Genomic DNA, 72,089 nt, shown 5'->3' with positions numbered 1-72,089 from the left:
ATTGGGTTCAGGTCCAGTGACTGTGGAGGCCAGGTCATCTGGCGCAGCACCCCATCACTCTCCTTCATGGTCAAATAGCCCTTACTTTCAAAGTTTTCCCAATTTTTCGGCTGACTGACTGACCTTCATTTCTTAAAGTAATGATGGCCACTCATTTTTCTTTCCTTAGCTTCTTTTTTCTTGCAATAATACAAATTCTAACAGTCTATTCAGTAGGACTATCAGCTGTGTATCAACCTGACTTCTCCTCAAAGCCACTGATGGTCCCGACCCCATTTATAAGGCAAGAAATCCCACTTATTAAACCTGACAGGGCACACCTGTGAAGTGAAAACCATTTCAGGTGACTACCTCTTGAAGCTCCTCAAGATAATGCCAAGAGTGTGCAAAGCAGTAATCAAAGCAAAAGGTGGCTACTTTGAAGAACCTAGAATATGAAATATTTTCAGTTGTTTCACACTTGTTTGTCATGTATATAATTTCACATGTGTTACTTCATAGTTTTGATGCCTTCAGTGTGAATCTACAATTTTCATAGTCATGAAAATAAAGAAAACTCTTTGAATGAGAAGGTGTGTCCAAACCTTTGGTCTGTACTGTATATATATATATATATATACACTGCTCAAAAAAATAAAGGGAACACAAAAATAACACATCCTAGATCTGAATTAATTAAATATTCTTCTGAAATACTTTGTTCTTTACATAGTTGAATGTGCTGACAACAAAATCACACAAAAATTAAAAAATGGAAATCCAATTTTTCAACCCATGTAGGTCTGGATTTGGAGTCACACTCAGAATTTAAGTGGAAAAACACACTACAGGCTGATCCAGCTTTGATGTAATGTCCTTAAAACAAGTCAAAATGAGGCTCAGTAGTGTGTGTGGCCTCCACGTGCCTGTATGACCTCCCTACAATGCCTGTGCATGCTCCTGATGAGGTGGCGGACGGTCTCCTGAGGGATCTCCTCCCAGACCTGGACTAAAGCATCTGCCAACTCCTGGACAGTCTGTGGTGCAATGTGACGTTGGTGGATAGAGCGAGACATGATGTCCCAGATGTGCTCAATTGGATTCAGGTCTGGGGAACGGGCGGGCCAGTCCATAGCATCAATGCCTTCGTCTTGCAGGAACTGCTGACACACTCCAGCCACATAAGGTCTAGCATTGTCTTGCATTAGGAGGAACCCAGGGCCAACCACACCAACATATGGTCTCACAAGGGGTCTGAGGATCTCATCTCGGTACCTAATGGCAGTCAGGCTACCTCTGGCGAGCACATGGAGGGCAGTGCGGCCCTCCAAAGAAATGCCACCCCACACCAATACTTACCCAATGCCAAACCGGTCATGCTGGAGGATGTTGCAGGCAGCAGAACGTTCTCCACGGCATCTCCAGACTCTGTCACGTCTGTCACATGTGCTCAGTGTGAACCTGCTTTCATCTGTGAAGAGCACAGGGCGCCAGTGGTGAATTTGCCAATCTTGGTGTTCTCTGGGAAATGCCAAACGTCCTGCACGGTGTTTGGCTGTAAGCACAACCCCCACCTGTGGACGTCGGGCCCTCATATCACCCTCATGGAGTCTGTTTCTGACCGTTTGAGCAGACACATGCACATTTGTGGCCTGCTGGAGGTCATTTTGCAGGGCTCTGGCAGTGCTCCTCCTGTTCCTCCTTGCACAAAGGCGGAGGTAGCGGTCCTGCTGCTGGGTTGTTGCCCTCCTACGGCCTCCTCCACGTCTCCTGATGTACTGGCCTGTCTCCTGGTAGCGCCTCCATGCTCTGGACACTACGCCGAAAGACACAGCAAACCTTCTTGCCACAGATCGCATTGATGTGCCATCCTGGATAAGCTGCACTACCTGAGCCACTTGTGTGGGTTGTAGACTCCGTCTCATGCTACCACTAGAGTGAAAGCACCGCCAGCATTCAAAAGTGACCAAAACATCAGCCAGGAAGCATAGGAACTGAGAAGTGGTCTGTGGTTACCACCTGCAGAACCACTCCTTTATTGGGGGTGTCTTGCTAATTGCCTATAATTTCCACCTGTTGTCTATCCCATTTGCACAACAGCATGTGAAATTGATTGTCACTCAGTGTTGCTTCCTAAGTGGACAGTTTGATTTCACAGAAGTGTGATTGACTTGGAGTTACATTGTGTTGTTTAAGTGTTCCCTTTATTTTTTTGAGCAGTGTATATATATATATATATATATATATACCCCATCTCTCCATGGAAGCCCTGCATTATTCTACCCATCCAGACCTCTGCATTGTATAGGACCAGATTACTGTACATTTTTATACATACTTAAAGAGATATGAATTTCTATGTCAAGTCCACAAAGATTAATTAAATCTGTATTAGTTTTGTGGAGTAAGTTTACCGGCTGTTCGATGTAACTCAAGAACACATGGTACCTTCAAAACAGACTCTAAACTCTGCTTGGCTGGATGACAGTGTAGGTGCTCCCCGGTGCCTGTTAGACTCTTCCTGGTGAAGTCTGCCCCGGGCTGTGTGACACTACCCCCCGTGTGTAGCCAAGCTTTGCAGCTAAAGGCTTATTCTGCTGTGATCGATGATCCAGGCTGCACACTGGAGGCAGCCGCTGAGGACCCCGCCAGCAGGCGAGTCATCACCGAGGGGAGGGGAACTTATCCTGGCGGCAGAGTCGGCGACACTTCCACATCCGGGTCGAGGCAAGCTGGTTCCTCACTGGCTTCTTTGCTCTGATGGGCAGAGGATGGCTGGGTGTTGCTGATGGCTGGAGCACGGCGTGTGTGTGGCGCTGATCATGTATGGGTCGTGCGATCCGCAGTAACCATGCTTCTTTACAGACAAAAGGAGGATGAGAGAGCCGCTGCTAAACCCAGCCAGTCCTGCTGCCCTCTGGCTTGGAGGAATCAGCACACGGGGCGGCAGGCTACGTTACCACAGTGTTCTTCTCTAGACTCGATGTGCCCGATATGGAAACTGAGAGCAGACCAGTGCGGGCAGCGTGTGGAGCTAATGTCGTACTAATTTATTGTGGGCTGTACAAACTTAAAATACAATTGATAAACAATTTTGTCAAAGGAAAATATTGCTTTTTGTATGCATGGGAGCACATTCCTGCTCTAGACGACAAACCTGCTGCTTTCAGAGGTGTCTAAGTTTATTTTTGTTGTTGCCCAGGTCTGGTGGGAGCCCATTCCTCGGAACACATTCCTGCTGCAAACAATGAACCTGCTACTGTCAGAGGTGTCTAAGTTTATTTTTGTTGTTGCCCATGTCTGGTGGGGGCCCATTCCTGGGAACAAATTCCTGCTGCAAACAAAGAACCTGCTGCTGTCTGTTCCTCCTGAGTTAGGCCGTGCTATGTGTGGGCCTTAGACTCGACCATTAACATGTACCTGCTGCTGCTGTCTGCCTTATACTTCACCATTATCTTTATCTGCTGCTGCTGTCTGTCCTGAAAGATACAAAAGTAATGTAAGCATTATACCTTGGCATTTTCTGTCACGGATCTCTCTGATCCACTCCGAATTCCTCCTCTTCAAATCCAACCATTTTTTTTATATGGCCATCCTAGGGTGATTGCCCTTAAACTTCCTCTTGAGCTCGGAACGTGAACTCACTCATAGTAATGGACGAACATCTGCCGGGGCGGTTCGCAAACGCGATCGCGCGAACGCGATCAAATGTTCGCGAACCACAAGTTTGCGGCGGGTCACATTCATTTTAATGGCAGGCGAACCTGAAAAACCTTCAGCTCATATTTGCAGCCAAGAAATAATTACTAGAAGTGCACAAATAGTCCCACAACATGGACAGTGACATACCAGATGTATTATTCGAATTTGCGATCTCCATTTATTATTTTTTTCAATGCGAAATATCGGCAATATAATTTTCGCGTACACAAATGCACTATACAGTCCCAAAATGGACTATAAAGAAAGTATTTTGGTATATAACACCCCACTTTAACCACCTCAGCCCCCAGTGCTTAAACACCCTGAAAGACCAGGCCACTTTTTACACTTCTGACCTACACTACTTTCACCGTTTATTGCTCGGTCATGCAACTTACCACCCAAATGAATTTTACCTCCTTTTCTTCTCACTAATAGAGCTTTCATTTGGTGGTATTTCATTGCTGCTGACATTTTTACTTTTTTTGTTATTAATCGAAATTTAACGATTTTTTTTGCAAAAAAATGACATTTTTCACTTTTAAGTTGTAAAATTTTGCAAAAAAAAACGACATCCATATATAAATTTTGCTCTAAATTTATTGTTCTACATGTCTTTGATAAAAAAAAAATGTTTGGGTAAAAAAAAAATGGTTTGGGTAAAAGTTATAGCGTTTACAAACTATGGTACAAAAATGTGAATTTCCGCTTTTTGAAGCAGCTCTGACTTTCTGAGCACCTGTCATGTTTCCTGAGGTTCTACAATGGCCAGACAGTACAAACACCCCACAAATGACCCCATTTCGGAAAGTACACACCCTAAGGTATTCGCTGATGGGCATAGTGAGTTCATAGAACTTTTTATTTTTTGTCACAAGTTAGCGGAAAATGATGATTTTTTTTTTTTTTTTTTTCTTACAAAGTCTCATATTCCACTAACTTGTGACAAAAAATAAAAAGTTCTATGAACTCACTATGCCCATCAGCGAATACCTTGGAGTCTCTTCTTTCCAAAATGGGGTCACTTGTGGGGTAGTTATACTGCCCTGGCATTCTAGGGGCCCAAATGTGTGGTAAGGAGTTTGAAATCAAATTCTGTAAAAAAATGACCTGTGAAATCCGAAAGGTGCTCTTTGGAATATGGGCCCCTTTGCCCACCTAGGCTGCAAAAAAGTGTCACACATCTGGTATTGCCGTACTCAGGAGAAGGTGGGGAATGTGTTTTGGGGTGTCATTTTACATATACCCATGCTGGGTGAGAGAAATATCTTGGCAAAAGACAACTTTTCCCATTTTTTTATACAAAGTTGGCATTTGACCAAGATATTTATCTCACCCAGCATGGGTATATGTAAAAAGACACCCCAAAACACATTCCCCACCTTCTCCTGAGTACGGAGATACCAGATGTGTGACACTTTTTTGCAGCCTAGGTGGGCAAAGGGGCCCATATTCCAAAGAGCACCTTTCGGATTTCACAGGTCAATTTTTACAGAATTTGATTTCAAACTCCTTACCACACATTTGGGCCCCTAGAATGCCAGGGCAGTATAACTACCCCACAAGTGACCCCATTTTGGAAAGAAGACACCCCAAGGTATTCCGTGAGGGGCATGGCGAGTTCCTAGAATTTTTTATTTTTTGTCACAAGTTAGTGGAAAATGATGATTTATTTTTTATTTTTTTTTCATACAAAGTCTCATATTCCACTAACTTGTGACAAAAAATAAAAACTTCCATGAACTCACTATGCCCATCAGCGAATACCTTGGGGTCTCTTCTTTCCAAAATGGGGTCACTTGTGGGGTAGTTATACTGCCCTGGCATTCTAGGGGCCCAAATGTGTGGTAAGGAGTTTGAAATCAAATTCTGTAAAAAATGACGAGTGAAATCCGAAAGGTGCTCTTTGGAATATGGGCCTCTTTGCCCACCTAGGCTGCAAAAAAGTGTCACACATCTGGTATCTCCGTACTCGGGAGAAGTTGGGGAATGTGTTTTGAGGTGTCATTTTACATATACCCATGCTGGGTGAGATAAATATCTTGGTCAAATGCCAACTTTGTATAAAAAAATGGGAAAAGTTGTCTTTTGCCAAGATATTTCTCTCACCCAGCATGGGTATATGTAAAATGACACCCCAAAACACATTCCCCAACTTCTACTGAATACGGAGATACCAGATGTGTGACACTTTTTTGCAGCCTAGGTGGGCAAAGGGGCCCATATTCCAAAGAGCACCTTTCGGATTTCACTCGTCATTTTTTACAGAATTTGATTTCAAACTCCTTACCACACATTTGGGCCCCTAGAATGCCAGGGCAGTATAACTACCCCATAAGTGACCCCATTTTGGAAAGAAGAGACCCCAAGGTATTCGCTGATGGGCATAGTGAGTTCATGGAAGTTTTTATTTTTTGTCACAAGTTAGTGGAATATGAGACTTTGTATGAAAAAAAAAAAAAAAAAAAAATCATCATTTTCCACTAACTTGTGACAAAAAATAAAAAATTCTAGGAACTCGACATGCCCCTCACGGAATACCTTGGGGTGTCTTCTTTCCAAAATGGGGTCACTTGTGGGGTAGTTATACTGCCCTGGCATTTTCCAGGGGCCCTAATGTGTGGTAAGTAGGTAAATGACCTGTGAAATCCTAAAGGTGCTCTTTGGAATGTGGGCCCCTTTGCCCACCTAGGCTGCAAAAAAGTGTCACACATGTGGTATCGCCGTATTCAGGAGACGTTGGGGAATGTGTTTTGGGGTGTCATTTTACATATACCCATGCTGGGTGAGAGAAATATCTTGGCAAAAGACAACTTTTCCCATTTTTTTATACAAAGTTGGCATTTGACCAAGATATTTATCTCACCCAGCATGGGTATATGTAAAATGACACCCCAAAATACATTCCCCAACTTCTCCTGAGTACGGCGATACCACATGTGTGACACTTTTTCTGCAGCCTAGATGCGCAAAGGGGCCCAAATTCATTTTAGGAGGGCATTTTTAGACATTTGGATACCAGACTTCTTCTCACGCTTTGGGGCCCCTAGAATGCCAGGGCAGTATAAATACCCCACATGTGACCCCATTTTGGAAAGAAGACACCCCAAGGTATTCAATGAGGGGCATGGCGAGTTCATAGAAATTTTTTTTTTTTGGGCACAAGTTAGCGGAAATTGATATTTTTTATTTTTTTTCTCACAAAGTCTCCAGTTCCGCTAACTTGGGACAAAAATTTCAATCTTTCATGGACTCAATATGCCCCTCACGGAATACCTGGGGGTGTCTTCTTTCCGAAATGGGGTCACATGTGGGGTATTTATACTGCCCTGGCATTCTAGGGGCCCTAAAGCGTGAGAAGAAGTCTGGAATATAAATGTCAAAAAAATTTTACGCATTTGGATTCCGTGAGGGGTATGGTGAGTTCATGTGAGATTTTATTTTTTGACACAAGTTAGTGGAATATGAGACTTTGTAAGAAAAAAATAAATAAAATTCCGCTAACTTGGGCCAAAAAAATGTCTGAATGGAGCCTTACAGAGGGTGATCAATGACAGGGGGGGTGATCAATGACAGGGGGGGTGATCAATGACAGGGGGGTGATCAATGACAGGGGGGGTGATCAATGACAGGGGGGTGATCAGGGAGTTTATATGGGGTGATAACCACAGTCATTGATCACGCCCGTGTAAGGCTTCATTCAGACGTCCGTATGCGTTTTGCGGATCCGATCCATCTATCAGTGCATCCGTAAAAATCATGCGGACATCTGAATGGAGCTTTACAGGGGGGTAATCAATGACAGGGGTGTAATCAATGACAGGGGGGTGATCAGGGAGTCTATATGGGGTGATAACCACAGTCATTGATCATGCCCCTGTAAGGCTTCATTCAGACGTCCAGATGCGTTTTGTGGATCCGATCCATCTATCAGTGCATCCGTAAAAATCATGCGGACATCTGAATGGAGCTTTACAGGGGGGTAATCAATGACAGGGGTGTAATCAATGACAGGGGGGTGATCAGGGAGTCTATATGGGGTGATAACCACAGTCATTGATCATGCCCCTGTAAGGCTTCATTCAGACGTCCGGATGCGTTTTGCGGATCCGATCCATCTATCAGTGCATCCGTAAAAATCATGCGGACATCTGAATGGAGCTTTACAGGGGGGTAATCAATGACAGGGGTGTAATCAATGACAGGGGGGTGATCAGGGAGTCTATATGGGGTGATAACCACAGTCATTGATCACGCCCCTGTATGGCTTCATTCAGACGTCCGTATGCGTTTTGCGGATCCGATCCATCTATCAGTGCATCCGTAAAAATCATGCGGACATCTGAATGGAGCTTTACAGGGGGTTGATCAATGACAGGGGTGTGATCAGGGAGTCTATATGGGGTGATAACCACAGTCATTAATCACGCCCCTGTAAGGCTTCATTCAGACGTCCGGATGCGTTTTGCGGATCCGATCCATCTATCAGTGGATCCGTAAAAATCATGCGGACATCTGAATGGAGCTTTACAGGGGGTTGATCAATGACAGGGGGGTAATCAATGACAGGGGGGTGATCAGGGAGTCTATATGGGGTGATAACCACAGTCATTGATCATGCCCCTGTAAGGCTTCATTCAGACGTCCGGATGCGTTTTGCGGATCCGATCCATCTATCAGTGCATCCGTAAAAATCATGCGGACATCTGAATGGAGCTTTACAGGGGGTTGATCAATGACAGGGGTGTGATCAGGGAGTCTATATGGGGTGATAACCACAGTCATTGATCACGCCCCTGTAAGGCTTCATTCAGACGTCCGGATGCGTTTTGCGGATCCGATCCATCTATCAGTGGATCCGTAAAAATCATGCGGACATCTGAATGGAGCTTTACAGGGGGTTGATCAATGACAGGGGGGTAATCAATGACAGGGGTGTGATCAGGGAGTCTATATGGGGTGATAACCACAGTCATTGATCACGCCCCTGTAAGGCTTCATTCAGACGTCCGGATGCGTTTTGCGGATCCGATCCATCTATCAGTGGATCCGTAAAAATCATGCGGACATCTGAATGGAGCTTTACAGGGGGTTGATCAATGACAGGGGGGTAATCAATGACAGGGGGGTGATCAGGGAGTTTATATGGGGTGATAACCACAGTCATTGATCACGCCCGTGTAAGGCTTCATTCAGACGTCCGTATGCGTTTTGCGGATCCGATCCATCTATCAGTGCATCCGTAAAAATCATGCGGACATCTGAATGGAGCTTTACAGGGGGGTAATCAATGACAGGGGTGTAATCAATGACAGGGGGGTGATCAGGGAGTCTATATGGGGTGATAACCACAGTCATTGATCATGCCCCTGTAAGGCTTCATTCAGACGTCCGGATGCGTTTTGTGGATCCGATCCATCTATCAGTGCATCCGTAAAAATCATGCGGACATCTGAATGGAGCTTTACAGGGGGGTAATCAATGACAGGGGTGTAATCAATGACAGGGGGGTGATCAGGGAGTCTATATGGGGTGATAACCACAGTCATTGATCATGCCCCTGTAAGGCTTCATTCAGACGTCCGGATGCGTTTTGCGGATCCGATCCATCTATCAGTGCATCCGTAAAAATCATGCGGACATCTGAATGGAGCTTTACAGGGGGGTAATCAATGACAGGGGTGTAATCAATGACAGGGGGGTGATCAGGGAGTCTATATGGGGTGATAACCACAGTCATTGATCACGCCCCTGTAAGGCTTCATTCAGACGTCCGTATGCGTTTTGCGGATCCGATCCATCTATCAGTGCATCCGTAAAAATCATGCGGACATCTGAATGGAGCTTTACAGGGGGGTAATCAATGACAGGGGGGTAATCAATGACAGGGGGGTGATCAGGGAGTCTATATGGGGTGATAACCACAGTCATTGATCATGCCCCTGTAAGGCTTCATTCAGACGTCCGGATGCGTTTTGCGGATCCGATCCATCTATCAGTGCATCCGTAAAAATCATGCGGACATCTGAATGGAGCTTTACAGGGGGTTGATCAATGACAGGGGTGTGATCAGGGAGTCTATATGGGGTGATAACCACAGTCATTGATCACGCCCCTGTAAGGCTTCATTCAGACGTCCGGATGCGTTTTGCGGATCCGATCCATCTATCAGTGGATCCGTAAAAATCATGCGGACATCTGAATGGAGCTTTACAGGGGGTTGATCAATGACAGGGGGGTGATCAGGGAGTCTATATGGGGTGATCAGGGGTGATCAGGGGCTAATAAGGGGTTAATAAGTGACGGGGGGGGGGGTGTAGTGTAGTGTAGTGGTGCTTGGTGCTACTTTACTGAGCTACCTGTGTCCTCTGGTGGTCGATCCAAACAAAGGGGACCACCAGAGGACCAGGTAGCAGGTATATTAGACGCTGTTATCAATACAGCGTCTAATATACCTGTTAGGGGTTAAAAAAAACACATCTCCAGCCTGCCAGCGAACGATCGCCGCTGGCAGGCTGGAGATCAACTCTCTTACCTTCCGTTCCTGTGAGCGCGCGCGCCTGTGTGCGCGCGTTCACAGGAAATCCCGGCTCACGCGAGATGACGCGTATATGCGTCGCTGAGCGCAGGGCTGCCACCTCCGGAACGCGAATCTGCGTACAGCGGTCCGGAGGTGGTTAATCAGTTTTTTTGGGGGGAGACTGGTATATTACACCAGTAGAAATTATTTGTTCCAATAGCGCTTGTCCCTCTATATACCTGCAGTATCGCAGCAGAACCGCACACAACTGCCGCACAATACAAATGCACTATAATATACTTTCTAACATAGAAAGTATATTATAACATTGTACAAGGAAGGCAATCCATTAGAATATACATAAAGATAAAACGTAGCCTTTATTAATTTTACTATGAGGCTCCATTCACACTTCCGTAAGTGTTTGCGGATCCGAAAAACACGGACACTGGCAATGTGCATTCCGCGGACCGCACATCGCTGGCACTATAATAGAAAATGCCTAATCTTGTCTGCAATTGCGGACAAGAATAGGACATGTTCTATTTTTTTGCGGAAACGGAAGCACAGATGCGGAAGTGCGGATCCGCAAATGCGGATGCGGACAGCACATTCTGGCCCCATTGAACATAAATGGGTCTGCACCCGTTCCGCAAAATTGCGGCATGGATGCGGACCCATTTTGCGGACATGTGAATGGAAAAGATATCCCTCAAAATGAAAATAAATAAATTTTTAAAGTTAAAGGGGTTCTGCACTTTGTTTTAACTGATGATCTATCCTCTGGATAGATCATCAGCATCTGATCGGCGGGGGACCGACACCCAGGACCCCCGCCGATCAGCTGTTTGAGAAGGCAGCGGCGCTACAGCAGCAGCGCGGCCTTCTCGCTGTTTACCGCTGGCCCAGTGACGTCATGACTAGTATCACTGGCCTGGGCGCGGCTAAGCTCTGTTCCCTTGAATGAAACTTAGCCCCGCTCACGCTAGTTGATACTAGTCGTGACGTCACTGGGCCAGCGGTAAACAGTGAGAAGGCCGGGCTGCTGCTGTAGCGCCGCTGCCTTCTCAAACAGCTGATCAGCGGGGGTCCTGGGTGTCGAACCTCTGCCGATCAGATGCTGATGATCTATCCAGAAGATAGATCATCAGTTAAAACAAAGTGCAGAACCCTTTTAACTTTAATAATTTAATTTATATTCATTTTGAGGGATATATTTTCCATTCACACGTCCACATAATGGGTCTGCATCCGTTCCGCAATTTTGCGGAACGGGTGCAGACCCATTTATGTTCAATGGGGCCAGAATGTGCTGTCCGCATCCGCATTTGCGGATCCGCACTTCCGCATCTTCCAGGTCCACACTGAGAAGCAGGCCATCACTACTCACTCACAATTGCCTGCTTCTCAGTGTGGACCCGGGTCCGGTCATAGCCCCGCTCCAACATGTGCTGCAGGATAAAGATGCAAGCATATAATTCCAATTTTTATTTAATACAAGTATTGTAAATGTCCTCAGCAAAACATCAAAAAGTATTTTGTCTTCGAAGGGGAAATATTAGATTTAATGTTAACGTTATAAGATGGGATTGTATTGCGATTGTATGTGTGTGAGGTCTGAGCAATCGGATATTGGTCAGCTGAGCAGAGATGTACCTGTCTAGTGAAGTGACGGTACGGTATGGGGTGTACAGCGGGTTCGCCTCCCTGTGGTGCACCCTGGGTAACTCTAAATACTGGCGGTCTGACAATGAAAGCTTCTCCTGAGTCCTGACCAACAGGACACAGACTCTAATCTATAGACTGTGTTTGTGGGTGTGTGTGAGTGTGTGTGGGGTATATAGTGTGTGGCAGGAAAATGGATGTGCAATGTGCATGTGAGAGATATTTCTATGATGTCCATACGTACATTCTACAGACATAGTGCTGTGATGTTACAACAATACTTACCTTAGTGCACAAATCAGTAATATCTACTTAGACCTGATAAAAAGTGAAATTATATGTATCGAGAAAAAAAATTTGGATCATAAGTGGCAATTTTCACGATCAGGAATATTTTATAACACTCTATCTGCATATAAAGCGATTGGTCTGACATGCATGTGAAATGTAATCAAATACACTGGTGTAATGTGAAATTACTTACAGTGATCAGGAGTTTTTCCTCACTGTCTTGAAAATTGCGATATATGACAAATATTCTCCCATATATTCACGAAACATCGCGAAATCGCATATTGCCTCTGCCGCTCAACACTAGTCAACAAGTCGTTTTTTATGACAATGAACACAAACATAGGTGGACTAGGATTTACCATGGTAAATAATAGAGCTTAACACCTTTCCTTTCTCGGTCTGTATTGCACAGGGTTAGAAAAGCATCCTTCCAGAAACAGTGTCACACCTATCCATTGTATTGCGGCTCAGCTCCAATGAATATCCCAGAGAACCTGTAGACAGGTGTTACAGCATCGCCCCATGTCCACCGTTCCTTTTCTTTCCCAAGTGGGCATGGGTGCTACTCTGCTCACTTGTCCTCTCGCTGCCCAGCACTTTGGTGCAGCTGGTGTCATTCTCTGATCCACTGGGCTGGCCACCTGAATTTTCTTCCATTCTTCAGTCTAGGGAGTTGCAACCTGCCTCTTAGAGGTTGGTTTTCTTTTGACCATAGGGTGTGAGTGTGCTCGTGAATAGGTTCTTAATGGGCCAGTTTGACACCCTAGTTTGTCCTGGCTTATGACTAACCTTGCTAGGGTATATAAGGTACCCTTCCCCTGTAGAAAGTGACTGAACAAGAGTTTTTTACTCAGTAGTATCCTGTAAAGGTGTCATACTCGCTTGTTTGGATATTCCATGTACCTTTTTTGGCCCATGTTTCGCATTTTGCCTGACCTGACATCTTTCTGACATCCGTCTTGACCATTTTCGGCCTGTCCTGACCTTGAATTCTTTTCTGGACTCTCACAAAGTCTGCCTGCCCCCGCATCAGCCTCTTACTTGCTACTATTTGCCAGTCCATTCGGCGTTACGCACCAGTGTCTCGACTCTTGTGGGTCAGCTCTCAAACTAAAAGAGACTGCTCGGGAAGGAAGCGGCAGCAGAGTCCAGATCCCTGTAAAGGGGCTAAAGAGTGAAGACCAGGGGGCTATCCGAATAACCCCCTTAGGAGTGGCACCAAGCCAAGTCTGTTTTGTTGACACAGTGATTCCAAGACCGCTGCCTAATAACAGTCATATGTGCATATGAACATAAGGACTGAATATGGATGTGCAATAAAGATCTTTCTGTAAGTTATAAGTACATCGTTGAATGCTTTTATATTTTCAAAACTTGCAATGTTTTAATGGATGCTAAAAGCTGGTGACATACAAAATTATTATAGGTAGATGTAGTGGGTGGTAAAGACTTGCAGGAGTGCCTGTCTTTGAGTAGGAATTTAAATTGACACCAAAATAGTAATTTAAGACTCAAGCGCATGTCTACTATCATCATCTATATTTAGCAGTAAGATAATAATAACCTACTTATATTATAAAAGCATTTTTGATGTACTGAATGGTAAGTACATTAACCTCAGCCCAGGTACTGACAATCAAACAGCAAAGAAAATTGTAGAAGTACACTTCTGTCATAGTGTTATACAGCATATTATATAAAGGTTATGTAAACCAATTTTTGGGTCAGTCCAGAAAAAAAAATAACAAACAGTTCATGAAAATTATTGATACATTTGATTTTATGAACCTTAACCCCTTATCCAACCATGACATACCTATACGTCAGGTGTGTTAAGCGGTAGTATGGAGCAGGCTGATCCGCTGAGCCCGCTCGATACATGGTGGGTGTCTGCTGCATAAGTGACTGGGTTTGGAGAGGACTCCAATCCCAGAAATGTAAACCCTCAATAGCGACCATAGCATCTATGTGATTAGACATAGGGAGTGGACTTGCTCTGTCTTCCATTCGGAACCAATGTGACAAAATCACAGCACTCCGATCAGTTACCATGACAGCCTGCGGCCTTGTGAAGGCTCCTAGCACTGTCATAGCTAGCTGCAACGAAAGCCATGCCCAAAGCTGGGCCTGATAGGCAGCCTGTGAAAATCTTATAGACTGCAATAGTATAATAAAAAATAAGCCCTCACACAGCACTGTAGATGGAAAAATAAAAAAGGTATGACAGTTTTTTTTTATTATTTAAAGTATTAAAACATAATAGAAATGTTATGCTTGGAAATTAGATATTGCCAAATTGTACTGACCCACAGAATAAGGCTGTCATCATTTTACCACGTAGTGAACACCGTAAACACAAAACCCAAAGTACCATGGCAGAGTTTTTTTTTCAAATTTCACCCCACAAAGAATTTTTTTTTTCAGCATTCCAATATAAGCTATGGTAAATTAAATGGCAAATACAACTTTTCTCTTAAAAAAATAAGCCCTTATATGCCTATGTGATTGGAAATTAAAAAAAAAAAGCTCTTGGAAGGAAGTGTATAATAAAGAGTTCTGCAATTTTCCAATATGCTTTTTCGGTATCAATTTTAAAATCTCTCCTTGCTGTCATAAGAACATTTATTATTTAGCTTTGGTAGATGGACATATATCTGCAGGTCTGGTTATACGTGTAGTTCAGTAAGTCATCAGAGCTGTATCTTCGAATGAAGTATTGTCCACTGCCTAGCCTGGACAGAGTTTTATCAAGTGAAAGGAAGTAATAAAGGTTTCTGCTAAATGACAGGAAGCAGAGGTCATAAAAACCATGTAGAATTGAAACAGATAATACCCTGTATGATGGAAACTGTAGAAACCCATTTCAATCATATTTTCTTTTAGTAATGTATCTGAAATGCAGAATAGTAAATATGCAACTTAGGCCTCATGCACACGACCATTCCGTTTTTTGCGGTCTGCAAACCGCGGATCTGCAAAAAACGAAAGCCGCCCGTGTGCCAATGACAATGCTCTATTAAAGAACTTTCACAGCATGATAGTTTCTCAGTCGGGTAAGTTTCCTATATGATGGCATGCTGATTGATTTGCATACAGGGGTCGAGTCGAGGGGGAACGCGTGGGAACGGCGTTCCTGCACTTTTTTCATGGCAGGAACGCCGTTCCCTTTCAGGGCAAAAGGACCAGGAGGGGAAGCGGTGAAATCAGATTCACAGGGGGCGGAGCGGAGGCGAGGCCCTGCGTGACTCGCACTGTGCAGGGCAGGCTAAGGGAGGAGGGAGCGGCTTCAGTTGAGGACGGAAGAGGAAGCTGTGTGCAGCGGTGCTGGCTGCGAGTGACTCACTGACTGACTCCCCCCCCTCCTGGCTGAGAGCTCCCCTCCTCCTATCCTGAGCCTGCGACTGCCTGACTGTCTGCTGAGGTGAGCGTGGCTGGACCATCCGACCGGACCGGGGTCCTGGTGGTCCGGTCCAGACCAGTCTAAGTGTCTGTGACTGTCCCTGAGTGAGTCAGGGGGCCCTAACCCGCCTGGTGGGAGCGCCGGTGGCCAGCAGCCCCAGACCAGTCAATACCCCCTCCTTTATCTCAGTCAGTACTCTCATCAGATGTGACTGCAGGCAGCACAGCAGCAGGCCAGAAGCGATCGACCAGCCAGGATTAATGTGCACAGCCTGGGTAAGAGGCCCCCCTTACCCTGGCCTTAGGCAAGTGACAAACTGCCCCCCCACCTCCTCAATCTTAGGCAAGTGACAAACCCAGCTCTGCTACATCTACAATGAGCAACTACAACAAATGTAATGCCAAACTGCAGTTCCTCTATGTGATTGTGATGCCTTGGATAGCTTCCACTGGACCCACAGCCTGTGGGTCCAGTGGAAGCTATCCAAGGCATCACATAGAGGAACTACAGTTTGGCATTACATTTGTTGTAGTTGCTCATTGTAGATGTAGCAGAGCTGAGTTTGTCACTTGCCTAAGAATGAGGGGGGCAGTTTGTCACTTGCCTAAGGGAGGCCTCCCACTGTGCACATTAATCCTGGCTGATCGATCGCTGCTGCTCTCACATCTGATGAGAGATTTCCTAAGGGGGTATTGACTGGCATTAGGGACGGGCTGGTGGATGAGGGCAGCCACCCGGTCCTGCCTATGGATCACCCAGTTTGCACTTAGCTATGCCCAGGCCCCATGCCAGGGGGTCTCTGATGTATTAACTGACCAATAACATGGAGATCCCAGTGCCAGCTGCCTTGCTGGTGGACAATTGGCATATACTTATGCTGTGGGCCACAGCAGAAGTATATGCCAATCGTCCACCAGCAAGGCAGCTGGCACTGGGATCTCCATGTTTATTTCATGTTAATCTTGCAGTTGTTTGTGTAAACTGGCACTTTACAATAAATAAGTTGCACGGGGGGGTATGCAGTGGATCTTGGGTGAGTTCCCACACTTTTTTTCCCAGGACTTGACCCCTGTTTGCATATGTAAAGCTTGGGCTGTAACTGTGATTATGTAGACCATTAAAGTGTTTCCAGTTTTGTTCTTTTTGCAAAAAGTACACAAATAAACCATTACGAAAATAAAAGACGTACTGAAATACACCATGCTTCAATCAAGTCACTGATGTTGTAGTCACTGACGTTCTAGCCTGGGTTTAGAGTAGCATGCCTTAAATTTTTAACCTAGAGGCTTCTCCCTGTTTCTTCATCTGGATCCAGACACCATGGAGTCATAATGAGCCAGTAATGCTTTTCATTCAGATCACCAAGAGGCATTTTAACTTTCATCCACAAGATGTGTTTCTAAGACACACCTCTCAGTTGAAAGGTAAGGGTTAACATACTTTTTTCATTATTCTTCAGCAGCTTATAGAAACTAAGTGACCTTTCATTCTCTCTGAAGATTGGTATCTTGGCTACCCTAGGAGTCCCACCAATATTTGAGTGCACCAAGATGACTGAGGACTCCACATCTCATTGACATAGACTCTGCCATCTGTCCAACACACCCATCTGGCCTGTCTCTGGGTTGCACCAATTAGTTTTCTTGATGTGCTGCACCTCATGGGGTATATCTACTATACCTCCAACTACTGCCACCAGGAGCTGTGTACTGTTGAACTCAGTGTTGAAAGGATAAACAGCTAACTGGAACACAAAATGACAGGAAGGATAAAGATCAGACAACACTAACAAGGAGGACACAGGCAGGTCACACCAGTGGTGTTCACACCACTGTTTTGCAATTTTTTTCAGGATTAGAAGAAGAGCCACTTTCAATACTGGACACAACAGGATGGCTGTCAAGTAGCTTCCTCTTGCCATAGGCTTTTGTTGTACAAAACCCCAAAAGATACACACAGGACCATGCAGTTCTTTACATATGACCATTGGCTATGACCTTTGTCAACCGTTGACCTCATCTTTGCCTGTTGGTTCCTCCAATTCAGATACCACAAATACCAATGAATGTAAACTTAGAAGAAGCTTTCAGAATCAAAAAGTCTCTGTGAAGAACTTCTGCACCACAGGTTAGACTACTTTATTGAGATCAGGGAACAGAGGTCCTACAGTGCATCTGCCCCATAGCAATGTATATACTCACATCCTATGACCCTTCACAATGAAGGCTTTCAGTGAAATACTAATCTTTAGGTAATACATTTTATTTGAGGAAAAAAGTAAAAATCTTTGAAAAATTACCATTTTGGGAAGAATTTTTTTTGTAGTAATGCCTATAATATAATGTTAATATATGACATACGCCCGGGAAAACTGCTGGGTGGAAGATTCCGACTAGCAGTGTGCCATTGTAAACAATAAAGTCCTTGCCCTGCGCGATATAGCACAGGTCAAGGGAGAGCATTGGAGCATGAAATGCTTCGATGCTCATATCAGGAGGGCTGGAGGGGTGAAGAAGGGGATATGTCAGGGTTCCTCTCTGAACCCAGACAATCCCTTTGATTGTGGGACTCCATAACAGCTGCTCTACCCGCTACCCTGGTAGTTAGGCCCATGCTCTCACATACTGTATTTGTATATACACATAAAGATATACAGTATAATAATTTATTGACATTAAAATTTAAGCTATAATCTCCCTTTACTATATTGTGTGCAGTATAAAGGATGACACACATCATTTGTATATATGCTTTTGTCATTTCAAAGACGAAAGCGAACCAAATAATATAGTGCAATGTTCCTGCCAGTTATCACTTACAATGGGAGGAAGCAATTATGAAACGTATATCATGAGGGCATATGTTCTGGGATGGCATGAGTTTGTAAAATCGTAGCTGGTGCCAATCAAAGTGTAATTTTATTCTACAAATGAGTAGATAATCTGAAAGCAATTTTAGCAATACATAAAGTTCTTTTATATTTCCTATGTTCACTTGCATTATTTAATTTCCATCTCACATTTGCAGGGTACTGAATATAAGACAGAAAGAAACCCTGGATTCTGACATTTTAAGGATCTCTGTAAAGTCGTTTTTAAAAGGCAAGTAGAGAAGTGTTAATGTGTTGCGTTTCGGCCACTGCATATTAAGTATGATTTGCTTTTAATGTTCGTGCCAAGGTGAGGTTTTGGAGAATGTTGGCATAATCTCGCTAGAATTAAATGTACTAATTGACATTTTCACTACCTTAACTTTAAGCGAATCCCCTGAAACCTTATGCCTTATATAGTATTCATACATTATTCAGAGTGAAAAAGATACATTAATTTGATTATTACTGAGCAGAATTGAAGATGTCATTTTTCGCTAAATGCTTTTCATTAATTTTTGACAAGTGCAGAGAGGAAGAAACAAAAACAATCAGTATGTGCCAAATTGATGAACAGCAAATAATGTAAACCTAGTCGTGGCCCATCATAGCATAAATACGTTTTTAATACATTATGTAATAAATCAAAACCTTCAATAGAAGTTAAACAAAGGGAAAAGAAAGTCATAAAGAAAAGAAGAAACTAAAAAAGAATAAATGGGGTGTAGTTGGGGATAGGTAAATAAGCATAAAGTAGTAGGTGGGATGATACTGTATCTGATGGCATCAGGTATTATGAGATGCTTATCTAAATTTCTGCATGATCATTGATTTACATCCACGTGGTCCATGACGATCAGATTGGCCATTGTCATCCGATACTATATTTTCTATTCTCATGAGAAAGCTGACTTTCATGACCGTCTCATCTAAGGAAGAAGCTACAGGTAACTTTGAATGTTAGGATAGTCAACTTGGCATCAGTCAAGTAGTCTTCTTGATCAATGAAAGAGAGCCAGGTACTACTGACACGGACCCTGAAAGTCTATGGTTAAATGAAGAGAAGGTTGCAGCATGCACTATTCTTGCCCTTTTTTTGTCCTGAGACTCATTCAGTCAAGTGTGAAAAAAAAAAAACAGATGCACATGGACGTGCACACAACTTAACTAGTGTTGAGCGAATCAAACCTGACGAAGTGGAATTTCAGGATAAAGTTGATTCGCCGCAGAATTTCCTCATGCTTCGTGGTAAAAAATCTATTTTATGTTAAATAGTGTAAAGAACAAACAAAGAAATCATACTTACCTCCTCCATTTGCTCGTGACAAAATCCTGTGCGCGTTGACGTAGGACAGGCCGCGCAAGATTTCATGATAGATCTTCAATCAAGATGGCGGCAGCTAGCCCGTTGTGATCAAATGGATAAGGTAAGTATAATAAAAAAACATTTTTTAATATTTTACACTGTACTATTACTATCAGATGTCGCGATCATTTATGGTCGCGGCATCTGAGGGGTACAATGACGGAGACCGGTGCAATTGCAGCTCCCTGTCATTGCACCCACTAATTACAAAGAAATGCATTTAGTTGCAAAGCAATTAGTCACAAATCACTTTTATTTGTAAAATTCAGCGAAGCAGCTGAATCTAATTTTTGAATACTTCGCTCATCTCTAATCTTAGCATACATCCATTTTTTTGGGTTGCAGCCATAAATTGGAATAGTCATCTGAATCAAGTCCAAGTGAACTTTCTGTAACCCTTTTAAGACCAGGCCAATTTTCATATTTTTGCTTTTTCCTCCCCGCCTATCAAGGGCCATAACTTTTAAACTTTTCCTTAAACATAGCCATATAAGTGCTTATTATTTGCAGCGCAAGTTGAAATTTCTTATCACCTCATTGAATATTTTATACAATGTATTGGGAAGCTGGAAAGACACTCTAAACGGAGTGGAAAAAAACTAAATTCCACCATAGTTTGATGGGTTTTGTACTTCCGGAACAAATTGGTTGGTATGGTTATAGTGGGTTCAGCATAATCAGAATGATACCAAATTTATATTTTCTGCAAAACAAAGGCAATTCAAGCATTTAAACTTTTTTTCTATTACATAGTTTAATGTATGAGATAAATACTTTTAGATTTTGATTTAGGAATTTCCCCACACAGCCAGTGATGTTTATATATTTTTTGTTTATTTTTAATTGTAAAATGAGAAAAGAGGTTGATTCGAATTTTTTTTTTTTTTGCTTTTTTATGTTTTGAAAAATTTTCCCCTCCGTTTGTAGATTTATTTTTAGCCTCCTTATAGGATTTAAACATGTGATTATGCGATATATAGTTTACCATTGCAGTCTATGGCAAAATCGCTGTGTCTCTACCAAGTGCTGCCACAGAAAGAGCTTAACTTTGCTGTGGCAGCCCTGGGAGGTCTTAAAAGGCTCCTGGCTGACAAAGCAATGAACGGCTCCAGGTAAGTGACCTCTAGGATGCCGTGGTCACAGTTGACCATAGCATCTGAGGGGTTACATACCCATGATCAGAGTTATCTCCGATTATGGACACTGCCAGCAGGTGTCTGCTGTATATCACAGCAGTCACAAGCTGGTTATGCTGCCCGTTCAGCTCATGAGTGGGCACCATGTTTAAAACATTGCATATATACTATGGATTGCACAAAGGAGTTACATTTATATTCAGATGGCAGATGTGCTGCAGAAATGTCTTTGACTGTCCCATTTATCATGAGGCTTGCAGAAATCCCTGTACATTGTGCAGAAACAACTCCATTCACATGTATGAAATGGATTTTTTACTAACAGAAATGTCATGTGTGAATATATCCTAAGAAAAACACTTTCAGATACCCTATAACAGAGGTGAATACCTGATATAGAACATCCTGCTACAACTTGGAGCAGGGAATAGCAAAGGATATCTCTAATGATCTACAATTTGATACCTCTATGCAGTACATTGATTTTAGTTCAATGTTTAGTACAATGTAATGTTTTAAGTATTTGTCTTGTGCTGTCAGTGCATGAAAATGGAGAACTCTACGCCACGTTCCACTGCAGGCTGTAGTAGTCCACTGGGTGTTAAAGAAATGGGAAAACCTATGATTAACCATTTTTCAAGGGACCCTTTTAACAAAAATGGATTTCAAAAGAGCAAAGTTAAAGACTATGGGCTCGATTTATCAAAACTAGTGCAAAGGAAACTGGCTTAGAGAAGGTCTGAAAGGCAGAATCTGATTGGTCGCTATGGGCAACTGAGCCAGTTTTCCTTTGCACCAGTTTTGATAAATCTCTCCCTATGTACACCTTTATTTTTTTTTATTTTTTTTATTATTGCATTGTACTCATTTTAAGCTAAAACACATTTTTTTCAATTTATTAAAAATGTTGAGCCCTTTTCCCTGTAAAGCTTCGAGTTTATCTAGTAGCAGGATCTAGATTTCCACTCTCTTCCGTCAGGTAGCTGACAGAAAAAAAACTGAACAGTGATCAAAAGTCGTATGTACCACAAAAATGGTACCAATAAAAGTTACAGTTTGTCGCGCAAAAACAAGCCCTGGAAGCATAAAAAATTATGGCTGTCAGAAAATGGTGATGTGAAGAAAATTTGGATTGTTTTACAAATTTGTAGAGATAAGCAGTTGACGCTCTGGAAGACGGTGGTGCTTGTATCCTGGGTTGCAGGTCCATACATCCAAGTAGAAGAAGTGGATCAGCACTAACTTTTTGATGCTAATAAATATTCACTTTATTGCCATAAAAAGAATACAGGAAAATGTGACGCGTTTTAGATAAACAGACATTTTCAAACAAGCTGGATTAAAAAAAAACTTAAAGTAGTAAAACAAAAAAACAATATAAGTTTGGTATTGCCGTATTCGTGTTGGCCACAGAATAAGAATGACATGTCATTTTTAGTGCACAGTAAATTCTGTGAAAAACCTTTGCGGAATTGTTTTTCTTTTTTATTATTTAAACCCACAAAGAATTTTTCCCTAATTTTTCCCTTAAAAAATACAATTTATCCCGCAAAACATGAGCACTCATATGGTAGAAAATGATGTTATGGCTATTGGAATGTGGGAAGGAAAAAATGAAAATGCAAAACCAAAAATGTGCCTGGGGTTAAAGCACAATTCTTATCTTACTGACAACAGTGTGGCTTAAACAGTGGTGTACCTCCAATAGATCACGTTGCTATGAGGCCCATGGAAAACAAAGGCCTGTGGTGAACCAAAGTTCCCGCCCCCTAATTAAATTCCATACAGGCTCCAGTCCAGCTTCAGTCTAGAATCCCTATCATCAGAGGAGAAAGCTAAAAGGAACTGTAATAAAGTTATGTACTTCTAGTAAATGAACTACACTGTGAATGGTATAGTTCCCAGGTTAAAATGTGCATCTGCCAGGAGCTTTAAATACATCATCATCACAGGTCCTGCACCATTTAGTAAAGGAACTTCACAGAGAATGGAGTAGAAAGGTATATCTTCCAGGACATGTGATGACATCATCCCAGGTCTTTCATTCCCCCAAAACATGGAGAACTGCACAATGAGCTTTCTGTTGAGACTACAATAGAGTGGTCCTCCCCTTTTCTTTTCATTTGCCCCCCATTCCCTTTTTTTTTTTACTCATATCTCACTCATATCTAATACTGCAAACAGTTACAACCACCAGTACAGATGAGACATCTAAATGAGGACAATGCTGCTGCCAATGGGGGAGTGGTTGTCAGGGGACAATAATGCTGGGTATTTTGTACTTCATGGTGGTATTTATTTGGCCTTGTTGGGGAGATATTTTGTGCTGCAATGTGGTATTTATAAAGTATATGTGGTGAAAAGGGGAAAGGCGCTCATAGGGTAGTAAGTTTTACTCAATTTATAAAAAGGTAAAAAATAGTAATTATGCTCACCTTTTGGTGTTGTGCGATCATAGGCACAACACTAGTGTAGGTGTGTGTAGGCAAGTGGTCAGTGCTGCCGGTATTATTCAGTCCTCGTTCGTGGAGTTGCCAGTCCTCCGGAGGATTGATACAATAGAAGACAGGAATAAAGTGGATAATGGAGTCCACCGATTTTGATACCTCCTGGCGGAAAAAGAGAATGTTTTGGAGAATATTTATTTTTTAAATTTAAATAAAGGGTGACAACACGTTTGGGAGCTGCGACGCTCCTTTTTCAAGTCTTCAGTCAATGGGCGTCGTCCGCTGCTGTATATGTTGGCGATGTGTTCAGTATCTGGTGGAGTTCTTCTGGAGAGAGGGGTTCAGCTGCATCCATGAGATCCAGGTAAGGGGGCTGGGATTGTGGACTGGTGAAATTAGGAAGGTAACTTGGCAATGCACGCAGGTATCAGGCGCTGCTATGGAGGTATTTTGAGCTTTATCATGGTATATGTTGCTGTTTGGGAGGGTAAAGTATGTGTTCCACTTTTATTTCCTTTCTTGCATTGATAGTTTAATAGGGGTGACTAAGTAAAACTAAATACACCTCCGCAGTGTGCATTGTGGCCATTTTTTTTAATGCAATATCACATGTGGGCTGGTGGAGTTTGTCTGCCTGGGCTGTATTGTAATCCCAGTCCGGCCCTGATGGCACACAATATAACATGCACATAGTGGGAGGGGCTATGAATGAGGCAAGGGGGCCAAATTTATATTCTTTCTATGTATGCCCTTGGGCTTAAATAATTCCTGTTAGTAATTTAGAGATAAGGGTTATTAGATGACTGCACAAAGTGAAAGTGAATGTACCATTCACACAGCTAGAAAAACTGTTAACCCTTTGTGATAGAACAGCTGAATATATTTTATAAAGATCAATTGGAAAAAATATTTTTAGCCCAAAATGAGTAAAATGCAATCATAAAAAAATTGCACCCGGTGGTGTACATAGCCTTTACGCTTGGCTGGTGTACATACATCTCTCCTAAGAAAACAATGTATTTAAGGGAAGAGGGCAGACTGGAACCTTTCATCTTTTTGTGTCATAAACTTCACTATTTCTTCATTGCTCTTTCCAGAGTGCTTACATTGCCAAAATGCAACCATGAAACTAGAGATGATAAAATCAGTTCTAAACTAATCAAATTCAACCAGAATTTTGTAAGAATTTGACTTGCATCCAAATGTCAATTTTTGGTGATTCGCATATTTTTGATAGAGAGAGAGAGAGAGAGAAGGAGAATGAGAAAGAAATTCAAAAGTTTCAAAATTTGAGTGAGACACTAGAGAAAAAAAATAGGAGTCCTAGGTAGGGATGAGCGAACCCGTGGAAGTTTGGGTTGCCTGGTTCGGACGAACTTCAGGTCAAAGTTCGGGTTCTGGACCCGAACTTGACTCTAAACCCCATTAATGTCAATGGGGAACTGAACTTCAAGTATTTTTTTTCCGTTATAACATGTTTTTATTGGAAAATAATAGCATTCTTAAGACAGAATGCAAAACAATATGGCCACTCTGTGGTGGCCAGAGTGATCAAGTGGATGAGGGGAGTTGTTTTTTTTTTTTTAACCCCTAGATGGCCATGTTGTTTTGCATTCTGTCTTAAGGATGCTATTATTTTTCAATATAAGGCCTCTTTCACACTACCGTATGGCTATTTCAGTGTTTTGCGGTCTGTTTTTCACTGATCCGTTGTTCCGTTTTTTTTATTTCCGTTGTGTTTCCGTTTCGGTTCCGTTTTTCCATTCCGCTTTTCCATATGGCATATACAGTATACAGTAATTACATGGAACAAATTAGGAATTGGGCTGGGCATAACATTTTCAATAGATGGTTCCGCAAAAAACGGAACGGATACGGAAGACATACGGATGCATTTCCGTATGATTCCGGTTTTTTTGCAGACCCATTGACTTTAATGGAGCCACGGAACGTGATTTGCGGCCAAATATAGGACATGTTCTATCTTTGCATGGAACAGAGATACGGAAACACGGAAACAGAATAATGGTGAAATTAATGGTTCCGTATACAGACCGTATACTGAACGCAAAAAAACGGCCCGCAAAACGGAAAAAATAAACGGTAGTGTGAAAGAGGCCTAACCATGTTATAACGGAAAATAATAAAAAATCACCCAAAAACTGAACCCGGACTTTGCAGTTCGGTTTCGCTTATCCCTAGTCCTAAGAGATCTCAGACTGTCATACACAAATTTTTCAGGGCATTTGGTTTAATGTGGATGGAATCGATTCAGTCCTGAATTTTTTGTGATTTGCTTATCTCTACATGTAGATGTGAAGACAACTGGTTATCAAGTTCAGTACTGCAAGGTGATCATTTTATTTCATGCAATCTAACATTTTTTACCAATTATTTGAAAACTGTAAAATAATTCTACTTGTCCACCTAAATTCATCCATTTCCTCTAATGGTCAAGTAGTTTATAATGATAAATATACTGTACAACATTAAATACAACATACTATGTCATATTAATGCACACATTTGCCTGTATGATGCCCCCAAATTATATCCTTCTGTCTGCATTAGTCAATCAAAAAACTTCTATTCTATTTCTGTCTTTTTTAATCCATTTCTGGTTCTGCCTTCAAAAAATGCAAACTGCATCAAAGCATCTTCAAGTGCAGATGGTGGTAAAATCAAGTAATGATAATGTCTGTAAAGTGATGCGGAATATGTCAGTGCTATATAAGGGAGTAAAATACATAACATAAATAAAACGTGAATAGAACTAGGTGTTGTGTTATATGGGTACAGGGTCATTATCAGAGGAATTAGACATTACAGTGATGAAACATATTTGATTGCATCCTTCTTCACATCTTAAAGGAATACTAAACCCAGTGAACAAGTACTAAAGTTTTCCTCCCTATAGCAGTCTTTATCATTTTGGCGTGATCCCTGAACAGTCTTGTCAATATCTGGCAAAGAACACTGGTTAATCTGCTACTGATCTGTTTCATCTTTGGCTATTTTTTTTTGTCCTATTGACCTTGAGGAGTAAGAGAGAGATGAATAGAGAATGATTTTATTTTTATATATTTCTTAGTTTTAATCGCAATATGAGGCAAAATAGGATGATAGAAAATTAGGACATTGAAGAAGGAAGAGCTAGGATGTTTTTTTTATTTTTGTGCATGTTTGAAGAATAATGTTTCAAAACTTTTAGGGTGCTTAAAGGGATTGTCTCACATCATCAAATGGCATTTATCGTGTAGAGAAAGTTAATACAAGGCACTTACTAATATATTGTGGTTGTCTATATTGCTTCCTTTGCTGGCTTGATTCAGTTTTCCATCCAGTTATATGCTGCTTCTTTTCAAGGGTTAGGGCAACCGCTGCAGAGCAGATACAAGATTGCCAGGACTCTCACTGTCCTCGCCACCAGACGCCAGCGCTTTTTCCTTTAGTGTGCAAGCACGGCCACCACTGCTGAATTGGTGTATAATGTGATGGAAAAATGAATCAAGCCAATAAAGGAGGCAATAGGGACAATCACAATACATTAGTAAGTGCCTTGTATTAACTTTCTCTACATGATAAATGCCATTTGCTGAAGTGATACAACCCCTTTAAGTGCTGCCAGGAATCTACTCTTTATATACACTTCTACTATAGACCATAATTTTAAATGACCTACTGTATTGTACTCATCAGCAGCAGTGCTTTAATACAAAATTGGGCTACTGGCTGAAATAGATATTTATCATCACTAGTTAACCCTATCACTTACTCCTCACATCCGTTCTGCATCTATACATATGTCATGTGTTTCTTTTATTTCTAGTGACAGAAAACACTGTAAGATGTTGGTATAAACAAAGTTGTACAATATAAAAATCATATTTGTGCTACTGTCCTTCAAAAGATCAGTCAGAAATATTCTTAAGGAATCACAGTTTATCCAATACTTGATAGTTCGTAGTGAGTTTGCGTCCTTTTTCCACTGCTGTCAATGAGATTAGTGATGGACGAATATCGGCCGGGACGGTTCGCAAATCCGAACGCGCGTTCGCGATCAAATGTTCGCAAACCGCGCGTTCGCGGCGAGCCCCATTGACTTTAATGGCAGGCGAACCTGGTTTTTCAGGTCATATTTGCAGCCACCAAATACTTACTAGAAGTGCACAAATAGTCCCACAACATGGACAGTGACATACCACAGGGGTAATGATTGGGAAAAATTCACACAAAAAATATGTATTTTAATCAGGGGCCATTTTTATGCGTCTTAAAGGGAAACTCTCAAAAAGGTGCCCTGCTGGAGCCTAGAAAAAAATTATTTTATGCCACGGGAATACAGGGCCCACAAATTAGGCATTCACCTGACAGAAAATAACTTGTGATGATGTGGCTGGAGGTACATTAGGCGGTCACTGGATAAATATTTTACTGTAGGCCACTGGAGTACAGGTCCCCAAAATTAGGCATTTTATGCCGCTGTATATACATAAGACAAGGACCATTCTTTGTTCTGGTTGGTGGTGCATATTTGTGGGCTGGCATGAGGAAATTCAATTACACATGGTCGTCACAGGTGTTGAATTGCTCCGAGATCCATGCCTCATTCATTTTTAGAACTGTGAGGTAGTCCACACTGTCGTGAGCTAGGCGAGTGCGCTTATCGGTCACGATCCCCCCTGCTGCGCTGAACGTCCTTTAGGACGAGGGGCAAGCTAAGAGTTCCAAGGCAAATTGTGCCAGCTCTGGCCACAGGTCAAGCCTGCACACCCAGTAGTCCAGGGGTTCCTCGCTTCTCAGAGCGTCCACATCAGCCGCTAACCCGATGTAGTCGGACACCTGTCGGTCTAGGCGTTCCCTGAGGCTGGATCCTGAGGGCGGCTGCTGATGGGTTGTTTGCAAGAATGATCTCATATCTGAAGTGACCAACACATCTTCAAACCGCCCTCTTCTTGCAGGCGCGGTAGGATGGATACCCGCACCTGTTTCGCTGTAGGTGGAAATTCCTCTGCCAGCGCCCGCAACAGCGGAATGCAGCATCTCTTGCAGCAAGGCCTGGAAATGCTGCCAGCCCTCTGTGATGCTGGTAACATGTCAGCCATTTTGTGTTGCCGTTGCCACCCAGTACTGGTTCTTGCCCATTATGCTTTTTTTACGGGGGTCCCTCTTCAAACACTGGAGCATGAAGGCCCCCATTTGCACTAAATTGGAAGTGGTGGAGCGCCCTGACTCCTAATCATTGCCCAAAAGAATTTCATCCTTGGTCTCGTCCTCCCAGCCACGGACAACACCAGGGGTTCCCGAAAAGTTTAAAGTACCCCTTAAAGCCTGCTCTTCTTGCTCCTCCTCCACCCAGCCACCATCCTCCTCTGACTTCTCTTCATACTCCTGTTGACCTGTCTCAGATGGAGCAGCCCCTTCTGGGAATTCATTCAGTATTGCGACCTCCTCATCTTCCTGCTCCTGCTCCTTGATGGCTTGATCAATGACACAATGCAATGCATGCTCCAGAAAGAAGGCGTAAGGTACAATGTCACTGACGGCTCCCTGGCTGCGACTGACGAGTTTGGTGATCTCATCAAATGGCCGCAGAAGTCTGCATGCGTTGCGCATGAGCAGCCACTGGAGCGGTGAAAAGATACCAAGCTCCCCAGAACCTGTCCTGCTGCAGAGTTCGTACAGGTAGTCGTTAACGGCACGTTGCTGCTGGAGCAGCCTATCAAGCATATCCAAGGTTGAGGTCCGGCGCTTTGGCAGTCGCAAATCAGATGTCTGACGGGCAAGTGGTGTCGCCGCTGAACTTCAGCAAGGCGAGACATGGCCATGTAAAATCATCTAAAATGGGCAGAGATTTTTCTAGCCTGCCGCAAGACGTCCTGGACCCCGGGGTATTTGGCAACTAATTGCTGCATGACTAAGTTCAGGACGTGTGCCATGCATGGCACGTGTGTCATTTTGCCCTTTTTCAGCGCACTCAGCAGATTGTCACCGTTGTCACACACCACCGCAGAGCTGAAAGCAGTTCAGGTCTGGTGTGGCTCTTGGCTTCCAGGCACAACAGCCGCAACACTGCATGGCAACGTCTCACCTGGCACATCGAATAGGTTCTGGGGAGCTTGGGGGGCGCAGCAGAAGAGGTGGTAGAGGTGGAAAAGGAGGAGTCAGCCGAGGAGGAGACGGAGGATGGAGTAGGAGGAGGAGAAGAAGAGGCAGGACTGCATGCAATCCGTGGCGGTAACACGAAATCCACACGGGAGCCACGGGTTACATGCTTGACGGCCGTCAGAAGGTTTATCCAGTGGGCAGTAAAAGTTATGTACCTTTCCTGCCCGTATTTGCTAGACCACATGTCTGTGATCAGATGTATCTTGGCTATGACACTGTGTGCTAGAGATAAATTCACTTGCAGCTGAACATGGCCATATAGCTTCGGGATGCCCTTCTGGGAGAAATATTTCCTTCCGTGGTCTTTCCATTGCGTAGTGCCAATGGCCACAAATTTTCTAAAGACCTCCGAGTCTACCAGTTTATATGGCAGTAGTTGGGGGGCTAGCAGTTCCGACAAGCCGGCGGTCAGCCGTTGGGCAAGACAGTTTTCCGGCGTCATCAATAGTGATGAGCGGCAGGGGTCATATTCGAATTCGTGATATTTTGCAAATATTTTGTAGAATATTCGCAAATTCGAAAATTCGCGATTTTTTTTTTTACTCGAAAAATCGCAAAGGTAATGATTGTGTAGTATGCAAATTTTCGGAATTCGAATTTTCGGATTCGAATTTTTATTGAGAATTTTTCAACTTACAACTATTAGACAAAGAAGATTATAGCACTATATTAGCTAAATTGCTCTATATTCAATTTTTTTCGAATATTCTCTATATTGCTATAACTTTGTTTTTTCGAATATTCGTAATATTCTAAAACAATAATATATAGCAATATAGCGAATATAAAAAAAAACAAATATAGAGCAAAATTCACAAACACTACTACTCTTAATGTCAAGTATATTGCAGCCTTCTTATTGGCCCACAAGCTAGAAGCAGTGAGGGATCATGTGTACTGATAAAAAAAAAAAAAATAAATAAAAAAAAATCGAAAAATAAATTTGAATATTCGAAATTACAAATATATATAACTATATTCGAAATATTCGCGAATTTTCGAAGTACCTATATTCGCGATAAAAAATTTAAATTCGAATATTCGTGATCAACACTAGTCATCAACCTTTTACATTCTAACATTTGGGCCACGAAAGCCTGCCTTTTGCCAGATGAACACAACGACAGCAATGTGGAAGGTGGAGTGGAGGACAAATGGGAGGAGAGAGGAGAAGAAGAGGAGGCAGGATGTGGAGCGCAAGGAGTGTGGCTTTGTGGGTTCTGATGGCGTTGCTCCCACTGGGCTCGGTGATGGGAGGCCAGGTGCCTTCTTAAGGCGGTCGTCCCTAGGTGAGTGTTGGGCTTACCGAGACTTATGCGTTGACAGCACAGGCTGCAGATGGCAACACTATTGTCAGCAGCTGACACGTTAAAAAAAGCCCACACTTCGGAACCATGTGCCGGCGTCCTGGGAGCGTCAGAAGTGACCGTGCATGTTGGATGGCTCGCTATAGAAACATTTGCAGTCTGCTTTTTGCCTCCTGTGCCCTATGAGCTCTGCCTGCTTCTCCTCCTTCTCCTCCCTCTTTGCTGCTCCATCTCTCCCTCTGAACTCCCCTCCTCTTCCTCTCTTGTGGGCACTCACATGACGACCGTCGACACGTCATCATCGTTATTTTCCCCACCACTGACATTTGAGATCTCAGAGTAGGCAGCAACAGCGGGGACCTCCCTTCTTGGGCTGATCCGGGTACTGCTGGGTGGCGGCCGTTGCTAACTACTCTTCCTCATCAGATGTCAAGAATGGCTGTACATCGGTAAGGTCTGGGAATGGATGGGAAAATAATTTCTCTGACTCGAGTGGAAGGGCTATGGTGGTGGTGGTGTCTTTGAGGGTGCACACAGCTAAGAGGGTGTGGAGGGTGCAGATACAGAGGATGATGAGGGTGCAGAAGCGGAAGGCTGAATGAGCCACTCAACCAACTCTGGGGCGTCCTTTGAAGTAATCGCACGCGCCTTCTTCAACTTCCCACTTTTGCTCAGGCCTGGTGCACCTGTCCGACCCCTATCACCCCTGTGTTACGGCCTGCCTCTTCCTCTGCCTGTCATTTTCAAAATGTCCCTAGAGAAGAGCAGTATTTGTGGAAGCAGGAAGATCGCAGGCTTCACTCAATATTTGGGGGAAACTGGTATATCGAACCCCTTAATCAGTATTTTGTGGAAGCAGGTATATTGCAGGCCTCCATCAGGTTTTTGTGGTAGTAGTTAAATCAAACCCCTCATCAGTATTTTGTGGAAGCAGGTATATCGCAGGTCTCAATCAATATTTGGTGGTAACAGGTATATCAAACCCTTTAATCAGTATTTTGTGGAAGCAGGTATATTGCAGGCCTCAATCAATATTTGGTGGAAACAGGTATATCAAAGCCCTTAATCAGTATTCTGTAGATGCAGGTATATCGCAGCCCTCAATCAGTATTTGGTAGAAACAGGTATATCAAACCCCTTAATGAGTATTTTGTAGAAGCAGGTATCGCGCAGGCCTCAATCAATATTTGGTGGAAGGAAGTATATCAATCCCTTTAATCAATATTTTCTGAAAGCAGATATATCGCAGGACTCAATCAATTTTTGGTGGAAACAGGTATATCAAACCCCTTAATCAGTATTTTGTGGAAGCAGGTATATCGCAGCCCTCAATCAGTATTTGGTGGAAGCAGGTATATCAAACCCCTTAATCAGTATTTTGTGGAAGCAGGTATCTTGCAGGCCTCAATTAATATTTGTTTTAGCAGGTATATCAATCCCCTTAATCAGTATTTTGTGGAAGCAGGTATATCGTAGGCCTCAATCAATATTTGGTGAAAAAAGGCATATCAAACCCCTTAATCAGTATTTTGTGGAAGCAGGTATATCGCAGCCCTCAATCAGTATTTTGTGGAAGCAGGTATATCACAGCCCTCAATCAGTATTTTGTGGAAGCAAGTATATCAAACCCCTTAATCAGTATTTTGTGGAAGCAGGTATATCTCAGGCCTCAATCAATATTTGGTGGAAGCAGGTATATCGCACCCCTCAATCAGTATTTTGTGGAAGCAGGTATGTCAAACCCCTTAATCATTTTTTTGGGGGCAACAGGTATATCACACCCGTTGCAAATAGTTGTTCCAATAGTGCTTGTCCCTCTATATACCTGCGGTATCGCAGCAGAACCGCCCTCAACTGCTGCACAATACAAATGCACTATATACTTTCTATGTTAGAAATTATATTATAGGTATATCACACCCCTCAATGTGTTTTTTTGGGGGACACAGGTATATCACACCCATTGCAATTAGTTGTTCAAATAGCACTTGTCACTCTATATAGCTGCAGTATCGCAGCAGAACCGCACAGAACTGCTGCACAATACAAATGCATTATATACTTTCTATGTTATAAAGTATATTATAGGTATATCACACCCCTCAATCAGTTTTTTGTGGAAGCAGGTATATCAAACCCCTTAATCAGCCTGGATATTCACCAGGTTGCAAATAGCAATCAATCACAGCACAGCTTCTATTTTGATACAGGTCAATATGAGCTCTGATTTGTTGCTATTGGCAATGAAGGACATTCTTACTATATGACAGCTTATGTGTGAGTTTTGATTTTAAATTGGGACGCTTAGCCAACGTTGCTGTAGAGGTTGATGTAACTCCCATGACCTTAAGTGTATAATAACTCTGTGGGGTTTTATATACTGTCAATTATAAACAATAACGACCTGTAAGAAAAGGAATCCAATCTCTTATATATATATAAAATTTATTTCAGTCTGTCTGTTCTTTATTCACGCCAAATGACTGGACTGGTCTGCAACGAATTTGGCATATAGGTACATCAGGTGTACTGGAAGGTTTTAGACCGGGTCTCAGATCTGTAAGACGTACAATTCCTGAGATATTCCCAAAAAATGCAAATATGGCACCATCACATGACCTGCATTAAGCAAAAGAAGCTCACAGGTCCTTCAGTCTCGATATACACACAGTTTTACACCAGGTTTCCATAACAACCCAGTGTCACAGTGGGGAGTGGGGAAACCCCCCCACCATGCAATGTCAGATATAAAGGAGAAGCAGCTAGGCCAGGACACCAGAATCAGGGAGCAGGTCACTTCCTAAAGCGTCCCTAATCCTCACCCTAACTCCTCACCGTATGAGCGGACCTGGATGGTAGGACGGCTCAAACCAGGATACCTTTGGCCCTGAGTCGCCCTGATAATCCCTCACATAGGAGCAGGGGAGAGACGACCTGTTCTTCCAAAACACGGATGAACAGGAGTCTCAAATGGCCTAGCAGCAGGGAAAGGAAAAGACCATATGCAGCAATAGAGTCGGCAGGTAAGAACACTAGAAACACACTTACCTGCCGCAGCGACCACAACTGGAACCCGTGCATAAGTGCAGGTAGCCACACACCAAATAGGACACTGTACAACCAACACTACACAGAGATATCCAGCACTCCTGATACTGCCTGGGTTCGAAACAGCAAGGTGCACTGCAGCCCCAGGCAGTAGGGATGAGCGAACCCGAACTGTATAGTTCGGGTTCGTACCGAATTTTGGGGTGTCCGTGACACGGACCCGAACCCGAACATTTTCGTAAAAGTCCGGGTTCGGTGTTCGGCGCTTTCTTGGCGCTTTTTGAAAGGCTGCAAAGCAGCCAATCAACAAGCATCATACTACTTGCCCCAAGAGGCCATCACAGCCATGCCTACTATTGGCATGGCTGTGATTGGCCAGTGCAGCATGTGACCCAGCCTCTATATAAGCTTGGGTCACGTAGCGCTGCACGTCACTCTGCTGATACAAGTGTAGGGAGAGGTTGCAGCTGCGACGTTAGGGCGAGATTAGGCAGTGATTAACTCCTCCAAAAGACTTCATTCAGTGATCAATCTACAGCTGTGGATCATTGAACTGCTGCTATTCAATTGCTCAGTGTTTTTAGGCTGCCCAGAGCGTTTTTCAGTCACTTTTTTCTGGGGTGATCGGCGGCCATTTTGTGGCTTGCTTGTGCGCCAGCACAAGCTGCCACCAAGTGCATTTAACCATCAATAGTGTGGTTATTTTTTGCTATATCCTACATCAGGGTCAAGCTTTCATCAAGTGCATTTAACCATCAATAGTGTGGTTATTTTTTGGCCATATACTACATCAGGGGCAAGTTGAGCCTGTCACCCAGCGCCTAAAAAATAGGCCTCACATTTATATTCATCCAAATCTGTACTGTTTTAGCTGGTCAAATTATTTTTAGTGACCGTCAAAGCACAGTTTTTGTTCTGGGTTGAAAAACAATTCCCAAATTTGCAATTCTCAAAATTAGTGGTTTCTGCTGTATCAGGCCTACTTTAAATCTATCCCTAAAAGGGTATATTAGATTCAAGGTGCTGATAGGGTAATTCTCAAGAACTTCACACACACGCTACAGTGCAGATCCAAGTCTAATTCTGTGATTAAACGTATACCTGTCACCCAGCGCCTAAAAAATAGGCCTCACATTTATATTCATCCAAATCTGTACTGTTTTAGCTGGTCAAGTTAGTTTTACTGTCCGTCAAAGCACAGTTTTTGTTCTGGGTTGAAAAACAATTCCTAAATTAGCAATTCTCAAAATTTGTGGTTTCTGCTGTATCAGGCCTACTTTAAATCTATCCCTAAAAGGGTATATTAGATTCAAGGTGCTGATAGGATAATTCTCAAAAACGTAACACACACACTACAGTGCAGATCCAAGTCTAATTCTGTGATTAAACGTATACCTGTCACCCAGCGCCTAAAAAATAGGCCTCACATTTATATTCATCCAAATCTGTACTGTTTTAGCTGGTCAAGTTAGTTTTACTGTCCGTCAAAGCACAGTTTTTGTTCTGGGTTGAAAAACAATTCCCAAATTTGCAATTCTCAAAATTAGTGGTTTCTGCTGTATCAGGCCTACTTTAAATCTATCCCTAAAAGGGTATATTAGATTCAAGGTGCTGATAGGGTAATTCTCAAGAACTTAACACACACGCTACAGTGCAGATCCAAGTCTAATTCTGTGATTAAACGTATACCTGTCACCCAGCGCCTAAAAAATAGGCCTCACATTTATATTCATCCAAATCTGTACTGTTTTAGCTGGTCAAGTTAGTTTTACTGTCCGTCAAAGGACAGTTTTTGTTCTGGGTTGAAAAACAATTCCCAAATTTGCAATTCTCAAAATTAGTGGTTTCTGCTGTATCAGGCCTACTTTAAATCTATCCCTAAAAGGATATATTATATTCAAGGTGCTGATAGGGTAATTCTCAAAAAGTTAACACACACGCTACAGTGCAGATCCAAGTCTAATTCTGTGATTAAACGTATACCTGTCACCCAGCGCCTAAATAATAGGCCTCAAATTTTTATTCAGCTAAATCTGTCATTACTGGTGTGCGTGTATTAGTGTAATACGGTACCTAAATAGATAGCCAGATAGACTTAGTGTTAGGTGTCTGTAGGTATTCAATACATTGGCCCGAATAATATTTTTCTTATTGTGGTGAACAGTAACAATGAGGAAAACATCTAGTAAGGGACGCGGACATGGTCGTGGTGGTGTTAGTGGACCCTCTGGTGCTGGGAGAGGACGTGGCCGTTCTGCCACAGCCACACGTCCTAGTGTACCAACTACCTCAGGTCCCAGTAGCCGCCAGAATTTACAGCCATATTTAATGGGGCCCAATGCCGTTCTAAGGATGGTAAGGCCTGAGCAGGTACAGGCATTAGTCAATTGGGTGGCCGACAGTGCATCCAGCACGTTCACATTATCTCCCACCTAGTCTTCTGCAGAAAGCGCACAGATGGCGCATGAAAACCAAGCCCATCAGTCTGTCACATCACCCCCATGCATATCAGGGAAACTGTCTGAGCCTCAAGTTATGCAGCAGTCTCTTATGCTGTTTGAAGACTCTGCTGCCAGGGTTTCCCAAGGGCATCCACCTAGCCCTTCCCCAGGGGTGGAAGAGATAGAATGCACTAATTCACAACCACTTATGTTTCCTGATGATGAGGACATGGGAATACCACCTCAGCACATCTCTGATGATGACGAAACACAGGTGCCAACTGCTGCGTCTTTCTGCAGTGTGCAGACTGAACAGGAGGTCAGGGATCAAGACTGGGTGGAAGACGATTCAGGGGACGATGAGGTCCTAGACCCCACATGGAATGAAGGTCGTGCCACTGACTTTCACAGTTCGGAGGAAGAGGCAGTGGTGAGACCGAGCCAACAGCGTAGCAAAAGACAAAGAGGGAGCAGTGGGCAAAAGCAGAACACCCGCCGCCAAGAGACTCCGCCTGCTACTGACCACCGCCATCTGGGACCGAGCACCCCAAAGGCAGCTTCAAGGAGTTTCCTGGCATGGCAATTCTTCAAACAATTTGCTGACGACAAGACCCGAGTGGTTTGCACGCTGTGCCATCAGAGCCTGAAGCGAGGCATTAACGTTCTGAACCTTAGCACAACCTGCATGACCAGGCACCTGCATGCAAAGCATGAACTGCAGTGGAGTAAACACCTTAAAAACAAGGAAGTCACTCAGGCTCCCCCTGCTACCTCTTCTGCTGCTGCCGCCTCGGCCTCTTCTGCTGCTGCCGCCCGCCTCGGCCTCTTCCTCCGCCTCTGGAGGAACGTTGGCACCTGCCGCCCAGCAAACATGGGATGTACCACCAACACCACCACCTGCGTCACCAAGCATCTCAACCATGTCACACGGCAGCGTTCAGCTCTCCATCTCACAAACATTTGAGAGAAAGCGTAAATTCCCACCTAGCCACCCTTGATCCCTGGCCCTGAATGCCAGCATTTCTAAACTACTGGCCTATGAAATGCTGTCATTTAGGCTGGTGGACACAGACAGCTTCAAACAGCTCATGTCGCTTTCTATCCCACAGTATGTTGTTCCCAGCCGGCACTACTTCTCCAAGAGAGCCGTGCCTTCCCTGCACAACCAAGTATCCGATAAAATCAAGTGTGCACTGCGCAACGCCATCTGTGGCAAGGTCCACCTAACCACAGATACGTGGACCAGTAAGCACGGCCAGGGACGCTATATCTCCCTAACTGCACACTGGGTAAATGTAGTGGCGGCTGGGCCCCAGGCGGAGAGCTGTTTGGCGCACGTCCTTCCGCCGCCAAGGATTGCAGGGCAACATTCTTTGCCTCCTGTCTCCTCCTCCTCCTACTCAGCTTCCTCCTCCTCTTCTTCCACCTGCTCATCCAGTCAGCCACACACCTTCACCACCAACTTCAGCACAGCCCGGGGTAAACGTCAGCAGGCCGTTCTGAAACTCATATGTTTGGGGGACAGGCCCCACACCGCGCAGGAGTTGTGGCGGGGTATAGAACAACAGACCGACGAGTGGTTGCTGCCGGTGAGCCTCAAGCCTGGCCTGGTAGTGTGCGATATTGGGCGAAATCTCGTTGCAGCTCTGGGACTAGCCGGTTTGACGCACATCCCTTGCCTGGCGCATGTGCTGAATTTGGTAGTGCAGAAGTTCATTCACAACTACCCCGACATGTCAGAGCTGCTGCATAAAGTGCGGGCCGTCTGTTCGCTCTTCCGGCGTTCACATCCTGCCGCTGCTAGCCTGTCTGCGCTACAGCGTAACTTCGGCCTTCCCGCTCACCGCCTAATATGCGACGTGCCCACCTGGTGGAACGCCACCTTGCACATGCTGGACAGACTGTGCGAGCAGCAGCAGGCCATAGTGGAGTTTCAGCTGCAGCACGCACGGGTCAGTCGCACTGCGGATCAGACACACTTCCCCACCAATGACTGGGCCTCCATGCGAGACCTGTGTGCCCTGTTGCGCTGTTTCGAGTACTCCACCAACATGGCCAGTGGCGATGACGCCGATATCAGCGTTACAATACCACTTCTATGTCTCCTTGAGAAAACACTTAGGGCGATGATGGAAGAGGAGGTGGCCCAGGAGGAGGAGGAGGAGGAAGAGGGGTCATTTTTAGTACTTTCAGGCCAGTCTCTTCGAAGTGACTCAGAGGGACGTTTTTTGCAACAGCAGAGGCCAGGTACTAATGTGGCCAGACAGGGCCCACTACTGGAGGACGAGGAGGACGAGGATGAGGAGGAGGTGGAGGAGGATGAGGATGAAGCAGGTTCACAGCGGGCTGGCACCCAACGCAGCTCGGGCCCATCAATGGCGCGTGGCTGGGGGGAAACGCAGGACGATGACGATACGCCTCCCACAGAGGACAGCTTGTCCTTACCTCTGGGCAGCCTGGCACACATGAGCGACTACATGCTGCAGTGCCTGCGCAACGACAGCAGAGTTGCCCACATTTTAACGTGTGCGAACTACTGGGTTGCCACCCTGCTGGATCCATGGTACAAAGACAATGTGCCCACCTTACTTCATGCACTGGAGCGTGATAGTAAGATGCGCGAGTACAAGCGCACGTTGGTAGACGCGCTACTGAGAGCATTCCCAAATGTCCCAGGGGAACAAGTGGAAGCCCAAGGCGAAGGCAGAGGAGGAGCAAGAGGTCGCCAACGCAGCTGTGTCACGGCCAGCTCCTCTGAGGGCAGGGTTAGCATGGCAGAGATGTGGAAAAGTTTTGTCACCACGCCACAGCTAACTGCACCACCACCTGATACAGAACGTGTTAGCAGGAGGCAACATTTTAATAACATGGTGGAACAGTACCTGTGCACACCCCTCCACGTACTGACTGATGGTTCGGCCCCATTCAACTTCTGGGTCTCCAAATTGTCCACGTGGCCAGAGCTAGCCTTTTATGCCTTGGAGGTGCTGGCCTGCCCGGCGGCCAGCGTTTTGTCTGAACGTGTATTCAGCACGGCAGGGGGCGTCATTACAGACAAACGCAGCCGCCTGTCTACAGCCAATGTGGACAAGCTGACGTTCATAAAAATGAACCAGGCATGGATCCCACAGGACCTGTCCATCCCTTGTGCAGATTAGACATTAACTACCTCCCCTTAACAATATATTATTGTACTCCAGGGCACTTCCTCATTCAATCCTATTTTTATTTTCATTTTACCATTATATTGCGGGGCAACCCAAAGTTGAATGAACCTCTCCTCTGTCTGGGTGCCGGGGCCTAAAAATATCTGACAGTGGCCTGTTCCAGTGGTGAGTGACATGAAGCCTGATTCTCTGCTATGACATGAAGACTGATTCTCTGCTGACATGAAGCCTGAATCTCTGTTATGGGACCTCTCTCCTCTGCCTGGGTGCCGGGGCCTTAAAATATCTGACAGTGGCCTGTTCCAGTGGTGGGTGACGTGAAGCCTGATTCTCTGCTATGACATGAAGACTGATTCTTTGCTGACATGAAGCCTGAATCTCTGTTATGGGACCTCTCTCCTGTGCCTGGGTGCCTGGGCCTAAATATGTGACAGTGGCCTGTTCCAGTGGTGGGTGACGTGAAGCCTGATTCTCTGCTATGACATGAAGACTGATTCTCTGCTGACATGAAGCCTGAATCTCTGTTATGGGACCTCTCTCCTCTGCCTGGGTGCCGGGGCCTTAAAATATCTGACAGTGGCCTGTTCCAGTGGTGGGTGACGTGAAGCCTGATTCTCTGCTATGACATGAAGACTGATTCTTTGCTGACATGAAGCCTGAATCTCTGTTATGGGACCTCTCTCCTGTGCCTGGGTGCCTGGGCCTAAATATGTGACAGTGGCCTGTTCCAGTGGTGGGTGACGTGAAGCCTGATTCTCTGCTATGACATGAAGACTGATTCTCTGCTGACATGAAGCCTGAATCTCTGTTATGGGACCTCTCTCCTCTGCCTGGTTGCCATTGCCTAAATATCTGACAGTGGCCTGTTCCAGTGGTGGGTGACGTAAAGCCTGATTCTCTGCTATGACATGAAGACTGATTCTCTGCTGACATGAAGCCTGAATCTCTGTTACAGGACCTCTCTCCTCTGCCTGGGCCTAAATATGTGACAGTGGCCTGTTCCAGTGGTGGGTGACGTGAAGCCTGATTCTCTGCTTTGACATGAAGACTGATTCTCTGCTGACATGAAGCCTGAATCTCTGTTATGGGACCTCTCTCCTCTGCCTGGGTGCCTGGGCCTAAATATGTGACAGTGGCCTGTTCCAGTGGTGGGTGACGTGAAGCCTGATTCTCTGCTATGACATGAAGACTGATTCTCTGCTGACATAAAGCCTGAATCTCTGTTATGGGACCTCTCTCCTCTGCCTGGTTGCCAGGGCCTAAATATCTGACAGTGGCCTGTTCCAGTGGTGGGTGACGTGAAGCCTGATTCTCTGCTATGACATGAAGACTGATTCCTTGTTGACATGAAGCCTGAATCTCTGTTACGGGACCTCTCTCCTCTGCCTGGGTGCCTGGGCCTAAATATGTGACAGTGGCCTGTTCCAGTGGTGGGTGACGTGAAGCCTGATTCTCTGCTATGACATGAAGACTGATTCTCTGCTGAGATGAAGCCTGAATCTCTGTTATGGGACCTCTCTCCTCTGCCTGGGTGCCTGGGCCTAAATATGTGACAGTGGCCTGTTCCAGTGGTGGGTGACGTGAAGCCTGATTCTTTGATATGACATGAAGACTGATTCTCTGCTGACATGAAGCCTGAATCTCTGTTACGGGACCTCTCTCCTCTGCCTGGGTGCCTGGGCCTAAATATGTGACAATGGACTGTTCCAGTGTTGGGTGACGTAAAGCATGATTCTCTGCTAGGACATGCAGACTGATTCTCTGCTGACATGAAGCCAGATTCTCTGTTACGGGACCTCTCGCCTCTGCCTGTGTGCCTGGGCCTAAATATCTGACAATGGACTGTTCCAGTGTTGGGTGACGTGAAGCCTGATTCTCTGCTATGACATGCAGACTGATTCTCTGCTGACATGAAGCCAGATTCTCTGTTACGGGACCTCTCTCCTCTGCCTGGGTGCCTGGGCCTATATATCTGACAATGGACTGTTCCAGTGTTGGGTGACGTAAAGCATGATTCTCTGCTAGGACATGCAGACTGATTCTCTGCTGACATGAAGCCACATTCTCTGTTACGGGACCTCTCTCCTCTGCCTGGGTGCCTGGGCCTAAATATCTGACAATGGACTGTTCCAGTGTTGGGTGACGTAAAGCCTGATTTTCTGCTATGACATGCAGACTGATTCTCTGCTGACATGAAGCCAGATTCTCTGTTACGGGACCTCTCTCCTCTGCCTGGGTGCCTTGGCCTAAATATCTGACAATGGACTGTTCCAGTGTTGGTTGACGTAATGCATGATTCTCTGCTAGGACATGCAGACTGATTCTCTGCTGACATGAAGCCAGATTCTCTGTTACGGGACCTCTCTCCTCTGCCTGGGTGCCTGGGCCTAAATATCTGACAATGGACTGTTCCAGTGTTGGGTGACGTAAAGCCTGATTCTCTGCTATGACATGCAGACTGATTCTCTGCTGACATGAAGCCAGATTCTCGGTTACGGGACCTCTCTCCTCTGCCTGGGTGCCTGGGCCTAAATATCTGACAATGGACTGTTCCAGTGTTTGGTGACGTAAAGCATGATTCTCTGCTAGGACATGCAGACTGATTCTCTGCTGACATGAAGCCTGAATCTCTGTTATGGGACCTCTCTCCTCTGCCTGGTTGCCAGGGCCTAAATATCTGACAATGGACTGCTCCAGTGTTGGGTGACGTAAAGCCTGATTCTCTGCTATGACATGCAGACTGATTCTCTGCTGACATGAAGCCAGATTCTCTGTTACGGGACCTCTCTCCTCTGCCTGGGTGCCTGGGCCTAAATATCTGACAATGGACTGTTCCAGTGTTGGGTGACGTAAAGCCTGATTCTCTGCTATGACATGCAGACTGATTCTCTGCTGACATGAAGCCAGATTCTCTGTTACGGGACCTCTCTCCTCTGCCTGGGTGCCTGGGCCTAAATATCTGACAATGGACTGTTCCAGTGTTGGGTGACGTAAAGCCTGATTCTCTGCTATGACATGCAGACTGATTCTCTGCTGACATGAAGCCAGATTTTCTGTTACGGGACCTCTCTCCTCTGCCTGGGTGCCGGGGCCTAAATATATGACAATGGACTGTTACAGTGGTGGGTGACGTGAAGCCAGATTCTCTGCTATGGCATGAAGAGACTGATTCTCTGCTGACGTGAAGCCAGATTCTCTGCTATGGGACCTCTCTCCAATTGATATTGGTTAATTTTTATTTATTTTATTTTTATTTTAATTCATTTCCCTATCCACATTTGTTTGCAGGGGATTTACCTACATGTTGCTGCCCTTTGCAGCCCTCTAGATCTTTCCTGAGCTGTTTTACAGCCTTTTTAGTGCCGAAAAGTTCGGGTCCCCATTGACTTCAATGGGGTTCGGGTTCGGGACGAAGTTCGGGTCGGGTTCGGATCCCGAACCCGAACATTTCCGGGAAGTTCAGCCGAACTTCTCGAACCCGAACATCCAGGTGTTCGCTCAACTCTACCAGGCAGCACTGCATACACAGCACCCCTCCGGGAAACCAGCCCCATTCCGGAGGTACAACACACACAGGGTAACGTCTTGCACACATGTAGGGACCAACACCAACAACATTCCAGACATGTAACAACAAACAAGACGTACAACAAACCCTGAACATAAACCCACAGAAAACATACAGCAAGTGAGGTTGGGTACATAGAGGATGTAAGGGAGACAAAGGAATGACATCGCAGATGACATCAATGTCCTACAAGGTGGCCCATAAGGACTGGGCAGATAGAACACCCTGGACTGGAGCAGAGCTCCAGCACCAACGACAGCTGAAGTACAACTGACTCCAGGAAGCCACAGGAGATAAAAGCCAAGTGACCACACCCAGTCAGGGAGTTAACCCTTACAGCACCAGACAGAGGGAGGCTACAACTTAAAGGGGAAGTGCACACACCAGCCAACACGCAATACGTAACCACAGGCAACAGCATGCGTGGTCACCATGTAACGACGCACACAGCAAAAGCCGAGACACTGCCACGACATGCCATAACAGCAACACGTTGCCCAGGGCAACTGCAAGCATGGCAAAAGTGTCACGGCACACACCAAAGGCCGTGACACCCAGCTATTTTTCTTCACTACTGTAGGTCACCTTTAAAGGGGCAGGGCGCTGTGGATGACACTGTTAGGGGAGTGGAGTGCTGTGAAAGTCACAGTTAGGGGTAGGCTGCTGTGGAGGTCATAGTTAAGGGGACAGTCCGCTATGAAGGTCAGTAATAAGAGGGGAGGGGTGCTGTAGAGGTCACTGTTAAGGGGGTGGGTGTTGTGGAGGTCACATTTTAAGGGAATAGAGTGCTGTGGAGGTCATTATAAAGGGGGCGGATTATTATGGAAATCACTGTTACGGAGATTGGGTACTGTGGCGGTCACTAATAAAAGGGTGGCCGCTGTGGAAGTCACTGTTAAAGGGGTGGGTGCTGTGGAGGTTACTGTTAAGAGGTTAGAAGACTGTGGAGGTCACTATTAAAAGGGCAGCTGCTGTGGAGGTAACTGTTAAGGCAGCGGGGTACTTTAAAGGTCACTGTTAAGAGAGCGGGGTACTGTGGAGGTCACTGTTAAGGGAGTGGGGTACTATGTAAATCACTGTTAAAGGGGTGATGCTGTGGAGGTCTCTGTTAAGGTGGCAGAGAATTGTGGAGGTCACTGTTAAGGGGGCGGGTGCTGTGGAGGTCACTGTTAATGGAGCGGGGTGCTGTGGAGGTCACTGTTAAGGGGGTGGGGTCCTGTTAAGATCACTGTTAAAGGGGAAGGGCAGTGTGAGGGGAGTCACTGTTAAGGGGGCAAGGTGCTATGGAGGTCACAGTTAAGAGGCGGAGTGCTGTGGAGGTCAACATTAAGGGGGCAGGGCCCTGTGGAGGTCACTGTTAGGGGTAGATTGCTGTGGAGGGTCAGTTAACCACTTAAGGACCACAGGTTTATACCCCCTTAGTGACCAGGCCCTTTTTTACAAATCGGCACTCCACAACTTTAGCGGTTTATTGCTCGGTCATGCAACTTACCACCCAAATGAATTTTACCTCCTTTTCTTCTCACTAATAGAGCTTTCATTTGGTGGTATTTCATTGCTGCTGACATTTTTACTTTTTTTGTTATTAATCGAAATTGACCGATTTTTTTGCAAAAAAATGCCATTTTTCACTTTCAGTTGTAAAATTTTGCAAAAAAAACGACATCCATATATACATTTTTCTCTAAATTTATTGTTCTACATGTCTTTGATAAAAAAAAATGTTTGGGGAAAAAAAAAATGGTTTGGGGAAAAGTTATCGCGTTTACAAACTATGGTACAAAAATGTGAATTTCCGCTTTTTGAAGCAGCTCTGACTTTCTGAGCACCTGTCATGTTTCCTGAGGTTCTTCAATGCCCAGACAGTACAAACACCCCACAAATGACCCCATTTCGGAAAGTAGACACCTTAAGGTATTGGCTGATGGGCATAGTGAGTTCATAGAACTTTTTATTTTTTGTCACAAGTTAGCGGAAAATGATGATTTTTTTTTGATTTTTTTTTCTTACAAAGTCTCATATTCCACTAACTTGTGACAAAAAATAAAAACTTCCATGAACTCACTATGCCCATCACGAAATACCTTGGGGTGTCTTCTTTCCAAAATGGGGTCACTTGTGGGGTAGTTATACTGCCCTGGCATTCTAGGGGCCCTAATGTTTGGTAAGTAGTTTGAAATCTAAATCTGTAAAAAATGGCCGGTGAAATCCGAAAGGTGCTCTTTGGAATGTGGGCCCCTTTGCCCACCTAGGCTGCAAAAAAGTGTCACACATGTGGTATTGCCGTACTCAGGAGAAGTTGGGCAATGTTTTTTGGGGTGTCATTTTACATATACCCATGCTGGGTGAGAGAAATATCTTGGCAAAAGACAACTTTTCCCATTTTTTTATACAAAGTTGGCATTTGACCAAGATATTTATCTCACCCAGCATGGGTATATGTGAAATGACACCCCAAAACACATTGCCCAACTTCTCCTGAGTACGGCAATACCACATGTGTGACACTTTTTTGCAGCCTAGGTGGGCAAAGGGGCCCACATTCCAAAGAACACCTTTAGGATTTCACAGGTCATTTTTTACACATTTTGATTTCAAACTACTTACCACACATTAGGGCCCCTAGAATGCCAGGGCAGTATAACTAACCCACAAGTGACCCCATTTTGGAAAGAAGACACCCCAAGGTATTCCGTGAGGGGCATGGCGAGTTCCTAGAATATTTTATTTTTTGTCACAAGTTAGCGGAAAATGATGATTTTTTTCTTTTTATTTTCTTTCTTACAAAGTCTCATATTCCACTAACTTGTGACAAAAAATAAAAACTTCCATGAACTCACTATGCCCATCACGAAATACCTGGGGGTGTCTTCTTTCCAAAATGGGGTCACTTGTCAGGTAGTTATACTGCCCTGGCATTTTAGGGGCCCGAATGCGTGAGAAGTAGTTTGAAATCAAAATCTGTAAAAAATGGCCGGTGAAATCCGAAAGGTGCTCTTTGGAATGTGGGCCCCTTTGCCCACCTAGGCTGCAAAAAAGTGTCACACATGTGGTATCGCCGTACTCAGGAGAAGTTGGGCAATGTGTTTTGGGGTGTCATTTTACATATACCCATGCTGGGTGAGATAAATATCTCTGCAAAAGACAACTTTCCAATTTTTTTATACAAAGTTGGCATTTGACCGAGATATTTCTCTCACCCAGCATGGGAATATGTAAAATGACACCCCAAAACACATTCCCCAACTTCTACTGAGTACGGCGATACCAGATGTGTGACACTTTTTTGCAGCCTAGATGCGCAAAGGGGCCCACATTCCTTTTAGGAGGGCATTTTTAGACATTTGGATCCCAGACTTCTTCTCACGCTTTAGGGCCCCTAAAATGCCAGGGCAGTATAAATACCCCACATGTGACCCCATTTTGGAAAGAAGACACCCCAAGGTATTCAATGAGGGGCATGGCGAGTTCATAGAATTTTTTTTTTTTGCCACAAGTTAGCGGAAATTGTTTTTTGTTTTTATTTCTCACAAAGTCTCCCTTTCCGCTAACTTGGGACAAAAATTTCAATCTTTCATGGACTCAAAATGCCCCTCAGCGAATACCTTGGGGTGTCTACTTTCCGAAATGGGGTCACATGTGTGGCATTTTAGGGGCCCTAAAGCGTGAGAAGAAGTCTGGAATATAAATGTCTAAAAAAATTTACGCATTTGGATTCCGTGAGGGGTATGGTGAGTTCATGTGAGATTTTATTTTTTGACACAATTTAGTGGAATATGAGACTTTGTAAAAAAAAAAAAAAAACTTCCGCTAACTTGGGCCAAAAAAATGTCTGAATGGAGCCTTACAGGGGGGTGATCAATGACAGGGGGGTGATCAGGGAGTCTATATGGGGTGATCACCCCCCTGTCATTGATCACCCCCCTGTAAGGCTCCATTCAGACGTCCGTATGTTTTTTATGGATTCACGGCTACATGGATCGGATTCGCAAAACACATACGGACATCTGAATAGACCTTACAGGGGGGGTGATCAATGACAGGGGGTGATCAATGACAGGGGGGTGATCAGGGAGTCTATATGGGGTGATCCCCCCCCTGTCATTGATCACCCCCCCCTGTAAGGCTCCATTAAGACATCCGTATGTTTTTTACGGATCCACGGATACATGGATCGGATCCGCAAAACACATACGGACATCTGAATGGAGCCTTACAGGGGGGTGATCAACGACAGGGGGGTGATCAATGACAGGGGGGTGATCAGGGAGTCTATATGGGGTGATCACCCCCCTGTCATTGATCACCCCCCTGTAAGGCTCCATTCAGATGTCCGTATGTGTTTTGCGGATCCGATCCATGTATCAGTGGATCCGTAAAAATCATACGGACGTCTGAATGGAGCCTTACAGGGGGGTGATCAATGACAGGGGGTGATCAATGACAGGGGGGTGATCAGGGAGTCTATATGGGGTGATCACCCCCCTGTAAGGCTCCATTCAGACGTCCGTATGTGTTTTGCGGATCCGATCCATGTATCAGTGGATCCGTAAAAATCATACGGACGTCTGAATGGAGCCTTACAGGGGGGTGATTAATGACAGGGGGGTGATCAGAGAGTCTATATGGGGTGATCACCCCCATCATTGATCACCCCCCTGTAAGGCTCCATTCAGACGTCCGTATGTGCTTTGCGGATCCGATCCATGTATCAGTGGATCCGTAAAAATCATATGGACGTCTGAATGGAGCCTTACAAGGGGGTGATCAATGACAGGGGGGTGATCAATGACAGGGGGGTGATCAGGGAGTCTACAGTCATGTGAAAAAATTAGGACACCCTTTGAAAGCATGTGGTTTTTTGTAACATTTTTAATAAATGGTTATTTCATCTCCGTTTCAACAATACAGAGAGATTAAAGTAATCCGACTAAACAAAGAAAACTGAAGAAAAGTCTTTTCAAGATCTTCTGTAAATGTCATTCTACAAAAATGCCTATTCTAACTGAGGAAAAAGATAGGACACCCTTGCCCCTAATAGCGAGTGTTACCTCCTTTGGCTGAAATAACTGCAGTGAGACGGTTCTTGTAGCCATCTACCAGTCTTCGACATCGGTCTGAGGAAATTTTACCCCACTCCTCAATGCAGAACTTTTTCAGCTGTGAGATGTTTGAGGGGTTTCTTGCACGTACAGCCCTTTTCAAGTCACCCCACAGCATCTCAATGGGATTCAAATCTGGACTTTGACTTGGCCATTCCAGGACTCTCCATTTCTTCTTTTTCAGCCAATCTTTGGTTGATTTACTAGTATGTTTTGGGTCATTGTCATGTTGCATGGTCCAGTTCCGCTTCAGCTTTAATTTTCTAACTGATGGTCTCACATGTTCTTCAAGCACCTTCTGATACACAGTAGAATTCATCGTGGATTCTATGATGGTGAGCTGACCAGGTCCTGCTGCAGCAAAGCAGCCCCAAACCATGACACTTCCACCTCCATGCTTCACAGTTGGTATGAGGTTCTTTTCTTGGAATGCTGTGTTTGGTTTACGCCAAACATGTCCTCTGCTGTTGTGTCCAAATAATTCAATTTTGGACTCATCTGTCCAAAGAACATTATTCCAGAAGTCCTGGTCTTTGTCAACTTTATCGCTGGCAAATGTCAGTCTGGCCTCGATGTTTCTCTTGGAAAGCAAAGGTTTCCTCCTTGCACACCTCCCATGCAAGTTAAACTTGTACAGTCTCTTTCTGATTGTAGAGGCATGTACTTCTACATCAACAGTAGCCAGAGCCTGCTGTAGTTCTCGAGATGACACTTTAGGGTTTTTGGATACCTCCTCTTTTAGCATCTTGCGGTCTGCTCTTGGGGTGAACTTGCTGGGGCGACCAGTCCTGGGCATGTTGGCAGTTGTTTTGAAAGCCCTCCACTTGTAGACTATCTTCCGGACAGTGGAATGGCTGATTTCAAAATCTTTTGAGATCTTTTTAAATCCCTTCCCAGACTTATAGGCTGCTACAATCTTTTTTCTGAAGTCCTCTGACAGCTCTTTTGCTCTCACCATGGTGCTCACTCTCACTTCAACAGTCAGGAGCACACCAAACTAAATGTCTGAGGTTTAAATAGGGCAAGCCTCATTCAACATGCAGAGTAACGATCTACTAATTATGTGCACCTGGTGTGATATACCTGTGTGAGATCTGAGCCAATTTAAGAGGGAATACATGTGAGGGTGTCCTATCTTTTTCCTCAGTTAGAATAGGCATTTTTGTAGAATGACATTTACAGAAGATCTTGAAAAGACTTTTCTTCAGTTTTCTTTGTTTAGTTGGATTACTTTAATCTCTCTGTATTGTTGAAACGGAGATGAAATAACCATTTATTAAAAATGTTACAAAAAACCACATGCTTTCAAAGGGTGTCCTAATTTTTTCACATGACTGTATATGGGGTGATCACGGGTGATCAGGGGTTAATAAGTGACAGGGGGAGTGTGTAGTGTAGTGGTGTTTGGTGCTACTTATTACTGAGCTACCTGTGTCCTCCGGTGGTCGATCCAAGCAAAAGGGACCACCAGAGGACCAGGTAGCAGGTATATTAGACGCTGTTATCAAAACAGCGTCTAATATACCTGTTAGGGGTTAAAAAAATCGCATCTCCAGCCTGCCAGCGAACGATCGCCGCTGGCAGGTTGAAGATCCACTCGCTTACCTTCCGATCCTGTGAACGCGCGCGCCTGTGTGCGCGCGTTCACAGGAAATCTCGGCTCGGCGTTAGTGTGACCTGGGAGCGCCGCAGCAATGACGCCTTTCAGCGTTAGCGTGGCGGGAAGTGGTTAAGGAGGCAGTCCGCTGTGGAGGTCTTTGTTATTGTTCTGCGAAGGTCACATTTTAAGGGGGCAAGGCAGTGTGGGGGAGTCAGTGTTACAGGATGGGCTGCTGCAGAGATCACTGTTATGGGGTACACTGTGGATATCTTTTACCAACACACATAAACATTTAATGAAATAGTGGAAATATACCAGTGCGATTCCAGGTCATCCTGCTAGTTTTTAATAAAGACTAATTGAAAAAATGATTTGTAGCTCAAAATGAGTTAAACGCAATAATAAGAAATAAAAATCCCCACAAAGGTGTACATAGCCTTTAAAAGCATATAAAATGCAGGTGACACCATCAACATGTGGCTGGTCCTGCCCAAGTCAAGTTTTGCAATCCTACTTCTTCCAGGACATTTTGTGAGTGAGTACAATAAAATACTAGCCTGGAAGATTTAACCTGTTGCAGAGGTGTTTTACCATTGAAGACTCTATCTGATATACTATATTGCTGTTGAGATTTTCTAACAGCGATTCAATGATATGAATATGCAACAGAAAAAAAATGCTTTACATGCAGTATTAAAAAAAAATTGTAACAGTTTGTTTAAAGAGGACCTTTCACTTGTAAAAACAATGTGAACTAAGTATGCTGACATGTAGAGCGGCGCCCAGGGATCTCAATGCACTTACTATTATCCCGGGGCGCCGCTCCATTCTCCCGTTATGCCCTCCGGTACCTTTGCTCTGTAAGTTATAGTAGGCGGTGTCTGCCCTTGTCCTGTGGGCGTCTCCTTCTCCTTGGCTGCAGCGCTGGCCAATCGCAGCGCACAGCTCACAGCCTGGGAGGTTTTTTTCTCCCAGGCTGTGAGCTGTGCGCTGCGATTGGCCAGCGCTGCAGCCTAGGAGAAGGAGACGCCCACAGGACAAGGGAAGACACCGCCTACTATAACTTAGTGAGTGAAGATACCGGAGGGCATAACGGGAGAACGGAGCGGCGCCCGGGGATAATAGTAAGTGCAGTGAGATCCCCGGGCGCCGCCCTACATGCCAGCATACTTAGTTCACATTGTTTTTACAAGTGAAAGGTCCTCTTTAATTGTGATCACAGTAAAATAACAGTAAATTTGCACTTGGATTTAATTGATATATGATGTTTCTATCTGACACAGCAGTGGTATGATCTTATGCCATACACTACTGCAAAATGTGCACATGATCTAATATTGTATTCAGGGCAGAATCATTCATAAGCACCTACTTTAGTACCCATGTAAGTCTTTAGTACCATAATTCAAATCCAATTATACATCTTTGCATTGCTACTATAGAGCTATAGAACACGAGGAGAACTTTGTTTCATACATGACTGCAATTATGAATTAGCCCCTTACATCTGCTCATCAGATCAAAGATTTGTGGGTTTGGCAAATGTTTAGAGAAAGTGTATCAATAGGATTTTTTCCTGCATTATTTAACCTGTCACTGATCAGAGAAACCATAATTGGCCATATTTCATATGTGCATAACAATAATAAACCGAATGCAGGCTGCGCAAGGCATTTCGGCATAGTGAACATTTAAAAACTTGGCTACAAAAACACAGTAAGTAAGAATATTGTCTTGGTATAGCTTTATTTTTTTTTATTTTTTTTTTATGGAAGCTTTGATAGATTACACATGGAAAAAGCCTACACATTACATAAGCCCATTGTGTATATGAGATGGAGGAGATATACTGTATATTAACAAAAGGTTTGATCAGTGGGGGTCTGAGTACTGAGACCTCCACTGATCGCTAGAACAAGGAGAGACAAGCTCTCATATTCTCTTGAGACGGAATCAAGATGGTCTCATAAACTTTCTATATAGTCTGTCTTGCTTCCTCACCTGTAGCAAGGAGAGAGAGTACATTATGCGAGTGATAGTGATCTAGTGATCATGGACATCACAGCACCCAGACTCCAAAAACATTTATGTCCCTATGATGTACACTATAAAATATTTGCTGAAACTTCGGTGTCTCTTTAATCACCTAACAGGTATTGTACAGGGTGGGCCATTTATATGGATACACCTTAATAAAATGGGAATGGTTGGTGATATTAACTTCCTGTTTGTGGCACATTAGTATATGTGAGGGGGGAAACTTTTCAAGATGGGTGGTGACCATGGCGGCCATTTTGAAGTCGGCCATTTTGAATCCAACTTTTGTTTTTTCAATAGGAAAAGGGTCATGTGACACATCAAACTTATTGGGAATTTCACAAGAAAAACAATAGTGTGCTTGGTTTTAACATAACTTTATTCTTTCATGAGTTATTTACAAGTTTCTGACCACTTATAAAATGTGTTCAATGTGCTGCCCATTGTGTTGGATTGTCAATGCAACCCTCTTCTTCCACTCTTCACACACTGATAGCAACACCGCAGGAGAAATGCTAGCACAGGCTTCCAGTATCCGTAGTTTCAGGTGCTGCACATCTCGTATCTTCACAGCATAGACGATTGCCTTCAGATGATACGAGATGTGCAGCACCTGAAACTACGGATACTGGAAGCCTGTGCGGTGTTGCTATCAGTGTGGGAGAAGAGGGTTGCATTGACAATCCAACACAATGGGCAGCACATTGAACACATTTTATAAGTGGTCAGAAACTTTTAAATAACTCATGAAAGAATAAAGTTACGTTAAAACCAAGCACACCATTGTTTTTCTTGTGAAATTCCCAATAAGTTTGATGTGTCACATGACCTTCTTCCTATTGAAAAAACAAAAGTTGGATTCAAAATGGCCGACTTCAAAATGTCCGCCATGGTCACCACCCATCTTGAAAAGTTTCCCCCCTCACATATACTAATGTGCCACAAACAGGAAGTTAATATCACCAACCATTCCCATTTTATTAAGGTGTATCCATATAAATGGCCCACCCTGTACATTCTGCAATATACAGTATATATTCTTCACATTTTTATATCCACTCCTGATTTTGGCATAAAAATTGTTAGGCCCAAATCATGAACAATCTCTGTATTACTTGACTGAGGTTTCTTTCAGAAGAGTGATGTTATGGCTGGCGAACAAGAGTGAATGGGCCGTACATAAATGGCTTTGCTGTCTGTTTTTAATTGCACACCCAATCACTTGAATGGACAAGTATTGTACGAAATATGTACCAAAATGCTACAATATTGTCTGCACAGGCGTGAAACTTGCACATGTGAATTGTCTCACTGACTGCAATACTATAATGGGTCAGTGCTCAGTCTGGGTGCTGTCTATTCTACACTCCTGGAAATATTTGAGATCTGCACACCCTAGACGGTGGGTGCTCGTAGAGGACAGTGTATTCTACACTCCTGGACATGAACTTTGCCCATCTGAAACAGCCTTTACTGATGATTGGCCCATTTATACAGATGTGAAACTTCTGTCTATACACACGTGAAACAAATTGTTGATACCCTTCCATTAAAGAAAATCCCACTATGGTCAATAAAATAACTTGAAACTGACAAAAGTAATAATATGATGGTGTCCCTAGAAAAGATTGAAAATAATTTGAGCATAGGTACATGTTAAACTAAGGTGTGTCTTGTAATTAGCATCACGGGTGTCTTCAAACTTGTAATCAGTCGGTCTGCCTATTTAAAGGGTGAAATGTAGTCACTGCTCTGTTTGGTATCATGGTATGTACCACACTGAACATGGAACAAAAAAAGCTAAGGAGAGAGTTGTCTCAGGAGTTTAGAAATAAAATTATAGACAAACATGTTAAAGGTAAAGGCTATAAGGCATCGCCAAACAGCTTGATATTCCTTTTACTACAGTTGTACATATTATTCAGAAGTTTAAGATCTACAGGACTGTAGCCAACCTCCCTGGATGTGCCCGCAAGAGGAAAACTGATGGCAAATTGAAGAGATGAATAATACGAATGGTAACCAAAGAGCCCAGAACAACTTCCAAAGATATTAGAGATGAACTCCAAGGTCAAGGCACATCAGTGTCAGATCAAACCATCCGTTGCTGTCTTAGCCAAAGTGGACAACAATGAAAGCAAATCATAAAAAGAGACATATGAATTTGACAAAATGCATATTGACAAGCCACAAAGCCTCTGGGAGAATGTCCTTTGGACAGATGAGACAAAACTGGAACTTTTTTGTCACATCAGGTCTGTTTACAGACACAAAAATGAAGCATACAAAGAGAAGAACATTGTACCTACTGTGAAACATGAAGGAGTCTTGGTTATGTTTTGGGGTTGCTTTGTTGCATCTGGCACAGCCTGTCTTAAATCTGTGCAGGGTACAATGAAATCTTAAGACTATCAAGGCATTCTGGAGCAAAATGTGTTGCCCAGTTTCAGAAAGCTTAGTCTCATTCGCAGGTCATGGGTCCTCCAACAGGATAATGACTTAAAACACACCTAAAAACATCCAAGAATGGCTAAGCATTGAACTATTCAGAAGTGGCCTTCTATGAGCCCTGATCTAAATCCTATTGAACATCTGTGAACATTCTTTTGTTGGAATTTTTACTGGAGATTTTATGCTGGTAATTTTTGTAGGTTTTTCTCATAATCTGCTAGCTAATAAAAGGTGTGAATTGATATATAGGAAAGAGGAATAAATATAAATCCACAACGCATTTTGAGTGAATACCATGTTTTAGCAATATTTTACTTGGTTGGTACTGTGTTGGCATATGATTATACACATGACTTAGGAGAATAATTAAAAACATCAGTGCTTGGACCTGAGCGTGCGCCAGGGGCAGAAATAACTCCCAGTGTGAGGGAGGAAATGCTTTCTAATCCCACTATTCCTGTCGATCTGGTCCATGGACTGATTTATAAGGTAAAACTTCCACAGAGGTCATGCAAAAAGTGATATAACAATGTGCTTCTTTCATCCCCTGTAACTCAGTCACTGCGTGGGCATTGTCGGATGGCACACCCCAGTCACACAGGGTGTTCTGAGCTGGAAAGTTTGCTGAAAATAACCCAATGCCAAGTGCCCAAACATTACACCCTTAACTAAAGCAGTCAATGAGTTTCAATAGATTTTATGACCTGTAAAGCATACTCATTCATTTGTTCTCATGTCACATACCAACTACCTCTACCTGGGTGTCCCATACAGCACATTCCTACTGTTTCCATCCTGCTTTGGTTCTACTAAACAGCGATTAAGTTTATCTACTTGATTTGATGAGTTTATTGCCTGAGATATTAACCATTTTAGTGATGGATAATTTAAAGGGAATATGTGATCAGAAAATGACCTATTGTTTAACCCCTTAGGGACACATGACGTACCGATACGGCATGTTTCCCGAGTCCTTATAGACACATGACGTACCGGTATGTCATGTGTTGTTCCGATCACCGCCCGCCAGCCAAATGCGCGGGGGGTCCCTTGACCCCCCCGTGTCGGCGATCGCCGCAAACCGCAGGTCAATTCAGACCTGCGGTTTGCGGCTTTTACCTGGTGCGGCGGCGGTGCCATCGGGTCCCCATGGGGCTGTGGGGGGGACCCGATGGCATGGAAGGCAGCGCGATGCCTTCTGGATCTCACAGGCCCCGGGAGCTGTATGAGTAATACACACAGTATTACTCATACAGCCAATGCATTCAAATACAGAAGTATTGGAATGCATTGTAAAGGAATATATCTCCAAAAGTTTAAGTCCCAAAGTGGGACAAAAAATAAAGTGAAAAAAAAGTTGAAAAAATAAAGTTTTCCCCAAAAAAAATTAAGTTTCAAGTAAAAATTAACAAATTCCCCAAATAAAGTTAAAAAAAATTAGTTAAAAATAGGGGGGAAAAAAGTATGCATATTAGGTATCGCCGCGTCCGAATCGACCGGCTCTATAAACATATCCCATGACCTAACCGTTTCAGATGAACACCGTAAAAAATAAAAAATAAAAACTGTGCTAAATAAACCCTTTTTTTGTACAACAGCAAGCGATCAAAAAGGCGTTTACCCACCAAAATAGTACCAATCTAACTGTCACCTCCTCCTGCAAAAAATGAGCCCCTACCTGAGACAATCGCCCAAAAAATAAAAAAAACTATGGCTCAGAATAGGGAGACACTAAAACATCATTATTTTTTTTTAAGCTGTTATTGTGTAAAACTTACATAAATAAAAAAAAAGTATACATATTAGGTATCGCCGTGTCCGTATCGACCGGCTCTATAAAAATATCACATGACCTAACCCCTCAGATGAACACCGTAAAAAATGTTAAATAAAAACTGTGCTAAATAAACCATTTTTTGTGACCTTACATCACAAAAAGTGTAATAGCAAGCGATCAAAAAGTCACACGCATCCCAAAATAGTGCCAATACAACTGTCATCTCATCCCGCAAAAATCATTACCTACCCAAGGTAATCGCCAAAAAACTGAAAAAATTATGGCTCTCAGATTATGGAAATACTAAAACATGATTTTTTTTGCTTCAAAAATGAAAGCATTGTGTAAAACTTACATAAATAAATAAAAAGTATACATATTAGGTATCGCAGTATCCGTGACAACCTGGTCTATAAAAATATCACATGATCTAACCTGTCAGATGAATGTTGTAAATAACAAAAAATAAAAACGTTGCCAAAACAGCTATTTCTTGTTATCTTGCCTCACAAAAAGTGTAATATAGGTCAACCAAAAATCATATGTACCCAAAACTAGTACCAACAATATTGCCACCCTATCCTGTTTCTAAAATCGGGCCACTTTTTTGGAGTTTCTACTCTAGGGGTGCATCAGGGGGGCTTCAAATGGGACATGGTGTAAAAAAAAACAGTCCAGCAAAATCTGCCTTCCAAAAACCGTATAGCATTCCTTTTCTTCTGCGCCCTGCCGTGTGCCCGTACAGCTGTTTACGACCACATATGGGGTGTTTCTGTAAACTACAGAATCAGGGCCATAAATATTGAGTTTGGTTTGGCTGTTAACCCTTGCTTTGTTACTGGGAAAAATTGATTAAAATGGAAAATTTGCCAAAAAATTGAAATTCTGAAATTTCATCTCCATTTGCCAATAACTCTTGTGGAACATCTAAAGGGTTAACGACGTTTGTAAAATCTGTTTTGAATACCTTGAGGGGTGTAGTTTCTTAGATGGGGTCACTTTTATGAAGTTTCTACTCTAGGGGTGCATCAGGGGGGCTTCAAATGGGACATGGTGTCAAAAAAAACAGTCCAGCAAAACCTGCCTTCCAAAAACCGTATGGCATTCCTTTCCTTCTGTGCCCCGCCGTGTGCCCGTACAGCGGTTTACGGCCACATATGGGGTGTTTCTGTAAACTACAGAATCAGGGCCATAAATATTGAGTTTGGTTTGGCTGTTAACCCTTGCTTTGTAACCGGAAAAAAAATATAAAAATGCAAAATCTGCCAAAAAAGTTAAATTTTGAAATTGTATCTCTATTTTCCATTAATTCTTGTGAAACACCTAAAGGGTTAACAACGTTTGTAAAGTCAGTTTTGAATACCTTGAGAGGTGTAGTTTCTTAGATGGGGTCACTTTTATGGAGTTTCTACTCTAGGGGTGCATCAGGGGGCTTCAAATGGGACATGGTGTAAAAAAAAACAGTCCAGCAAAACCTGCCTTCCAAAAACCGGGTGGCATTCCTTTCCTTCTGCGCCCTGCCGTGTGCCCGTACAGTGGTTTATGACCATATATGGGGTGTTTCTGTAAACTACAGAATCAGGGCCATAAATATTGAGTTTGGTTTTGCTGTTAACCCTTGCTTTGTACCTGGAAAAAATTATTAAAATGGAAAATCTGCCAAAAAAGTGACATTTTGAAATTGTATCTCTATTTTCCATTAATTCTTGTGGAACACCTAAAGGGTTAACAAAGTTAGTAAAAAACACAAAACACATGGCTTAAATATCAAGGCTTCACGAGTAGAGTTGAGCGGACACCTGGATGTTCGGCAGGTTCGGCCGAACTTGAAAAAAAGTTCGGGATCTGAACCCGAACTTGACCCGAACTTGACTCCGAACCCGAACCCCATTGAAGTTAATAGGGACCCGAACTTTTGCCCATTAAAATGGCTCTAAAATTGCCCTGGAAAGAGCTAGAGGGCTGCAAAAGGAAGAAAAATGTGCTTAAAAGCATGGCAAATGCTCTGCAAACAAATGTGGATAGGGAAATGAATTAAAAAAACATAAAAGATCTTAAAAAAATAATATTAGGAATGATATAGGAGGAAGAGGTTGAGGAGGCAATGAATGGGTCGATGTGGCCGTGTAGGCTCACGTGGCGGTCTAGGTGGAAGTGGCGGCGAAGGAGGAATAAGTAGCCAACACAGATGTGTGTTATTTTGCATTTTTACATAGGGGTATACCCCAAAATATTGGGACATATAAAAAAAAAAAAGGAATAAGTGCACTTGAGTACAAGGATGGATGGTTGAGGCTGTTAGAACTTTCTATTCTGCACAAGGTACAGACAAGTCTTGTGGGATCCAGGCCTGGTTCATTTTAATGAACGTGAGCTTGTCCACGTTGGCTGTGGACAGACGGCTGCGTCTGTCTGTAATGACTCCTCCTGCCGTGCTAAATACACGTTCAGAGAGTACACTGGCTGCAGGGCAGGCCAGCACCTCCAAGGCATACAGGGCAAGCTCTGGCCATGTGGACAATTTGGAGACCCAGAAGTTGAATGGGGCAGAACCATCAGTCAGTACGTGTAGTCGTGTGCACAGGTACTGTTCCACCATGTTGTTCAAATGCTGCCTTCTGCTAACACGCTCCATATCAGCAGTTGGGGCCGGTTGTTGCGGCGAGGTGTCAAAGCTTTTCCACATGTCGGCCATGCTAACCCTGCCTTCTGAGGTGCTGGCGCTGACACAGCTGCGTTGGCGACCTCTTCCTCCTCCCCTGCCTTCACCTTGTGCTTCCACTTGTCCCCCGGCATCAGTCGGGAATGCTCTCAGGAGCGCGTCTACCAGCGTGCGCCTGTAGTTGCGCATCTTCCGATCACTCTCCAGTGAGGGAATTAAGGACGGCACATTGTCTTTGTAACGGGGATCTAGCAGGGTGGCAACCCAGTAGTCAGCACACGTTAAAATGTGGGCAACTCTGCTGTCGTTGCGTAGGCACTGCAGCAAGTAGTCGCTCATGTGTGCCAGGCTGCCCAGAGGTAAGGACAAGCTGTCCTCTGTGGGAGGCGTATCATCTGCGTCCTCCGTATCCCCCCAGCCATGCACCAGTGATGGGCCCGAGCTGCGTTAGGTGCCACCCCGCTGTGAACATGCTTCATCCTCATCCTCCTCCTCATCCTCCTCCTCCTCGTCCTCCAGTAGTGGGCCCTGGCTGGCCAAATTTGTACCTGGCCTCTGCTGTTGCAAAAAACCTCCCTCTGAGCCACTTATAAAAGACTGGCCTGAAAGTGTTAGAGATGACCCCTCTTCCTCCTCCTCGTCCTGGGCTACATCCTCTTCCATCATCGCCCTAAGTGTTTTCTCAAGGAGACATAGAAGTGGTATTGTAACGCTGATAACGGCGTCATCGCCACTGGCCATGTTGGTGGAGTACTCGAAACAGCACAACAGGGCACACATGTCTCGCATGGAGGCCCAGTCATTGGTGGTGAAGTGGTGCTGTTCCGCAGTGCGACTCACCCGTGCGTGCTGCAGCTAAAACTCCACTATGGCCTGCTGCTGCTCGTACAGTCTCTCCAGCATGTGCAAGGTGGAGTTCCACCTGGTGGGCACGTCGCATATGAGGCGGTGAGTGGGAAGGCCGAAGTTATGCTGTAGAGTAGACAGCCGAGCAGCGGCAGGATGAGAATGCCGGAAGCGCGCACAGACGGCCCGCACTTTATGCAGCAGCTCCGACATGTCGGGGTAGTTGTGAATGAATTTCTGCACCACCAAATTCAACACATGCGCCAGGCAAGGGATGTGCGTCAAACCAGCTAGTCCCAGAGCTGCAATGAGATTTCGCCCAATATAACACATCACCAAGCCAGGCTGGGTGGCAGGTGCCAACGTTCCTCCAGAGGCGGAGGAAGAGGCCGAGGCAGCAGCAGAGGGGGGAGCAGGAGGGGCCTGAGCCCTTTCTTGGTTTTGAAGGTGCTTACTCCACTGCAGACCATGTCTCGCTTGTAGATGCCTAATCATGCAGGTTGTGCTAAGGTTCAGAACGTTAATGCCTTGCTTCAGGCTCTGATGGCACAGTGTGCAAACCACTCGGGTCTTGTCGTCAGCACATTGTGTGAAGAAGTGCCATGCCAGGGAACTCCTTGAAGCTGCCTTTGGTGTGCTCGGTCCCTGGTGACGGTAGCCAGTAGCAGGCGAACTGTTTTGGCGACGGCTGCTCTGCTTTTGCACCCTGCTCCCTCTTTTGCTACGCCGTTGGCTCGGTCTCACCACTGCCTCTTCCTCCGAACTCTGAAAGTCAGTGGCACGACCTCCATTCCATGTGGGGTCTAGGACCTCATCGTCCCCTGAATCGTCTTCCACCCAGTCTTCCTCCCTGACCTCCTTTTCGGTCTGCACACTGCAGAAAGACGCAGCAGTTGGCACCTGTGTTTCGTCATCATCAGAGACGTGCTGAGGTGGTATTCCCATGTCCTCATCAGGAAACATAAGTGGTTGTGCGTCAGTGCATTATATGTCTTCCACCCCTGGGGAAGGGCTAGGTGGATGCCCTTGGGAAACCCTGCCAGCAGATTCTTCACCCCAGTATGCCCCAGTAAGCAAAAAGCTGTATTTGTGGCCTAAATTTCACAGTCACTTATGCACGTCTAATCCCAGATGTGCAGTATATTAGAGGGTTTTTTAACCCCAGTTAGCAAAAAGCTGTATTTCTGGCCTAAATGTGACACTCACTTATGCACCTATAATCCTACATGTGCACTATATGAAACAGATGTTTTTTTTACCCCAGTATGCCCCAGTATGAGAAAGCCGTATTTGTGGCCTTAATTTCACAGTCACTTATGCACGTCTAATCCCAGATGTGCAGTATATCAGAGGGTTTTTTAACCCCAGTTAGCAAAAAGCTGTATTTCTGGCCTAAATGTGATACTCACTTATGCACCTATAATCCTAGATATGCACTATAAGAAACAGATGTTTTTTTTCCACCCCAGTATGGCCAGTATGAGAAATCCGTATTTGTGGCCTAAATTTCACAGTCACTTATGCACGCCTAATCCCAGATGTGCACTATGTCATAGGGTTTTTTAACCCCAGTAAGCAAAAAGCTGTATTTCTGGCCTAAATGTGACATTCACTTATGCACCTATAATCCTAGATGTGCACTATATGAAACAGATGGGGTTTTTTTCACCCCAGTATGCCCCAGTAAGCAAAAAGACGTATTTGTGGCCTAAATTTCACAGTCACTTATGCATGTCTAATCCTAGATGTGCAGTATATCAGAGGGTTTTTTAACCCCAGTTAGCAAAAAGCTGTATTTCTGGCCTAAATGTGACACTCCCTTATGCACCTATAATCCTAGATGAGCACTTTATGAAACAGATGTTTTTTTTTTTCACCCCAGTATGCCCCAGTAAGCAAAAAGCCGTATTTGTGGCCTAAATTTCACATTCACTTATGCACCTCTAATCCAAGATGTGCACTATATCAGAGTGTTTTTTAACTCCAGTAAGCAAAAAGCTGTATTTGTGGCCTAAATTTCACAGTCACTTATGCACGTCTAATCCCAGATGTGCAGTATATCAGAGGGTTTTTTAACCCTAGTAAGCAAAAATCTATATTTCTGGCCTAAATGTGACACTCACTTATGCACCTATAATCCTAGATGTGCACTATGTGAAACAGATGGTTTTTTTTCGCCCCAGTATGCCCCAATATGAGAAAGCCGTATTTCTGGCCTAAATTTCACAGCGATAATCCTAGATGTGCACTATATGAAAAAAAGTTTTTTTTTAACCCCAGTGTCTCAAAGCAGTATTTCTGGACTTGCAGACATGCAGATATCCTGTGCTGGTGCACTATCGTTGCATAAAATGGCTGCCGATTATGTATTGATATTGACTAACTGAAGGAAAAAAAGTTTTTTTTTTAGTAGTAGTTGGCTCAGGGCAGGCTTAAAACAATTGTGCACTGCACCCACAAAACACATTTGCTGTAGATCGCTGAGTAAAGAAGCAGTTCTTGATAAGATTTCTCCCTGATCTCTCCCTCACAGCAGCTGCAGCCTCTCCCTACATTAATCCGAGCAGAGTGATGGGCGGCGCTACGTGACTCCAGCTTAAATAGAGGCTGGGTCACATGCTGCAGTTGGCCAATCACAGCCATGCCAATAGTAGGCATGGCTGTGATGGCCTTTTGGGGCAAGTAGTATGACGTTTGTTGATTAGCTGCTTTGCAGCCTTTGAAAAAGCGCCATAAAAATCGCCAAACACCGAACCGGGTTCGGGTTCACTCAACTCTATTCACAAGGTGTGGTGGTCACCCGTGTAAAGCCTGTGGCTATGTGTTGTGTACTAAAACTTTTCATAATGCGGACCACTCTGCTTCTTTTCCCATCAAAACTTGCATCAACTGCAACACTATGGGCATAGTTTATATCATTCAGTGTGTTGCATGTGATCTAATGTATGTGGGCAGCACATCGAGAAAGTTTAAAAATAGGATTCTGGAACATCTCAATTATATTGTCAATCCCTCTCTCACTAATATTTCTAACGCAGCGAAACCCTTTATTCAAATACATAATCATGCAGTGGGAACCTTTCGGGCACTTGGAATAGAAAAGGTGAGGCTTCCCCCGAGAGGAGGGGATCATAAAAAGTGCATCCTCTTGAGGGAAGCCTTTTGGATTTTTAGATTAAATACAAGATATCCCTCAGGCTTGAACCTGAAAAAGGAGATTATGCACTTTTATTGAAAAAATGTATACTTGATATATTGCTTTCTCATTTTTATATACTGAAGAGTATTAAGCTAACATTGTTTGTTTTGTTTGTGAAAATACATATTTTCTCTGTATACACTTATTCTTTCCTATGTTACGACGCAACTCACTAAAAATTATGATGTAATCTTTTCCTGATTTAGGTTTATTACTCGTACCTAATCAAGTCTAAATTTACTATTTACCTCGTTTTTTATGTATCATGGGAAAGCTTGTTATGTTGTATCTGACCTTTTTAAAGAAAAAATTCAATAAACAAAATGTTGCAAGAAGAAGGCAAAAACAGGATGTGTATAGTGACTTCGTTCACACTATACATCCTGAGCGATAAATAGAGAAGATATACTGTAAGACCTGTATGTGTGCAACAATACAGGAGAGCAACATTCTGCCAGTTAACAGTTACTCATGGGAGGTTAAAAAGCTCAGGTAATACCATAAGAACATATACTGTAGTTTGATCTGCCAGGGCAGAGAACTGAGGAAAATGCTCCAAATGTGAATACAACCTTGAGAGATTGTGAAATGTGGGGCATACATCACTTTCTCATATACTGTACAATCAGCATGCCAGAGGCTTGACTAGGCTGGCAGTTGCCCACTTACAAAAGAATGGGTTTTAGAGCTGTTTTTTAGCATGTATCCTGTTGGAAATGTATATTTACTCTACATTTAGATGCCCACACAAGCACACAGAGATTTATAGAAGCTGGCTTCTAGGTCTAAACCATGTTATCTGTGTATCTCAGCTAATATCAGACAGCAACCAAAATATCTGCTAATGTAAGCTTAACCTGAACCATTGCTACTTTAAGAATTGCAGATTTTTGGTTAAATTTGCTTATTTTCTTATAATTGTCTTTTATAAAATTGATATTTTTATATTATTACATGGAATGCAAGTAATCAAGACTAAAGTTGATTCATCCTCTTATAGCCTCCCCCCCCCCCTTTTTTTTTAGTAGAATAAGAGCTTTGCAGGATATGGTTTAGACTTCTATGACCAAAGGGGCAATAACCAAATTTTCAATTGTGGGTCTGTATTGTACTTATTCATTGTAAAGGCATGCACACCAACAGAAAAGGGTCACAGATCAAAAACTGTTTGTGAGCCTCTGATTACAGCCATAGAACATCTTATTAGAGAGCAAAATTATTTTTATACCAGTTGGCTCCTTGCTTGCAGTGTATAACTATTCAATTTGCACATACGGTATGGTTATGCCCATTCATGTTTAATGTTCTGTAATTTGTGATAGATACTATGTTAGCATGCTCGCTATTATATATACCTGGATCTATATGTTCTGACCTGGGGTGAAATACACACATCTCTGTTTTTGATACTGTTTAAGTGCTTGAAATTGGCAGGACTAGAGCTATATCAGTGTTTTACAAAAAGATTCAGATTCAGATCATTGCCTACCATTCTACATTAAGAGCTTCAGGCATACGTTATGCATTCTGGTAAGCACAAGTCTTCAATTCACTGCTAGAACATTTAAAATTTTTAATAGTGCTTTGACTTTATCAAAAAATAAGAACATAATGTCACAAGATTTATGTTCCACTATTAGACTGAGTAAATATGATATCATAACCAGCCTGATCAGTGTAGCATTTCACAAGGCTACTTCATTTCTAATCTTAAAGAGACATCAATATGGTCTAGCTCATATAAGTGGAGACCTTACATACATAGTGATTTTTCCAGAGGAGGAATTATGTAGGTATTCCATGTGCAGAATGTTTATGGTTGTTAGAGCATATTATTTCACAATTGGGTTTAGTTTGTTACAGTTTGGCTATTTTGTCAAACGTGAGAGAGTCTGAGATGCAAAACAAGCTCATAAAGTTAGGGTTTGCACATAAATCCCTCAGGATCAGTCCAGTTTTAGAGGAAATGTTCAAATAATGAAACATAGAAGGACAAAGAAACGTTACTGGTAAACTATAATCCAAGGAAAATAATATACAGCCTCTGGGCCTGTAATTGGAATGATTTTCCCCATTAGTGAACACAAGCAATGGAAGAGGTCTATATTCAAGCTTGGTGATGGCTTTCCATTATTACTTAGACAGCCATATGCTAGACACACTATATATACCCTAAAAGAAACAAATCAATAAGTGTCGGACGAGCATGCTCGGCCAAACACCTGATCGGCTCGAGCATCTCTATGCTCAGCACATACCGGTGTTCGGCCGAACACCGCGTGTGCTGGAGCGTGATGCTCGAGTCTCCTCCCCGCATGTTTGTTAGCTGCTACGCAGCCAATAAACGTGCAGGTAAGTACTGCCATTCTTTGTAATGCCGTAGCCATGTTGGCTACTGGCATTACAGTGATTGGCTGGCCGGAACATGTCATCAGGTGCTATATAGCACCCGATGACACGTGTTTGGCTCAGTCTTAGTCAGGGAGAGCTGTGCTGAAGAAGGGACAGATAGTGTAGGGAGTGAAATACTAATATTTTTATTTAAAAAAACTTGTTAGAGACCCCAAAGTCCTTTTAAGGACTATTGTTGTATCTGGCAGCAATATAATTATTAGTGCAAACTGCGCTAAATACACTGCTCAAAAAAATAAAGGGAACACTTAAACAACACAATGTAACTCCAAGTCAATCACACTTCTGTGAAATCAAACTGTCCACATAGGAAGCAACACTGAGTGACAATCAATTTCACATGCTGTTGTGCAAATGGGATAGACAACAGGTGGAAATTATAGGCAATTAGCAAGACACCCCCAATAAAGGAGTGGTTCTGCAGGTGGTGAGCACAGACCACTTCTCAGTTCCTATGCTTCCTGGCTGATGTTTTGGGCACTTTTGAATGCTGGCGGTGCTTTCACTCTAGTGGTAGCATGAGACGGAGTCTACAACCCACACAAGTGGCTCAGGTAGTGCAGCTTATCCAGGATGGCACATCAATGCAAGCTGTGGCAAGAAGGTTTGCTGTGTCTGTCAGCGTAGTGTCCAGAGCATGGAGGTGCTACCAGGAGACAGGCCAGTACATCAGGAGACGTGGAGGAGGCCGTAGGAGGGCAACAACCCAACAGCAGGACCGCTACCTTCGCCTTTGTGCAAGGAGGAACAGGAGGAGCACTGCCAGAGCCCTGCAAAATGACCTCCAACAGGCCACAAATGTGCATGTGTCTGCTCAAACGGTCAGAAACAGACTCCATGAGGGTGATATGAGGGCCCGACGTCCACAGGTGGGGGTTGTGCTTACGGCCCAACACCGTGTAGGACGTTTGGCATTTGCCAGAGAACACCAACATTGGCAAATTCGCCACTGGCGCCCTGTGCTCTTCACAGATGAAAGCAGGTTCACACTGAGCACATGTGACAGACGTGACAGAGTCTTGAGACGCCGTGGAGAACGTTCTGCTGCCTGCAACATCCTCCAGCATGACCGGTTGGCATTGGGTCAGTAATGGTGTGGGGTAGCATTTCTTTGGAGGGCCGCACAGCCCTCCATGTGCTCACCAGAGGTAGCCTGACTGCCATTAGGTACCGAGATGAGATCCTCAGACCCATTGTCAGACCATATGCTGGTGCGGTTGGCCCTGGGTTCCTCCTAATGCAAGACAATGCTAGACCTCATGTGGCTGGAGTGTGTCAGCAGTTCCTGCAGTACGAAGGCATTGATGCTATGGACTGGCCCACCCGTTCCCCAGACCTGAATCTAATTGAGCACATCTGGGATATCATGTCTCGCTCTATCCACCAACGTCACGTTGCACCACAGACTGTCCAGGAGTTGGCAGATGCTTTAGTCCAGGTCTGGGAGGAGATCCCTCAGGAGACCGTCCGCCACCTCATCAGGAGCATGCACAGGCATTGTAGGGAGGTCATACAGGCACGTGGAGGCCACACACACTACTGAGCCTCATTTTGAATTGTTTTAAGGACATTACATCAAAGTTGGATCAGCCTGTAGTGTGTTTTTCCAAATCCAGACTCCATGTGTGACTCCAAATCCAGACCTCCATGGGTTGAAAAATTTGATTTCCATTTTTTTTTTTTGTGTGATTTTGTTGTCAGCACATTCAACTTCGTAAAGAACAAAGTATTTCAGAAGAATATTTAATTAATTCAGATCTAGGATGTGTTATTTTTGTGTTCCCTTTATTTTTTGAGCAGTGTAGCTTGCAATTGTTTGGCCACTGCAGACAGCGACATTCCGGAGATGGTGTCCGCTGCGGGCAGTTACATTACCTGCGCTACATCTCCTGTATAACATTTGCATATTCAAAATATCAGTGACATTCAGTCAAATTGTTTTGCTGCTGGTGGCAGCGACATTAACTGCTCTACATCTCCAGTATAACGTTAGCGGATCCGAAATATCAGTGACATTAATTCAGTGTAATTTTTTATTAGCCGCTGGTGACAGCGACATTACTTGCGCTATACCTCCTGTATAACGTTTGCGTGTCCTAAATATCAGTAACATTAATGCAGTGTAATTTTTTATAAGCTGGTGGTGACAGCGACATTACTTGCGCTATACCTCCTGTATAACATTTGGGCATCCTAAATATCAGTGACATTCATTCAGTGTAATTTATTTATTAGCCTGTGGTGACAGCGCTATACCTCCTGTATAACGTTTGCACGTCATAAAATTATCTTTGAGATTCAGTGTACTTTTTTCATAGACGCTGCGGACAGCGACATTATCTGTGCTACATCTCCTGTTTTATGTGTGCGCATCCTAACAATATCTGTGACATTCTGTGTACTTTATTTGCGCATACACTTGCAAAACCTGCGCTACTGTATGTGTGACATACATGCAAGCATTTATATCAATTAATATGAGCAAGGCAAGCAGTAAGGGACAGGGAAGTGGCCATGCTACATGCCGTGGCCCTGGGCGTGGTAAAACTGTGCCTGCTGCCAGAGCACAAGAAACATACTCATCCACGATACTTTGCTTCATGACCCAGTTTGCAGGGTGGCACAGGACACCACTCTCGAAATCAGACCAGTGCGACCAGGTGGTCGGTTGGATTGCAGCAGATGATGCTTCCAGTCGGTTAAGCACCACCCTGTCTTCCACAAAGTCCAGTCTCAGTAGCCAAGAGTCTGGTCAACAGAATCCCCACCCTGATCCTTCTTCCTCCTACCATGGAGAGTCTTGACAAACAAGTGATCCCACACTCGGATATTCCGAGGAGCTCTTTTCAGAGTCATTCCTTGATTTGGCCCTCTCGCCAATGCCGCTTATAGTGGGACATGAGGAGATCTTGTGCTCTGATTGTCAAACTCTTGAGCATCCAGAGTCACAAGAAGATGACAGTGGGGAACAGCAATTAGTGTTTTACGAGGTGGATTATGATGATGGGACACAGTTGCCAATAAGTCAACCGCAATTAGTGTCTCAAGAGGTTGATGATGAGGAAGAGACACAGTTGTCAATAACTGAGGAGGTCAACAAGTCAGGAGGATAACCAGAGTAAGGAAATGGAAGAGGAAGTTGTGGACGATGAAGTCACTGACCCAACCTGGGAAGTTGGCAAGCCGAGCGAGGACAGCAGTACAGAGGGGGAGTGATCCGAAGCACCGCAACAGGCTGGAAGATGCAGTGGGGTGGCAAAAGGGAGAAGGAGGGCCACATTAAACAGGCCCGCAACTGTTCCCAGGAGCACCCCCTTGTGGTAATCTCCCTTGCTAAGGGCTAGGTGTTCCGCAGTCTGGCACTTTTTTGATGAAAGTGCGGACGATAAAATAACTGTCATTTGAAAACTGCGTCATACCAAACTGAGCAAGGGCGTGAACACTAGCAACCTCACCACCACCAGCATGATCCGCCACATGGCATCAACGCACCCTAATAGGTGGGCCGAACGCCTGGGTCACCAATCAGTGTCTGCGGATCACACCACTGCCTCCTCTTCCCCTGTGTTACGTGCTGGCCAATCCCCTGTCCAAGACGCAGGCCAGAATGCCTACCGCCATGCATCTGGACCTTCGCAAGCACCATCAGCTAGCACATCCACTTCTGTATCCCAGCGCAGCGTGCAAATGTCTATACCCTAGGCCTTGGAATGAAAGCGCAAATAAACAGCCACCCACCCATAGGCCATAGCACTAAATGAGCACCTTTCCAAATTGCCTGCCCAGGAAATGTTGCAATTTAGGCTTGTGGACACTTAGGCTTTCCGCACCCTGATGGCGGTGGCTGTCCCGCATTACTCTGTCCCCAGCCGCTAATATTTTTCATGTTGTGCAGTCCCGGCCTTACACTAGCATGTATCCCGTAACATCACCTGTGCCCTGACCAATGCAGTTATTGGGAAGGTTCTCTTAACGACTGACACATAGACAAGTGCTTTTGGCCAGGGACACTACATTTCCCTGATGGCATACTGAGTGAACGTTGTGTAGGCCGGGAGCAAGTCGTACCCTGGGATGGCACAGGTGCTACTGACTCCAAGGATTGCTGGCCCTAGTTCCTTTAGGGTTTCCACCACCACCTAAGTTAGTGACTTCAACCCCCCTTCTCCTCCTCTGCCTCCTCCTCCAATTCCACCTCTGAATCATCATCTTGCAGCACCAGTCAGACATCAATCAGTAGCTGGAAGCAGTGTAGCACTGCAGTGGTGAAGCGGCAACAGGCCGTGCTTAAACTGATCTGCTTAGGTGACAAACAGAACACCACCGCAGAGCTGTGGCAGGGGATAAGGGACCAGACTGAGCCGTGGCTCTCGCCACTCAACCTACAACCAGGCATGGTTGTGTCTGATAATGGCCGTAACTTGGTGGCGGCTTTGGAGCTCGGCAAGCTCACACACATACCATGCCTAGCCCATGTGTTCAACCTAGTGGTTCAGCGGTTTCTCAAAACCTACCCCAATTTGCCTGAGCTACTGGTGTAGGTGTGCCGCGTGTGTGCACTTTTCCGCAAGTCATCGCCAGCTTCCGCCGGTCTGGCAACGCTGCAGCAGCGCTTGCAATTGCCAGCTCCCCGACTGTTGTGCGACGTGAGCACGCGCTGGAACTCCACGTTCCACATGTTGGCCAGGCTTTGTGAGCAGCAGAGGGCAGTAGTGGAATACCAGCTGCAACATGGTCGTCGCCTTTCCAGTTAACTTCCGCTCTTCACAAGCGACGAGTGGGCATTGATGACTGAGCTCTGTGAGGTTTTACGCAACTTTGAGGAATTATCAGCGTCGCCATCCCATTTCTGTGTCTACTAAAACGCTCACTGCTCACAATTAAGGCTACTTTCACACTCGCATTTGGTGTGGATCCGTCATGGATCTGCACAAACGCATCCGTTCAGATAATACAACCGCATGCATTCGTTCAGAACGGATCCATTTGTATTATCTTTAACATAGCCAAAACGGATCTGTCTTGAACACCATTGAAATTCAATGGGGGACAGATCCATTTTCTATTATGCCATATTGTGTCAGCGAAAATGGATCCGTCCACATTGACTTACATTGTATGTCAGGATGGATCCGTTTGGCTCAGTTTCGTCAGACAGACACCAAAACGCTGCAAGCTGCAAAGCGGAATGGAGGCATAACGGAGCCAAATTGATGCATTTTGAGCGGATCCTTATCCTTTTAGAATGCATTAAGGGCAAAACTGATCCGTTTTGGACCGCTTGTGATAGCCCTGAACGGATCTCACAAACGGAAACCAAAACGCCAGTGTGAAAGTAGCCTTAGGCAGACGCTTTGCATGTGGAAGAGGTGTAAATGGGGAAGACAGTACACAGGGTGATAGCCATATCACCCTCAGTTCATCTTCTCAGCGCGAATTGGATGATGAGGAGGAGGAGGAGCAGGAGACTGTTGCCTCCGCTACAGAGGGTAGTACCCATGGAAGTTTTATTCCATCTGTTCAGCGTGAATGGGTAGAGGAGGAGAAAGAGGATGAGGAGATTGAGAGTCATCCTCCTGATGAGGACAGCAAAGTCTTGTCTGTTCGGACTCTGGCACACATGGATGACTTTATGTTAGGCTTCCTTTCCCGTGACCCTCGCGTTGTACACATTTTGGCCAACACCGATTACTGGTTGTTCTCCCTTCTCGACCCCCGCTACAAAGAGAACTTCTCATCTCTCATTCCTGTGGTGGAGAGGACGAGCGAAATGGTGCAATACCAGAAGGTCTTTGTGGAAAAATTGCTCCAAAAATTTCCATCTAAAAATGCTGGCTGCAGAGTACTTAGTTCCTTGGCCAACCGAGGAGGGGATACGAGGAGAACACACAGCAGTTCCAACAGAGGCAGGGCAACACTCTCCAAAGCCTGGGACAGTTTCATGACACCCTGCCAGCACCCTCAACCTGATGCGTGGCCTAGTGTCACAAGGAGGGAAAATTTTTGGAAGATGGTGAAGGAGTACATAGCAGACCGTGTCAGCGTCCTCAGTGATCAGTGTGTGCCTTAAAACTTTTGAGTGTCCAAGCTGGACACGTGGCACGAACTGGCGCTCTACACCTTGGAGGTGCTGGCCCGCCCCGTCACCAGCATTTTGTCAGAGCGTGTATTAAGTGCTGCTGGGGGGCATAATAACTGATAAGCGCATCCGCCTGTCAACTGAAAATGCTGACCGGTTGACTCTTATAAAAATGAACAAGGCCTGGATTGCCCTTGACTTGTCTACTCCACCAGAGGAATGGCTGAACATAAAGGCACTCTAAATGTGGATTTTATGGTGTATTGAATACACTGTATTCCCATGTACCCCTTCCACCACTAAAAAGGGTATATGGTTCAATCTCCCTTTTCTTGTCCTCCTCCTCCATCATATCAACATGCTTATTAGACTGCCCTCACTCCTAATGTTTTAGAGGGTCAGCTCAGCAGCAGGCCCTCACCCATAATGTTTTTGAGGGTCACCAGCAGGCCCCCGCCCATATCGTTTTTGAGGGTCACCAGCAGGCCCTCACCCATACGTTTTTAGAGGGTCACCAGCAGGCTCTTGCCCCTAATGTTTTAGATGGTTAGATCAGCAGCAGACCCTCACCCCTAATGTTTTAGATGGTCAGCTCAGCAGCAGACCCTAACCCATAATGTTTTAGATGGTCAGCTCAGCAGCAGTCCCTCGCCCCTAATGTTTTAGATCTTCCGATCATCAGAAGACAATCGCCCCTAATGTTTTAGAGGGTCAGCTCAGCAGCAGGCATCGCCCCTAATGTTTTAGAGGGTCAGCTCAGCAGCAGGCATCGCCCCTAATGTTTTAGATGGTCAGATCAGCAGCAGGTACTCACCCCTAATGTTTTAGATGGTCATATCAGCAGGCC

Source organism: Bufo bufo, chromosome 4 (genome assembly GCF_905171765.1).
Source record: "Bufo bufo chromosome 4, aBufBuf1.1, whole genome shotgun sequence".
Taxonomy (NCBI): domain Eukaryota; kingdom Metazoa; phylum Chordata; class Amphibia; order Anura; family Bufonidae; genus Bufo; species Bufo bufo.
The sequence above is the reverse complement of the archived record's forward strand: the minus strand, read 5'-3'. Positions refer to the sequence as shown.